The 72,089-nt window shown below is 41.6% G+C and overlaps 2 long non-coding RNA genes across 2 annotated transcripts; both read left to right on the forward strand.

Moving 5' to 3' along the window:
- Positions 1-2,512: 2,512 nt before the first annotated feature.
- Positions 2,513-10,629, forward strand: LOC118565145. The gene is made up of 3 exons (XR_004932208.1): positions 2,513-2,614; positions 2,745-2,853; positions 10,527-10,629. It is a non-coding gene; the product is annotated as an uncharacterized LOC118565145 (long non-coding RNA).
- Positions 10,630-23,137: 12,508 nt separating this feature from the next.
- Positions 23,138-23,463, forward strand: LOC118565337. Its single transcript, XR_004932317.1, has 2 exons — positions 23,138-23,196; positions 23,370-23,463. It is a non-coding gene; the product is annotated as an uncharacterized LOC118565337 (long non-coding RNA).
- The last annotated feature ends 48,626 nt before the right edge of the window (positions 23,464-72,089 follow it).

The raw sequence follows: 72,089 nt of genomic DNA on the forward strand, positions 1-72,089 counted from the left end.
TAAGCTTTCCCTGCTGCCTGGATAGTCGTGACTCTCTCTCACTCCGGGCCGTCAGCTCCTGCCATCACATTCATCCCTGACCTTCTGCAGTCCTGAACCTCCGGTCTTCATCACTCACCAACAACCAATTATGGAATCATCTGCATAAAAATGATATGAGGCATTGGATAAGTTTGCACTCCAGCAGAGCCCACGGGATCATGGCCGCAACTGCTTGGGGCTTCAGCACTGTGGCTGTTGGGGTTTTCCTGGGGCTCCTCTCTGCTCTTCCCTGACATGGGGAGGCAGCTATCCCTCTGTTTATCCCTCTTGGGCACCTTTGCTCAGGGAGTCTGTCAAGCATCCGGGGTTCTGGTTTCTTTGGTGTCTCCTTCGGCTGTCTTGGGGGTGGATCTTTTGCCCCTCACAACCACTTTTGAGCATTTTTCTTATATTGATAAACCTTACAAATACAAGTGAGTTGAGTCAGTTGCTTGGATTCAGGTGCTTACAGACTCACTTTTATACTTAAAATCCCTACTATTAGCTTAGCTGTCACTTTATAGTTCTCATATTGAATAATACAGTGTTTTTTAGTGATTGTATCAAGGCATTGGTTGTTTGTACCTGTAATACTTTATAGGTTTGTTTTGCTTTTCTTTTTATATCCCTCTTTTCAGGTGTAGATGCAGACTCTGAGGATATTATCTTGTTCTCTCCTTTTCCGCTCCTCTATTTTTTCACATTATCTCCCTTTTAGCATTTTGTCTCTTCTTTTTTTCTCTTCTACTTCTCTGTTTTTGTGTCCATTGAACATGCAATAGTCCCAGAATAAAATCTAATAAAGAAAAAATAAATAAAAATATATTTTTCTGCACAGATATATAATGTAAATTATAAACAGGGATCAGGACCCAAGACTGAGCCTTGAGGTACACCTTTTGTGACTTCAAGGAAGCTGGAACTAACTCTACTCATCTGGACACACTGTATCCTGCATGCCAAATAATCTGTGAAGTAAGAAATGGCTTTTTTGGAAATGCCATTTCTAAGAAGAATGTCTAACAACAGACTATGATCCACAGTGTCAAATGCCTGGGCGGCACTGCATTATTTGTCACAGACTTTGATGCACAGGACCCTAAAACCCTGTTTTGCCATGTACACATGTCACCACAAAAAAATTGTTTTTCTCAAATCTCCACTTGGTCTTTGTTTTTCAGAAATAATAAGTTTTAGTGATGTAAATGGTGATTTTGTGTGGATGAAAGGCTAACATGTATAAAAATGATTTTGTTTAAGCAGATATCCAGCTACATGTGGACAATGCCTCATACTGCAGCTACACTGATGGGTCTTGGAGTATCTTAAAGTACAATGGGATGCCAACTTTAAAGTAATCAGGGTTGACATCCTGTGAAACTAGCACCCAGTATTTACCCATGAGGCAGACACCATGTGTACTTTTAAGACCAAGTTAAACTTTCCATTTTAATAAAACATGTCGTTACTTTGCCGCTTAGGTTATCCGGAACAATCCCAGTATTTGCTGCTGTACACATAGTCTGCTGGAGGACATACTAACCACTTTTCCTCACTCTGCGGCTTTTCTCTACAACTGTTGATGATTTTCAGTTATTGCTACTATTACCTTTATACTCTCATTGTTTTTTTTTCTCTTCATACAAGTTACATGATCTGGGCCTGCATTCCGGTTTAGCTGTGACACCTTCCTATCAGCTGGGCTATTTCAGCTAATAATGTCTTCTTTCTATAGATGATACACTTAGAATTTAAAACCCTCTCTCTCTCCTAGACAAAGCAATTGAAGGTCAAGTACTTTGCGACTAAGGGCTGAGTTATTTTGAAAAGATTCTTTCTCTTGATAAATAAAATCATCATTTGGAAATTGCATTTTGGTATTGATTCAGGGTAGCTTTGTCTTATAAAAACTTTTTTGTACAAAAAGCAAAACAAATTCTGCATGATATTGCACCTTCAGAGGCGTCGTATAAGCTTATAAAAACAAAGGTATATAATTAACTTGGAGACTGTCTGTATGATAGGACTGAATATGAAGGGCCTTGAGACAACATTTGTTGTGAATTGGTACAACATAAATAAGATTTACTGAATTCAAAATTTTTAGGAGCACAGGAAAAATATTTTAAGAAATGTACTTTATTAGTCAGTGTGTATTATTTTATTTGAAATCTGTAGCTTTAGTGCACACAAGAGTAAATGTGTTTTAACTCAAGGACTTTAATTATAAGATTGTCTGTCCCACTTTTCATTTGCAATTTCTCTTAAAACCATACTGAATTAGTGGTGCCATTTTGTAAGAACAAAATGTAAGAAGTAAGAAGTCACCATGTAACACATTTCTGAACCCAAGGAAAGGAGGGTCAAATTTGTAATTATCGTTAATACAGCTGTGATAATATGCTAATATCTTTAGGTATCCTAATTCTTTTTTACTATTTGTCTTCATATTGCATATCTTAGGATGCAGGATATTTTCAAAAGACCTTTTCGTAAGATTGTTTTGAGCGATGTAACTCTGCACCGTTATCTCAAGCCTGCAATATGCTACAGATGAAAGCACGTATCCGTAAACACTGGAGAGAGATGTAAGGTGAGTAATGCCTGCACGTAGTGTTGTGCTTTTATGCAGAAGCCATTGATCATTTGCGCATGAGTTTCAATGCAAATCTCTCCCAGGGGATGATTAAATACAACTGCTTTGCTTTCCTCCAAATCCAAAGTACGTGTAGCTAAACTTGCCAACAGGCAATGGAAGCTGGCAGGATGAATGATGGTCATTGCTCTCTGTGCCGAAGCAACAAATTCCTCATTCCAGGAAGGAGCCGTATGGTAAGCATCCTTAATGAGCATTCAGGAGCACAAATTCATATATTTACTCTCTGTGTGATTAAACTGCAGTACTGGCACAACATCAGGGAGAGTGGTTGTTTACCGAACAATTCATTATCTTATATATAGACAATCAGTCTCCTTCTTTTGTAACATATTTTTGTTGGTGTTGTTGGTTTTGGATTGGATTTAAAAAAGCACCTCTGTGAGATCAGCTGCATATGCTGAAACACTCTAGAGGAGGCCAAGAGATTAAACATGAATATAATTTAGCATTTTCCAATTGAAGTGATTTTTCAGCTCCCTATATATTTCTTTTGTGTGTGTGAGAAAATAAGTGGATGTTGGAAAGGCTACATAGCAGAGTTTTGTTTCATGTCGAGGCAGTATCTCACTGAGTGGAACTGACAGATGTGGGAGACTGTAGGGCTGCTTACTGCAAAGCCTTAGCTTAATTTCCTCACTGCAATTGTACATTTTGTTAAATATTAAGTATATACTTCCAATAAGACACCATGCTCATGAACACCACTAAACCAATGAAGGTTTACTGTGGCATCTGGAACCAAAATGTATATGAAAGATTCTTCATTTTCTATATGTTCTTTGTCATGAACATCCTGTGGATGACTTAATTGCATTAAGTAAACACAAAGAGCTCATATGGCTCTTATAATAATCATTGTTTCTAGAATTTAAACTGTTATGAATCTAAATGTCAGATTTCTGTGGAGAAAACTCCTTTTGAACCTAGCTGCCTTATGGGTACAATCAGTGCCGGTGCCCTGTCCATGTGCGCCATGATCTGCAGATAGGGCACCAATTTCTCAGGGGGGAACCAAACAAAGTCACGAGTTGACAAATGGAAAACGGACGTTCATTGTTTTCATGATCAATCAAGACAACATCCATAGTTTTTGGACCTTGTCTGCGCTCTAGTTTGTATGAAAGCTCATTTCCGCCACTCTGATGAAAAAAAAAGTAATATGTCATAATTATGACTTAGCTATCTCATGATTATGAGATACTGTATCATAATTGGTTGGGGCACAAGGCATTTGAGTTTAGGTCACCCAAATGGCTAGCATTGCCCACTGGGTACAACAAAAGCAAAAAATAACAACTACAACCCCACAGCCAACAGAAGATGTAGTAAGCATCAAGATGTCGTTGGATTTCCTGACCACAGAAGTTGTGGCAATGTTGCACCAACAGAAGGACCTCATTGAAGAAATAAAAGCATGTTGGCTTCAAAAGTAAAAGAATACGGAATAATTTATCCAGAAAATTGGGGGAATGAGTTGGAAAGATGTGCCAGAATTAATAGACTGGGGGTTAAACCGAGATCTTATGCCCAGGCTGTGAATGACGAGGATGGAGGAAACACTAGATTTGGACACAATTTCAATGGTGCAACAAGTTGCCTTCTTGAAGAAAAGGAATTACACTGCAAAGTAACCAAGTTGAGGCTCGCCATACTCTGAACAAGAGGAATCCTGGAGATAAACCAGCCATCATTCTAAGGTTTGCGAAGCACAAACGTAGCTAAGGGTCTTGCTCAGGGATTTAGAGTAGCAGTCTGTGGGGTTCAAACACAGAACCTTGTGGCTTTTCCAGGATGCAATCACCTTGCAAATCACTATGCCACACACTGCTAAAGCAAGTTTAATGAATAAAAGTTTTAAAAAGTTTTATGGTTAGCTAGCAGCTGCTCTTTCAGGTAGCTAGCTAGATCCAGTAGGTTAGACTATTGTTTTTAAACTTGCGCCATCTACTGTCGGGACTCGGGAGTGGGTGTTAGTTTACTTTAACCGCTTTGAGCAGAAAACGTAATAATACTCTTTAAAAACAGACAACAAAATGTATTTACAAATGTGAAGGACACGAGACATGTATTAATATAAGTCTATAATATTCAGGGGTTAAAGCAAAAATAATCAATTTGACTGAAAACATTTTCTAGTCAGCCCATATATTCCCGGGGCTGTGGACGTCATGCCACCTTAGTAACCTCATTTGCTTGTTGTGCAAAGTCCAGTTTAACCGAATCTGGTAGTTCCATTGACAATTCCTGTATCTCTCCCAGCTTCAGAGCCTTGGCGCCATCCTGGACAGCCCTCTCCATAATCTCCTTCACTTTCCACATCCATAACATCAACTGGTTAACTTTTATATTTGCAGCATCAAGCAAGTTCTTCCTTCGCACTTTTGCCAAACTGGTCCACAGTCCACTCACCTTTCCACTTTACAATTTCAAAACCCTCCATAAACTGCAGCTAATTCAAAAGACAGCAGCTTGCATCATTACATCATCTTCTTCACACCTGTAAATTAACTCTACTGTAACATTCAATATAAATCAATCCTATATACTGTGTCCCCACCTCTCGCTCATTGACTGCTGGAGATGGTCAACAGCCCCTCCACAGCCTTCTTTGTTACAGAAAAGTGCAGGTGGAATAATATTTATGATTTTTTTTACTTTTTCTGAATCAGACCCAGTCAAACCGGGACATCGTTTCACATTCCGACCCTCCTTCTTCTTCTTAAAAAAAAAGCGCGTCATGCTAAATTAGCCGAGCTAGAGCGTTACTCTTTCAGTTTTAAATAAAACATAACAGCAACAGACACATTTACCGAGGGAAATTGTTGTCAGCTATTCTATCCGCTGAACTTTCTGACTTGCTGGTTTACATAAATCCAAAGAAAACATTTGACCACCGCTACTTTCATTCATGCATCTGCGGTCAGTTTGAGATGTTCTTCCCAAAGTTAAAATGATTGAACACCGATAAACCTCAAACTGGTAGATTCCCGCTTTGCAAAGACCCGCCCTACTCTCCTTCTGATTGAGCGCAGCTTCTGTTTAAAATCTTGAATAAAAGGTCTACACGGAACATTTTGCGCTCATTTTCCAAATGACGAAAGTCCCTCATAGTGACGGAGAACATTAAACCCCTGATAATATTACTTATTCAGATCAGAAGGGGGAGGAATGTATTCCCCCCAGGGATAAAACATGAATGTACAGAAGGGGGGACATCACAACCAGAGGGGGGGAAAATCCCCCCCAACAAATCGCACCCAGTGTATAGCACATTGGAAACGTTTTCTGTTGTTAAATGCGATATATGAATAAAGTGGATTGGATTGATTGATTTGAAAGGGCCAAATTTAGTTCTAGATAGGAGATCTAGTGGAAGCTGATCCTACAGGCGAGGTGCAACCACAGAAAAAGATTGGTCACCTCAATGTTTATATTTAGTCTGTGGATCCGTGAGTAAATGTTGACTGTCTGACTTCAAGGACCTGGTGTGAATAGAAAAGCCCAATAACTCCGATAAATAATGAGGGGAAGGCTGTTAAGAGCTTTTCTTTTGCTGAGTCATTCACTCCTGTCCTTGTCGTTGTAGTCTGACTCTACATCATGCATTTGTATGTTTGAGTGACATGTGCACCTGCACATCTAAGCTTGGAGGGCTGTGACATTGACTGACACATGTCATGGATTACAGGGTTTCCCTCACTGATTGCAGGCCAAGTGGGCCGCCAGGCTTTACTTGACCCCTGCCAAGCTAAGCATTGTTTGTTTATTTTAAATATATTTTATTTGATACACTGCCTGTCTCTACCGGTCCATATTAACCCTTTTGAATAAAGCAACATGTACAGAGAAAGGGTCGAAAAACCTTGGACACTTTTTCCAAAGTCGGTGGAGCAATTTGAGGGAACATTGAGACCGCTCAGTTAACTGCCACCAAAGAAATTGCACCGCCACTAAGCCGACTTCATTAACAGTAGCCACACCGTGGCTAGATGAGGCAAAACATGGTGGGTTACCCCAGCGACACCTACCATCAGGCTGGAGGAAGAATGACACAAAAAGAACTAATTAGGCAAGGATGACCCGAGGAGAATCATTAAGCAACCAATCAGAGGCCAGCATGAAATCACATGCAAGAAAACAGGTTGCAAAAATGCATACACACTGATTTGAAGGCATTTCACACATAAGAAAAATATGACTTACACAAGAGAATAACCTGAAATAAACCCAAAATGGAATGGGAGCGCGGAAAAAACAGAAAAAACTCAGACACGTTTTATTAGAGTAGAGATGTGAATTAATATTTATTCAGTAGTGTAGGTTTACTGACTATACATCTTTACTGCAATTTTGATGACAAGTTGTCACTGGATCCTGACAAATTTTTTCTCCAACATGGATACCAGTTTTTATTACCATACTGATTAACCATTTAATCACAAATACACAGCAAAGGTTTCAATCATCCACTTCAACTGCAGAAACCTCTCTGCTTATTTCAATGATTTTATATACACATTTACACAGCCATTCAATGTTATTGCAGTATCGGAAACCTGGCTGAAATACAGAAAGGAATGGATTTTTATCTCAATGGTTATGAACTCAGCTATATGAACATACACAATAAAAATGGAGGAAGGATAGGACTATATGTAAAAAAAAAAAAAAAACACCAACTTTGAAATTCTGACTGCTGGATATTTTATCAACCACAGTTGATAATAATTTTGAATGAATAACCATACTATGCACGTATATAACATCAAAACAAGGTGAGGTCTTTCCATATTTCCATGCAGAAATTATCAAAGATTCATAATAAAAAAAAATGATTTATGCCTTAAGGCTATACCGACAAAATATGCTCAGCAAGATTCATTCTGTTTCCTTGCAGAAGCACATCTGTACAACATGGTTATTACCAATGATCCAAATGAAAAAAAGTGTTTATTTGTTGTAGTGATTTAAATGAAAAAGCAGTCATGAAGGATTTGGTTGATGAAGGATAAATCTGGTGTACCTATTAAACTCTATACATGTGAAGTGATATAATCAGCAAATCATCAATAGTTCAGTATAATACAAAATTAGTTTTGTGATACAAAAGATAATAAAATAACTTGATTGAAAGAAGTGAATTTAATCTTCTTTTTAAAAATTACTGTGGTTGCTGATGTAAACATGCAGGCTTTAATACTTGTGTGCTCATCTATTTGGGGTAGTTGTACATTGTATTCAGTAGCATGTTTGTGGGTTTTTATTCTTGGCAGTATTGAAGTTAATTTAATGCTGTCAAACACCTTACAACAGTGACAGTATTTTCTTGATTTGTGTGTGTGTGTGTGTGTGTGTGTGTGTGTGTGTGTGTGTGTGTGTGTGGTGGTTGGGGGTGGGGCATCCTTAACCTTGGAAAGAGGAAACCATAGAGGAAACCATAGAGGACTCTGGCTGGTACAGTGATACACGAAGTGATGATTGGGTGATACCTACCAGAGCTCCCCTAATTAATTGAATTGAATTGCTTTATTGTCCCCCTTGACGGGAATTACAGTACAGTACACCCCATCAAGAGAAAGACAAACATGACAGGCAGGTTCACTGAGGCCATGCTGCCTTTTCCAAGTTATAGATAAGGAATACATAGGGGGTTGAGGCAAAAAAAGAAAGTCTCTTAGGGGGGACAGCAGGAGAATGCAGAGAAAAATCCCTCGGCACAAAACAAGCAACATAAACACAACATCATAAAAGCAGTAAGTTCCATGACTGCCCAGTAGCCCCCTTCAGCCATAGTTCTAAATGGTGTGTTATCAGCAGTTCAGTAGAGCACTGTTGCAGGTAACAGGTGTCATGAACGGGTAAAGGCGGAGGGTAGAGTGTCTTGTTTGCAAAACACCCAGGACAGTTTGAGATAAAACCAGCCTCCAACGCCAGCATTGGGCAACCAAATTCAATAACAACGAGAGTGTTTTATCTCAGGCTGAATGTGAAATTTCTTTCAGCCTTCAAGTTCTTGCTGGTGCTCTTAGTGGCACTCCCAAACACGCAAATTTGTTGGTCTTTCGCCGTAAAACAAGCTAGCACTTCCCAAGGTCTTTTTACACTATTGAGTTCAGACCACAGCTGGCATGCGATGCTGTGCCGGGATCGCATCCAGCTTGCGGTTTTGCTCACATAGCATTTTAGTCTGGGTGATCACAGCTCAATTTAAACACTCACACACTTCCAGCAGCCTTACTAAGGCCAGAACTGTCGCCGACATCTTCTGAATTGGCCAATATACCAGGTGTCCGCCAGCTTCAATAACTAGAAATCCTGTTATCATAAATCCAATCATGTACGCATCTTCTACATCTTGGATGAACAAAATAGACAGACAGACCATCTTCCAACTTCCCCAGGAATCCAGGGTGTATCGGGCTGCATGTGTCCCCCCAGGACTGCTTGCTTCCCATGCGCCTGGTCTTCTTGTTGAGAAAATTTGATCAATTGCGCTAAGCAACCAGATGACCAGATCCATGTTTTTTGATTTGTATAATTTGCAGGAAAAGGCTCTGAGAGAGTTAAGTGGCATACAGACAAGAGAGCACATGCACGAAAGGTTCGGGGTGAAGAGATGAAGAGAAGCATCCGCCTTCCGAAAGCTGGAAGAGAGAATCATTGAATTCCTTTTTGCATAAAGTCTTGCATACATTATTTTTTTGTGACTTGCTTATTTGGTTAACTTTAAGTTCCCACAATGGGGAAATTCGGGCGGGACTTTAGCAAAATCACAGACAAACCACACCAGGCTTACACAACAGATTAATTAATATAAAAAAAGCTAAATTTAAAGTAAAAAGGGGCTCTGAGAGAGTAACAAAGCGATATAAGACAGGGAGCACAAGCAGAGAGGATACGGGGAGGGTAGCGAAGAAGACAAAGCAAGAGCCAGTTAAGGCTCTTCTGTCACCCTCAGCAATGCTTTGAGGTGCCTTGGACATTCCTCAACAATGCTGACCTAAGTGGGACCCAGTTCTGTAGCAGGTGGGTGATTGAAGGGTTGAGTGACAGCCATCTTGTCACCACATGGCGCAGGATTTCATGGAGTTAAATGTCACAAAATTCACAGAACTCTTTTACGGATTCTATCCTTTTGGCAGAGGTGAAAGAGAAACTGTATATGTTGAAGAAAACATTTTTCACATCAATTTAGAGGTTGTCCAGAGCTTTGTTCATGGTGTTATGGAAAAGATGTGCATGACAGTGTTTGCGAAGGACCGAGTTGTGGATGCCATAATTGACGTTTGTGTTGTCAGCACAGAATGCAGTAACATGATCTGGGGATAGACCCATATTTTCAAGACAGCTCCGTATGATTTTCCTATTCCCTCAGCAGACTTATTTTCCACAAAATCTATGATCTTGTTCACAACACCATTCTCTGATGTATAAAACTGCCTCTTATTTGAGGCATCAGTGTGAAGAGAGAACGGGAGTAGGTTTCCAACATTTTTTAATTTTTTGATCACCTCCTTTATTGCATTTAGGGACAGGACATCTGTGACAGCTTTCCCTGCCTTTGTCCGCCCACAGGACATCTTTTTGGCAATGCTGATGGAGTCATTCATTGTTCAAAGAGTCACCTTAAGTGCAAAGTCAGCTGAGTTGGGCTACCTCTGCAGCAGCCCCTTGTGAATAATAAATAAATCTTATTGTATATATTGATCTTTGTGTCTTGATCTTTATATTATTGTTTATTACAATAAATATGTTCTCTTTAGCCATAAATGCCCATATTCATAATATTTCCCTATAATAACATTAAAACTATTCTTCTTTTTTTTTTTACATATATCTGCCTCAGGTGTTGCCTGCACAAGTCTGCTTGTTTCTCTGTGAGTTCCAGCCACTTGCTCTGCCTGTTCCTTGGTCCACATTGCCTGTTCTGGTTTGTCCCTGCCTTCATCATCGGTTTAGCCTGTCACTGCCTGCAACCCCTGGTCAGTTTGGTTCTGCCATTCACCCCACCGGCATCCTCTGGTCCCCTGCTCATCCCTGCCTGCCTGCCTGCACCATCAGCCATTACTCATCTGTCTTGTCTGGTTCTGCTTGCCTGCCTCAGCAGCCACTATTCATCCTCACAATAAACCTTTTTAAAAAGTAACTCTGTGTCCGGCTGAATATCAGGTTCTAGCAGCCACTGACATGGGATGGAGATGAATATAGGTCAACCAGAACACATTAAATTATGTGATTAAGAGCTCAATAAATGACTGATGTTCTGAGTGTACACTGGCATTTCTGATTAAATGAAAACCTGAAAATATCAGCTAAGGCGGAGCTAAATAAATAAGAAATATATGAAAATCCATATTGGCTGACTTAGGCAAACACATTTACCATAAAGTCTGTATTGTCTTTAGGACCGCCACAATTTGGGCTATCTATGCAAGTAATAAACTATACACAGTAATGTGTGGAAAATTAATAGGATACTGACTGCAAGAACTGTGATGTAGAGAGAGAAAGAAAGGAAGAGGCACTGTTTTTAAACAGCACACTGCAGAAAGCAAAAGTGACACAGTTACTTTAAGTAGTTAATAATGGCTTGAAGCACCATGCCTTTCATTTGCAGTCATGCAAGTATGAATCAGTAAAAAGTGGTATATGACAGATTTCTAAATGTGGAACGCAGTTTTATCAGTGTCAAGGGGCACTAATATTTCTGTAGTGTATTCAGTTTTTTGACATTTATCTTCATGCCTATGATCAGGAGTTAAAAAGAATGAAGCAGTCATATTTTCTGTTATCAACAGAAACACTTCTAATACCCGGACCTTGTTTATTACTGTTGACGGCCTGACCGGCTCCTTACCACTCTTCCCTCTCAAGATTTATACAAGGCATAACTTATTTGCTTTCTTGACAACAAGACAAGAAGTATGTTGCTTCACGTCTAGTAATGGCTATGTCTTCTTGGGCCGCCAGAATCATTTCAGGATCTAAGTGGATTTAAACATTTGAATTATGTATCTTTAAAAAGAAACTGTTCCTAAAATCAAATCCATAGCTGGCTTCCTTGATATGGTGGCAAGGCAAGTTTATTTGTATAAGCACATTTCAGTAGCAAGACAATTCAAAGTGCTGTACAAAAACACAACATGAAAACAAAAATATTACAGAGGAAAGTACATTGCACAGTACATTGCTGGTTCTGCATTTGGGTATGCAGAGTAGATTTGAGCGAGAAAACCTAAGTTGTCTGAAGTCTGTGATGTAATTTGGAGCTAAGCATTCAGTGGTTTATAGACTAACAGAAGTAGTCTAAAGTCTATTCTCTGAGATACAGGGAGCAAGTGAAGGGACTTTAGAACTCGGGTGATATGCTCTATTTTCTTTGTCTTAGTGAGGACATGGGCAGCAGCATTCTGGATCAATTACAGTTGACTTTTTTGGCAGACCTGTGAAGACCATTGCAGTAATCAATTTGACTGAAGATAAACACATTGAATAGTTTTTCTAGATTATGCTGATACTGTCATGATATTTTTCTAGGATGAACCCGGACACAGCACGCACACACAGAGCTAGTTCTTAGAAGAGAGTTTATTGAACAGGGTGGATGATGGATGACGAAAAGAACCTGAGTCTCTTAACTGACGGAGATGTAGGGTGCAGAAGCTGGCCGGCAGGAGGCGTGTGGAGAGACTGACCGGGAGGAACTCTGTAGCCGAAGACTTGAGACCAGAACGGAGCATCTGAGCTGAGGACTTGGAGACCAGAACATCTGAGCCGTAGACTTGAGACCAGAACATCTGAGTCGTAGACTTGAGACCAGAACATCTGAACCGTGGACTTGAGACCAGAACATCTGAACCGTGGACTTGAGACCAGAACATCTGAACCGTGGACTTGAGACCAGAACATCTGAGCCGTAGACTTGAGACCAGAACATCTGAGCCATGAACTGGAGACCAGAACATCTGAGCCGTAGACTTGAGACCAGAACATCTGAGCCGTAGACTTGAGACCAGAACATCTGAGCCGTAGACTTGAGACCAGAACATCTGAACCGTGGACTTGAGACCGGAACAGCTCACCAGGAGATGAGAACAGGAGTGGGAACAGAGCTGAGCTGGATCTAGGCTGCGACTGGAACAAAACAAAGCTGACGGAAAGTCTATTGGCTGACTGTAACAAAAAACAAAGTTGAAGGAAGTCTTCAGGCTGACTGTAACAAAAAACTGAGCTGACAAGGATTCTGGCAGAGACGGAGCGGGAGTGAACACTATGGACCGGCGACGAGAACAGAATGAGGTGAGTCTTATAAAGAGGTGAACACAGGTGGCAACAGATCAGGGGTAATTGCTGCCTGACGGGTGACGGGAATGAAAACTAATTAGTGTCCAAAGGTGTGATTAAAGCTGAGCGAGGGAGAGCTAAGTGAACTACAAAATAACAAAGAAGCCAGACAAAACTTAAACCATGACAGATACATTAGTCCTTTAATACTGGAAAAGTTTTTTAGGTGACAAAAGGCCGACTTTGTAATTGTCTTTAGATGCCTTTGAAGATTTAGCTATGAGTCCATCACTACACCCAGATCTTGTGCCTGATCAGTGGTTACTAGCTGAAACAGCTTAAGATGTGCATTAACTCTTGATTGCTCTTCCATCGGTCCAAAAATGATTAATTCAGTTTTGTTTTTAGTCTGTTGAAAATCTTGGCACATCAATGCATTGATTTCTTCTAATTTAATCGGTGTTTAAACGGATTCATAATCACCAGTGACATGGTGATGTTGAGCTGAGTCATCTACTTAGTTATGGTTGTCATGATTTTGGTTTTTATTTGTTTTTGGACTGATTGACTGATCTCTCCACATTCTTTACTCCACTCTCCATTATCAGCTTCACCTGCTGCCACTAATTTTCACCTGGGACTATTTTTACATATACCTCCCTCACTCAACCACTACCTGTCAGAACATCTCTGTTCACTGCCTTCTTGTCTGATTCTCAGTGTTTGTGTGCTTTGACGACCTATCCTGCTGTTCCTGTGCTCACTTAACCCAGACTAGTTCCACGTTTTAGTGTCTCTGTGCACCGTCAGCTTTTGGGTTATTCCCTGTGTAGATAAGTGTCCACTTTCCCCTCTCTGAGGACTCATCAACTGTGTGGTCTGGACTTGTTGAGCCGGTCTCTGCCATCATCATCTGGTTATCTGCCTGTCCAATGCTGCACTGAGGTCCAATAATACCAGCACTATGGTTCTTCCACAGTCTGTATTTATATGGTTGTTTGCATTAATCTGGCTATTTTCTGTGCTAAAACCTGCATGGATCATGACATTATCTCTAGTGATATCATGAGAGGTGGAAGCCTCTGAGGTCAGTTTCATCATTGCTTTACTGGCTTTAATCTGGCTGAAAAAAAAAAACTATGACTTTGAATCTAGGGTCGAGGTGGGTAGCCAGGGATAGGATCCTCATGGACTGCAAAGTCTGAAGCTTTTCCCGTAGTTGCCTGATGAGATGGTCTCCAACTTCTGACGCAGCTGCTGGCTTTGTCATACCCTCCTGAAGGCTTTGCTCCAATATTTTATGAGGGAAGCATTTTGGAAGCAGAAACATTTTTCTTTGTAAACAGGTCAACAGTGGCATCATAAAATGGAGACAACGAAGCAACAAAAAGCACCCTCCAAAAATGTTTAACTCCTCTGATGTTAATAAATAAATGCCTGTTTGTAGCCCAGCTTAGGCTGCTCCAACAAGCTCCGTTAATTCTAACAAACAGTGCAACATTAGTAAGTATGTGCTGAACCATCTGGTCCCATCCTCTTCAGCTTCAGTTGTTCTGGGTGCAGTTTGAAGCTGTACTACTAAAGCTTCTCCTTTTAAAGACACAAACAAGTAGAGCATTGAATCACTGCAGTAGAACATAGGAAACTATTGGCTTTATTATAAATTGGAATAATGGGAAACAGCATACCTTGGCAGTGGTGCTGCCAAACAGTAGCCAAACAGCTTCCTTGCTTTGGCCCGGATGCCAGAGATCACAGGGTGCTGGTCAAGAAACTTCTTCACCATCAGATTCATTGCATGTGCAATGCAAATATGATGTTAAAGCTTCAGCTTTCTCACACAGTCAACCGTATTAGGAGCGCTGCCAGTGACCACACATCACCCTATTAGTGATTCTCTACACAAGCTATAATTTTCAGCAGTGTGTGATTGTGGAAATGACTGCACCCCCAGCAGCACTGCACCGAGCCTAGTTCTCTTATTCACAAAATGGCATGTTATAGCCAGTTAGGCATGCATGTTGATGGGTGTCAACATATCAGACATAAGGCTAGCAGCAGCCACCTTTTCCACTTTAGCCTTAGTCTTCTCCTTAGCAAACATCTCCACCATCATTGCCTTCAGAGCCTAAAGAAAAACAAATATGTAGAGCTTAATCATGAGATAAACAAAGTACTCTTACATTTTATGCATGCATCCATGCATAGCTGAGGTGTAGGGAGAACATAATTAGGATCCATTTGGGAGACAAATGCCCTAAATTTGAACCATCCACAATAATGAAGGGTTGTAGGTATATCCTTCTGTAATGTCACTGCCTGTGGCTGTGTCGTGGTTTCTCTGCTGCTGTGTGCATGACGTCACTCCCTGCTCCTTGTGTTGCACTGGCAATTCAGGCTGAGTGGTTAGACCTGCGGAAGCTCTAATTACTGGAGCTGCTACACATGGGAGTAGCACTAAAAAACGCCAGATTCTCAAAAGCCATCCGTATGAGTAGACCTTCCAGCGTTCCTTGAGTGCCTTCCTGTGTATGACTCAGATTACTCTGTCTGTTTGTCTTGCCGCCGTCAGACTCTCTCATTGGCCTTCTGATTCTGGACATTGAACACTTGCAAGTATTCTGACAAAGCCTCTCTGCCTAATCTATTTGCTACCTCTCCCACTGTTTGTTTTTTGTGGATCAAGACCTTGGACCGTTCCTGGACAAAGACCCCCTGATTCTCCCTCTGGTACATCCGCCTGCCTCTGCTCTTCTCTGTATGACCCTGGACTATTTTCTGCATAACCCACTTGCTGCTAAAGTGCTCAGTAACTGTCCCTGGCTCGTAGTTTATCCTTCCAAGATAAATCCAGCAAGTTGCTTGGATCTGTAAAGCGGTGCATAAATGTTCCAAAAGGGGGTGCTGTTTTCTGCAATTCCTGGCACTACCGCAATTCTGACATGTTTGTCCTGCTGGGGACACCGTAGTGCAGGGGATTTTTTGTGCGCGAACGCTGTATTCCTTACAGTGTGTTTACTGCCTGTAAGGTAAGCAGCAGCTCTGCTAGCCCGGTGTAAAATATATTTTACATTAATATGGAGCTATTTCTATTTGGTCAGTTTGCCAGTTAAATACAAATTGCATTTTGTATTTGTGATGTTTGAATATTTTGTAAAAAAGAAAATGTTTGAATGCTGACAGTGTGTTTACTGCCTGTAAGGTGGACGAAATAAACGCGCCAAGGTCTCCCCACAACTAAGAGCCCTGTGTCCAGTTCCTCTTCTGCACGGAACACATCCCACCTTCACCCAAAAGAAAACACAACGCAGAGTCCATAGGGTGTCTTCTACCAGCTGCAGGTTTAAAGAGGGAAAGCCTGGGTTACATCTTGGTGCCGTGACCCGGATTGTGGTTCTTGGAGACCAACAGGTTGTAAGGGATTTATTTTTTTTTTGTTTGAAAAAAAAAAAAAAAAAAAAAAAGAGAATTTATTTTGGTTGACTGTGCCAGAATCACATTTCCAGTGTATTCTTTAAAGCTTTGAGTAAAATGTGGTGTTAATCTGTTCTATGATAGTGATGTGAGAAAAAAAAAAAAAAAAAAAAAACCCTTTCCAGCCAGCCATTGAAAGGGGTCGTGGTGACTCAGTATTGAATATTAATACCTGTTGTTGGAACACTTTCATTTTCTTACACTCTTTTAAATGTATAAGATGTGCTGAGCAGTGTGTTGAATTCTTTTGCTGTTATTTGGTACAAAGAACACTACAGTGAACTTTTACAAACATAGACACAAGATCTGTTGTGCCCATAATTATACCTAGGAGTAAAAGAAAGAAAAGACAAATATGTGGCATAATTACTCAGTTGAGCCTCTGAGCCCAGGATCTCTCGCAGGACCCCAGCAAAATAACATCAGTGCCATTCCAGGTCACACACAACCGCAGCCATGGGCATGTGAAGGGCAGATTACTCCTTCTCCTCCTCCTTTGTCTTTCTATAGTGACCAGTACCCTGGCCCTCCACAACCGTCTCCTCTTCCTCCTCCTACTGCCCCAGCCGCACCATCCCACCCTGGTCATCAAAGCTATTCCATGGCATTCCAAAATGCATCTCAGTTAGCACAGCAGCCCAGCACACAACTTCCAGGGGCTGATAATCAGACAGGGCAGCTTTTGGGACACAGCATCCACACCTACCCAGACCACCTACATTCCACCCCGCACTCCCAGACTATCCAGGTAGGCCTTCAAATACCACCAATGGCAAGCTATTCAGCTGCTCCGCTTCCCCCAGTAACGGGCAGCCGTTACCCAATTACTCAGACCCATGCACCAAATTTCAGGGCCTCATCAGCTGTGAATGTCAGTAATCCTGGTGCTGCTGCACAGTCCATTGCGGGCTCCCAGCCTAGACCCACATTCCAGCTCTCTCAATCTGTTGCACCTATTTATCAGGGTCGCACTCAGGGGGAAGCACAAACACAAAATATACCCGCTGCAAACACCGGGGCCCCCAATCCGGCTTTAATTAGTTCCGAGTTTGCCTCATATGGAGCCCCCAACCACGTTGGGCCTGAACAGGCCGTTGCACCACAGCACATGCAGCCGCACGCATTGGAGTTGAACACATATGACCGCTCAGGAGCTGCCTCATACATTCCTCGACCCCCACCTGCTGCCATGGCCTCGTATGCATACCAACCTGACCCTCAGTTAGATGACTCTGGGAGGACTACCATCGGTCCACGCCTCCCCCAAGCAATATATGGTGGTTTCCTGCAGACTCACCAAGTAAAGAATGTGCAAGTCTTTACTGGTAATGCAGACAGTAAGATGCTGGTGGAAGACTGGATCCGTGATATGCAATACCTGTTGGATGCCATTGACCTCCCCGCACATCTTCGCTTCTCCACAGTGGTTCGACACCTCAGTGGAGAGGCCAGGAAACTGGTTCTCAACCTCCCCCCCAGTGACCAGACCCCCGAGAAGGCATTTAACGAACTGAGGGCAGAATACAGTGATACTCAGGGCTTGTTAGATCCTTTAGCTGACTTTTATGAGCGGAGCCAGAGGTCATGTGAGTCAGCCTGCTCGTATGCCATAGCGCTGGAGGCAACCTTGCGAGCTGTGGAAGAAAACCAGAGGGGTGGTAGGCCCTTTCCAGATCGAGATAGTAAACTGACTCGCCAGTTTCTGAGAGGGCTGATAGATGAACAGGTATATGCACGAATAGCTCCAATGAAGCCCATGTTACTGAGTTTTAGAGAACTGCAGACTGAGTTGCGAAATATGGCAAGAGAAACAAACAAGTTTCAGCCACAAAATAAAATAAAGAAGACATTTACTCAGGTGCAGATGACCTCAGAAAGCTCAGCTGGGAATGTGGAAGGAAAACGATGCACTTCCGAGCTCTCTGAACTGACGGAGATTGTCAGAAAATTAGCTCTTAACCAAGAAGAGCAAATGGCCAAGCTGTCCAAACTGGAAGTGAGTATAAAATCCTCTAAATTACTCCCTAACACGTCTCCTTCATCAGCACGTTCCACAAGCCACAGTTCAAGTGTTACCTGTCATCGCTGTGGAAATCGAGGACACATAGCTAGATTCTGTCGAGCAGTACTTCCTGACTCCACCTCCACTGGGACTCTCCTCGCTCAGTGGGAAACCTCGGCAGAGGAAACCAGCATGCACCCAGCTCAGGGTTTAAACGCTTAAAGCCCATGGTAGCAGGGGCAACCATGGGCGAGCAGGAAGCCCCACACCCAGATGATAAAGGCAATGCTAAGAGAGCAGAGGGAACCCCTCTGGTGGGCCCAAGAAATGAGGGAGAAGTGGAGATAAATAGCATTAAATGCAGGGCTCTGATTGACTCTGGATCTCAAATCACAAGCATCACCCGTAGCTTCTGGCACAACCACCCAGACCTTCAAAAACAGAATCTGCAGCCATCAAAAATAACTATAGAAGGTGCTGCTGCTCAAAATGTGCCTTATTATGGTGTCTTGCAGATCAAACTTAAGGTCTTTGGAGAGGACTTTATGACTGTCCCCACATTTGTTGTCCCCGATTCTGAATATCGCTCCTCAGTGCCTCTGCTCATCGGAACCAATGTCATCCGTGCATCTAAAAGTCGCCTACAAGAAGTTTACGGTGTTGAGTTCCTCCACAGGATAAAAGAAAGCCATCCAGAATGGCATTCTGCTGTGATGGAGGTTGAAAACACAGAAGAAGATCAGATGCACGGCATGGTTGGCCCCGCTGTCTTCACTGGTCGGGCTATCTGTATCCCTAGCGGTAAAGAGGTGGATGTGAAATGTAAGATTAAGGCGGGCCCTCAGAAAAAAATCTATACAGCACTGATTGAAAGCCCTTCTTCCCCCCACCTCCCCCAAGACCTACTTGTGGCTAAAGTTCTCACAGATGTAAAGAGGGGATATGCTCCAGTCAGAGTCATGAATATGTCCCAGAAGAACATCACTATTAAGCCCAACACTCAGCTTGCCACAGCTTTCTTGGTGGACAAAGTGGTTGACTCCTCTGACACAAAAGGAGGCAAACATCAAAGTGAAATGAGAGAAGAGCCGTGTCTGAGCCTGGGTCAAGTGGTGGCTGGTTTTGAGGTGGACCTGGTTGGAGCAGCAGTGGAAAATGAAGACCAGCGTGCTCTCCTCAGGAAATTGGTGGAGAAAAATGGGGATGTCTTCTCCCAGAATTCTATGGATTATGGCCATACAAAGACTGTGCAGCATGAGATCCCTCTTGTAGACTCAAAGCCATTTCGACTTCCATATCGTAAGATTCCCCCTTCTCAGTGGCAAGAGGTGAGGAACCTACTGACAGAGATGGAAGCTGCAGGAGTTATCCGGCAGAGTAAAAGCCCATATGCATCACCAGTTGTGATTGTTACAAAAAAAGATGGGTCGATAAGGCTTTGTATTGATTACAGAAAACTGAATTCCTGCAGCACACGCGATGCATTTCCTCTGCCACGAATTGAAGAAGCATTGGAGGCACTGGGGCAAGCTAAATACTTCTCCACACTGGATCTTACATCAGGGTACTGGCAAGTGGAAGTGGCAGAGCATGATAAACACAAAACTGCATTCAGCACGCCCATGGGGCTTTTTGAGGCCAACAGAATGCCATTCGGGCTCCAGAATGCCCCGTCAACGTTTCAGAGGCTCATGACGTGCTGTTTTGGGGATCTGAATTTCACTCACCTGCTCATTTATCTTGATGACCTCATAATATTTTCCAAAACATTTGAGGAGCATCTGGAACGCCTCCAGCTGGTTTTTGATCGACTGAAAGAACATGGTTTGAAGTTAAAACCCTCAAAGTGTCAGTTGGTGAAGAAAGAGGTACAGTATCTGGGCCACATTGTGTCTGTGGAGGGAATCAAGACAGATCCAGAGAAGATCAGCAAGGTTAAGAACTGGAAAACACCCACTAATCGTAAAGAGGTCCTGCAATTTTTGGGATTTGCAGGGTACTACAGACGCTATGTGAAAGGTTACTCCACGCTGGCTGCTCCCTTGTACCGTCTCACCTCTGGCGATCCCAGAAAGAAAAAGAGAAAGACCCATAAACACACTGATTCTGAGCAACCATATCTGTGGACTGATGAGTGTGAAGAGGCATTTCAGCATTTAAAGGATAGACTGGTGACAGCGCCAATACTAGGCTATCCAGACTACAACCTACCTTTCGTGCTGCAGACTGATGCTTCTGGGGAGGGACTGGGTGCTGTGTTGGCTCAAGTTCAGAATGGGGTTGAGAGGGTCATAGCTTATGCCAGCAGAGGCTTAAGCCCACCTGAAACCAGATATCCAGCTCACAAGCTGGAATTTCTGGCCCTAAAGTGGGCTGTCACAGACAAGTTCTACGACCATCTATATGGACGTTGTTTCTCTGTCTTGACTGATAATAACCCCCTCAAATATGTTATGACGACAGCCAAACTTGACGCCACGGGGCAGAGATGGGTGTCCCAGCTATCGTCTTTTGAGTTTGACATCCAATACAGAAGGGGACAGAACAATGCAAATGCTGATGCTCTTTCACGCATGTCCAACCAAGAAGTCACACAGACCTTACAGTCATGCCCTCATCATGTCAGGGTCACTGAATCAAAGCCTCCAGGGCCCCAGCATACATTCGACAACACTGCAGTTTCAAAGGTGCCAGATAGCTGTGTTATTCCAACAGTGAATCAGCTGTATTTGGATGTGGGAACGGATGCACTTCCAGCAATGACAATTCAAGAAATCCGTGCAGAACAGAAAGACGATTCCATTATTGGCCAAGTTCTGTATTTCAAAAATAATAACAAAAAACCGCCTCGAAGCGTGAGGATCGGCATGGGAAGACATGGGAGCCTTCTCATAAAAGAGTGGAGGAGGTTGGTGGTCAGAAATGGCATCCTATACAGATGCATCACAGATGGGCAAAGAGGACACATTGAGCAGCTCATTTTGCCAGAGAAGCTGCGGGTGGTGGCTAAAACTGCTCTGCATGATGATTCAGGTCATTTAGGCTTTGAGAGAACTCTACAGCTGATAAGAGAGCGATTCTACTGGCCAAATATGTCCCATGAAGTCAAATCATGGTGTGAGCAGTGTGAAAGATGTTGTCTTAGAAAGACCCCCACAAGCAGTATTGGAGCCCCTCTGGTCAGCATCCACAGCAATGCCCCCATGGAGCTTGTGTGTGTAGACTTTCTCTGCCTGGAAAAGTCAAAGGGGGGAATTGAAAACGTACTCGTTGTAACCGACCACTTTTCTCGTTATGCTCAAGCCTATCCCACCAAAGACCAAAAAGCACGCACTGTAGCCAAGGTTCTGTGGAAGAATTTCTTCTGCCGGTTCGGTTTTCCAGCAAAGCTCCATGCAGATCAAGGACGCAATTTTGAGAGTGCAATTGTAAAAGAACTATGCAAGATCACTGGCATCACTAAGACTCACACCACTCCATATCACCCACAGGGCAATGGGACCACTGAAAGGTTCAACCGGACCCTAATGAATATGCTGGGAACTCTGCCACCTCACCTAAAGCCCAGGTGGCATGAATATGTGGATGCCATGACCCATGCTTACAACTGCACAAAACATGACTCAACTGGATACACTCCATACTATTTAATGTTTGGGAGACATCCCAGACTTCCAGTGGATCTGGTGTTTGGGACCTCAACCTCAAGTAACCAAGCGGGCTACAGTGACTATGTGCAGACACTCCATGACTGCCTGCTGGAGGCTTATGCACAGGCTAATCACAGTTCTAGGATTGCCAAGGAACAACAAAAGAAGTACTATGATCAAAAAGCAAATGATCAAGTGTTCAGCCCAGGGGACCGGGTGCTGGTCAAAATATGTCATGTGGAAGGACGACAGAAGCTCGGAGACAAGTGGGAGCCATGTCCATATATTGTGGTGAAGAAACAGCCTGAAATACCAGTGTATGTGGTACAACCGGAGGATGGTGGCCCAGAAAGAGTGGTTCACAGAAACCTTCTTACCCAGTGCATGTTTATCCCGGTAGAGGAGGAGGACAAACCTACAGCTGAGGAGGAGGAATCAGATTTAGGTCTGAATGAGACGAGGTTAGAAACAGACCTGCAACAGAATGCAGAGGCAGTCAGCATGGAGGAAACTGGACCATCTCTGCAGCTTGGAGAAATGAACCAAAACGACAAACAAGCCAGCCAAGAGGAAGGGGATAAGGCAGGAGAAAATGCATCCCATGGCATTTCAGATTCACTGCAGAGCAGTGGGATTCCAAGAAAAAACCCACCCAGGGCCAGACGTCCTCCCAAAAAGTTGTCGTATGAAGAAAGGGTCACAAAAACAGAAGAGGAGCAGCAGAAGATAGAAAGAGGATGGAAGCTGTGGCAGAGGGAAAAGGCAAAGAGAGCTCAAAGACACACATAAACACTCAAAGACACACAACCATACATATCATACAAGATAAATCTGAGCGGTACATTTTATTGTTGATGAAAAGCCTGTTTAGGGCTCTTTCAGTTAATTCTTTTCATGTTCTGTTTTGTTTGATGGCAGAGACGCCATCAAATAAAGAAGGGGTAGATGTAAAGCGGTGCATAAATGTTCCAAAAGGGGGTGCTGTTTTCTGCAATTCCTGGCACTACCGCAATTCTGACATGTTTGTCCTGCTGGGGACACCGTAGTGCAGGGGATTTTTTGTGCGCGAACGCTGTATTCCTTACAGTGTGTTTACTGCCTGTAAGGTAAGCAGCAGCTCTGCTAGCCCGGTGTAAAATATATTTTACATTAATATGGAGCTATTTCTATTTGGTCAGTTTGCCAGTTAAATACAAATTGCATTTTGTATTTGTGATGTTTGAATATTTTGTAAAAAAGAAAATGTTTGAATGCTGACAGTGTGTTTACTGCCTGTAAGGTGGACGAAATAAACGCGCCAAGGTCTCCCCACAACTAAGAGCCCTGTGTCCAGTTCCTCTTCTGCACGGAACACATCCCACCTTCACCCAAAAGAAAACACAACGCAGAGTCCATAGGGTGTCTTCTACCAGCTGCAGGTTTAAAGAGGGAAAGCCTGGGTTACAGATCTACTACTTGGTTTAAGTGAAAAATTAGTGGCTTTAATTCAGTGTGCACAACTATACACTGTATGTTCTGCAGCCATTAACCTGTTATTTTCCCTTCCAGTGGTTCTTGAGTATGTACCAGCCAGTTTCCAGCCTATGTACACCTATAGCTTTATTAAAACTCTTAAACTGCTGCATGTGTCTTGGCTGAATTATCGGGTCCAAATCTTGGTTCATTAAACCTTCACTATAATGTGAACGAGAAGTTCATCCAGCTCTTGTTTTCTGGTGGCTGGTAAAAAGTGAATAAATATGGTGTATGTTACCTGTTTGCTTGCTATTTATTTGTATAGTATACAAAAGTCAATTTAGAAAAATGGCAGTTTTGTGTCTATAATGTAGTGTAGCTCCAGTTACCGTATTCTCATGCAAGGCAGAGTGTGAATGAGGTGTTGTTATTCTACCCCAATTCCTTGCAACACAATAAAAACCTCACCTATACATAGTTAAGAAACATTGAAAAAAAAGTTATTCATAAGCAAATCTAGCGAATCTTAAATATGTTAGATTTATCTTACCTTATTGGGAGAGATCAAGTCAAAATGTTCCCACATAGGTGAAATCCTCCTCTTCCTAGCTGGCTCTACTCTTCTCACTTTCTTCTCAATCTCCATCTTGCTATCTTTCCTTCTCTCAACTAAACTCTCTAAACTATCAAAACTCTATCCAAAACCTGGCAGCAACTCTCCAGCAAACACCCACATTTTGACTGAATATTGAGGTATTCAAATGCCTGTCAAAACTCTGGAAAGTTTAACCACATTCACGAAGCAGTCACATGGTTTCGCTGGGTAGCGAGGCTTTGGAAGTCATAATTTTCGGCTCCTCCCCTAAATGAAGGAAGCCTCGGTATGCGCTTTACAGAAATTTCGCCTTACTCGACACATGTTTCAAAGCCTCAGCTCATCTCATAACATCACCATTAATTTGATTCTATTATCGTCATGATCCTGAGGTGTTTGAGTTTTTTGGGTTTCTTTCATGTGTCTGTTGTCACTCCTACTATTCAGTAGCCTGACCAGCCAAACTGACTTATGCTTTAAACACAATATATCCGTCTATCCAGCTGGCAGGATGTATATATACTTGTTTAAAAAAAATCATGCAGTATCATGTCACTGCTATCCTGTTTATTTGTGTTTTTCTCATATTTAACCGACTACAGCCTTCTATAGCCATAAAATTGAAAATAAATCCAGGGGACAGATGTAAAATTCTGGTCATAAGAAGAGAAATTGACAATCTTGGGATGACATTTCAATGCTTTATTAGTTCCCCTAAAGTGGTCAAATAACTATCAAATTAATTATTCAGAAAGTATGGTCTTCTGTCAGGTCAAGAGGGCATCATCCCGGAGTTAGTGAATCTGCATGGTACAGGTGCAGGAGATAAAACCATATTATTACTGGAGCAGTGCTACGACTATTGTGTAGCACTTGGATACATTTTGTAGCTGTAGAACATATGTTATGGTGCATATATTTATTTGACAATTGCAACAGTGATGCCCAGGAATATTACAACATGTCAGAAAATTATGTCACAGCCTGGCTTAGCTGGAGCTCAAATTTTGTCTGCTACCACGTAGAGAAGGGTGAAGGCGGATTTTTGTATTTATAAAAAAAGCCAGAAATTTCTCTGTGGTATTGAAATGTCATACAGTGTAATGAGGTATAGAAGAAAGGAGATGAATAAAGCAGACAATCTTTTCTAGCTGTTTCAATTAATTGACACATGATGAAAAGTGTTTTTTTGTTCTCTCAAAGAAGGGTTTATGCTGGCTCTAACATTTACTATGTGTGTGCCTTCCTTCATGTTTATTTTGGTCATTTGGATTTGAGTGCCTAGTTGGATTTATGATGCTCTATGGAGCAAATCTGGTCCATCCGTGACTGATTTCCACCGTCATTGCTGGTTGGACCCAGTTTTCTCCCGCAGTCCATCTGCCCCTCTTAGCCTCTCCAGAAGCTATCATAATTCCACCAATCCCACAGCCTCCCCCTACATTTTCTGTGGCTACTCCGCTCTCAAGTTTAGAGCTGGACACTAGGCCAGAGTGTTATTTCCCCAAATGACCATTTTTGAGAAAGCTGATTCCTGTCATTGTACCCTTTTCCCCAACTACTGCTCTTGCAGGTAATTAAAGCACTAGACTTCTAGGGTTAAGGGGCTCTGTAGCTTCTTGTATACTTAAATAAAGCCTGCAGGTTTTTTTTTTTTGGTTTTGTTAGTGTAATCGGTCTCTTTATTGATATTTGTACAATTACACAAAATTTGGCTATTTAATACAATTGGTTATTCATGCCTGACTGTTCTTGTGTTCCCAATTGTCCTTTGTATGGGGGATTTGATTCTCCAGCTATGTCCCGCTTTCTTCTTTTTTCCAATTAAATTCTATGTTTGCCATTTCCTCTTCCTTTTTTCATTTGTCCCTCAGAAAGGAAGTGAATTTTACAATCTACTGCAATCCTTTTGTTACTATTGTCTAAATGTTAATTTTTCTTCTCTCTATTAATTATAAGCCCTGGAAGATTGGCTCTTGAGTCGTTATTGCATCATTATTGCACTTGATGGTGCCTATTGCTTAACTTTGGTTATTACCACTATGTGCGATACTTGGTAACTTGGAATACTGTTTCATATAGATTGGGCTGGAGATCTGTTGGCACATGCTATGTGCTAATGTTAACATATTTTGAACTATACGGGGTAACCAGAGCTCTGATATATGATGGAGCTTAATTATTAAGGCCTTTATAAGTGAGAAAGAGAATTTTAAATTCTGCTCCACAGGTGGCTCTAGTTGTCTGGAGGGAGTGGCCCACACCTGCGGCTCGTTGGGAGCGGCTTCCACTGGATACTTAAGGAGAGCTCAGACAGATGGAAGACGCCAGAGCCTTAACCCAGTCCAGGTACGCCGTGGCCTCTGACCTGATGTTGAAACCTGTGCCTTTGAGTCTTTTTTCGTATCCCGATTTTTGACTAATATTGAGTCTCCTGTTTTTTCGTAGTTTTGTACTTGGATTTACTCACCCGCCTTGACGTCTTGCTCGAAGAACCAGCACCCTAAGAATCCCCGACGCTCAGATGTTGCTCTGGCATTCCCCTTTGACTCCCTTGGTTTTACCAAGCCGGGCCTGAGTGATCCCATCTCCTCTGTGGCAGATAAAGACATATACAGAAAAAGATGCATTGATCAGTGAAAATGAGTCTCAAAGGCCCCCTATTTTCACTGTGGTCCTGGGATCAGTTTACCTTTCAACATTCCTCCATTCTCCTCCCAGAACTGTGGAGACAGAGGCACTGCTCCTCTGTCTGGTTCAGTTTTCACCACCTTTTTTCTCCATTTTATGAGATACAACCGCTTTACAAGCAGGCAATCACAGTAAAATGCTGAAAGGTGAGTGCACATTAATATCAAGAAGATTAAGCAGTAAAATGACCAGTATGGCGAGCAAACATAGCAATAAACCAAATCAAAAATAATGATGATGTAAATAAGGTACATTCAAACATTTTGATATTGCGTGACAAATAATGCACGTCGTAAGGCTCCCCTCTTTCTTACCATTAGAAAAAAAACTACAATTGCAGCAATACTGTTTCGTGGTGCTGTTGTGTAAATAGCTTTGTTTTAGCTATAGTATACTATCCTGTCTTTGTAGTTACTCTGTCTGTACATTTCCTCACTGTTATTTTGGAACTACAGGAGATGACTACTCTGGTGGGCTGATCAACAGCATCATCTATGTAGGTGTAGAACATCACAAATATCCTTGTCTGTCTGCCCTGTGGGGAAATCACAGATTCTAAGCGCTTTCTAGCTAAAGCATTGAGACCGCCATAGCTGGAAACATGACAGTTGAAAGAAGTTGTTAAAGAGGCACTAACCTGTCTGTCTAAGCAGTGAAGCTGAAGAGTATCTGAAATAACCAAATGATAATGAGAGCAGATTTTTGATATTCTCCTGGTGGTCTGACTATTCTCCATCACTTATTCATCAAACATACCTGACCACTGATCCTTAAGACTTTCATTTCCGTTTTCTCGTCTGACTTTCATGGTGAGATTTTCTAATGGAAATCAGTGTGATAATTTTCTAGCCTGGAATTATCACTCAGATATTGCCTCTCCAACACCCGCTGTGCACATTAATGATCAGCGCCAAATAAAGCTTCACATTCAAATAGCTGCTTCTGCAAAGGGTAGAGATCTATTTTAGTGCACCAGTAGCCACATTTTTTACATAATGAGTTAAATATAGAGTGACACTGCAAACTTATGCGAGCCACAATTGTCAATTATAACAAAACCTATTCCTTCTTCTATTGACTATTAACCTAATCTGGAGGGTAACACAGAGCCTTTGATATAATTTGAAAGCAGTTAAGCATGGAAGGAAATCATGATTCTTGTTTAAATAAGTCAGGCTTTTGGCAACCTTAGCTTGGCAAACAAATGTTAAAAAAACTACTCAAAGCTTTAAAGTTTGCTATAGCACAGACACTTTGACCTGCAATTTTAGCAAAGTTTTAAGATTTGTCACCAAAGCCAGACAAGGTGAATAAGGCACCTTGCTTTAAAATACCTTTTATTCAGAAATATTGATTTTGCGTTTAAATTTAAGCAGTGGATTATCATAAAATCAATTCCTTTAAAATCTCTTTCCAAACCAAATGTTCTTTTGCTGAATGCATTTAAAGGGGATATATCAAGATTTTAAATCCTTTCTTTTCACATTTAAATCATTAAGTTGCGGCCTATATAAAATGGAACTGCAATGCATTGGTCTGAATTCCTGATTATTGTTGCCCCACAGCCCTTCTTTTACCCCTCTCCTGGAGTGTTTCCTGAGAGCAACTCGTTTTGGTGATTTCTCTCTAAATGCAAAATGCTCTCCTCCAGGTTCAGCCATTTAGTACGCTGGGGGACAGTGTAATGAATTGTGTGGGTTAATAACCAACAACCAAATATTTCTTTCACTTAAAGTTGGACTACAAAATGGTGGGACGAAAGAAAGATGGCGGGTTTGCATTGTTGTTAATCCAGAAGTCCATGTCTTAGTTCAGCACCTCTGCAGCAAAACTGTGACGTTACTGTTCATAAAACGTAATAGAGAAAACTGGATGGACAAACTGAATATAAAGATATCTACATAGTACCTGGAGAGACTAAATTTAACTTTTCTGTACTCCCAGAGACTCAAAGTACACAAAGTAGAGCTAAAACAAAGAAGTGGATTTTGCATATGTCCCCTTAAGACTTGACAAGATGGGAAACAAAAATTATGCATGGTGGTAATAAGATTTAATGCATTACAACCAATACATGTTCAACTACAGATCTCTTGCAAAACTCTTTAAAACCTCTGAAAGTTTTCACAGTATGTCACAATTACAAATGTATTTTGTCTAATAAGCGTGAAGTGGAAGGAAGATAAACCATGGCTCACAATTCATGGTTTATTGTTGTACATTTTTTCAGCCCGATATTATGTTAAATATATTTGCTGTCATAAAAAAATCTCAAAAGTGTGATATGTATTTGTATTCAGTCTCTCTGAGTTCTGGACTTGTAAAACCACCTTTCACTGTGATTTCATCTGCAAGTCTTTGTGAGATATGTCTCGTAGGATAATGACACAGCAAAATACCTGGTTATATTCAGCCTATTATAGTGTTTTTTTTTTATCAGAGTGAGTCAGATCTTAAAAAATATTCTACTGGATTTATTCACAAATAAAATACATATAAAAATATCTATTCTTACTTCAGCTCTTTTCCCCTTCTCTTAGTTGGAGGAATAGTCAGCCTTGGCTTTAACAGTTGTTCTGTATAACCAGGGTTGTAAGGCTAAGGTTAGAATGCTGTTAGTCTGAACATGCCTCTCTTTGATTCTCTTTGGAATCAGATGGTAACTATGCAACTACTCTTGCTGAACTAACTAGATTGGGTCCTTAGCACATGTGCAAGAATATAGAACAAAACGTGGTGGATGTTTGAAAATTAGAAGGTGTCATACCTCTTGGACTGTAGTGTTTTTGTTGGTTGATAAGATCTTTTTGGGATATTTTTTTTCTGCCAATCAATGGCTATTATAAAACAATGCAGTTTTTTGTTCTGAGACACTTAGTTCTTCATAGCATTCAGTTCCTTGTGTATTAGTTTACAGTCTTATTGTGGTGTTAGTCTTTAGCTTTTGGTTTAGTTGGATCCTTTTGTGTTTTCTGTTAAATCTGTTCTGCTTTTATTAGTAGCTTTTACTCTGCTTCAGAGTGCATTCCCCCCACAGGATCACTTCATTGGGTTATTTCAATCCATCGTCATCACAGGCCCTTGACACCAGGTGTGTTAAAATGCCTTTACATTTGGAACTAGTCCTTTTCCTTTACTCCTCGATGTACCCTTTTTTGTCTTTTCATAGTTCCTGGTTCGCCCAATTATTTTTCTCTCCATGTCTATACTTTGGATTTTGGTTATTTATTATGTACCTTATTGGCAATACCCAGCCTGACTGATTTTTCCGCCTGCTCCACTTGCCCTACCATCACCTATAGCGCCTTTGCCAGCATCTCATAGCCATCAGTTTACTCCTGATCTTTGCCTCAGGCCCCAGCCCCAGCCACAGCCTTCAGTATTTCCTTCCACTGCAGACCCACATCCTTTAGCTTCCCCTTCACTTTTAGCAGTCCCAGAGTTACCTGCTGAGTTGTCAAAGTTTCAGCAGAACCACCTAAGCCCAAGGTCCCACCTCATTGCCATGGTCTCTTGCCACAAAATTTCCTTTGTGTGCTCCCTGCCCCTAAGCACCATACAGGAAAAGCACCAGTGCGGCCAAAGCAGCATTTAACAGCGACCCTTTTAGTGCTGCCTCCAGAGACAACTTTTGTGCTGCTTCAAAAGATAGCCACATCACAATTTGTTGCTGTACCTATTACTCTTTACTCCACTGCACCGTCAGCATAACCATTATCCACATCTGTCACGTTTAGGGTTAAAGGACGACCCGAGTGCAGAGTCTGATGATGGTGAGAAGCCTTAATGACAAATAAGAAGCTTACAGATTGCCTTAGCACAGGGACTGAATACAACAGGTACTGGAGGAACAGGGTGGCAGGAGGCATAAATCCAAAGAGGAAAACAGAGGAACCAGCAGAGAGAACCAAGGATGATACAGTACAGAAGCAGGGTGGAGAAATGTGGCAGGTGAAAATAATCAAGGGGAAGTGAAGAGCAGCTAAGACTAACGGGTGCTGAGAGCTGAGGGAGAGGGAGAGCACTTAGCAGGGGCAGACAGGGAGGAACACGGGGATACAAATCTAACTGAAAGTAATACAAAATGAACATAGTATGACTAAGAACAGAATCCACAAAAGTAAGAACTAATATAAAGAAACACTAAAGAAATCACAATCTAGTAAACTTACCAAACCAGTCAGAATACATAGATGAAAGAAAATCAAAACACAAACACATGGAGATCAACCTCCTTTTGTGTCCACCATTATCTCTGTCTTACACATCCTCTTCTGCGCAGTTTCCAGCATCATCTGTTGCATTTCCTCAGTTGTTGCTCAGAGATTTTTCCCCTCCATTGCCTCAGTTTTTGCAAGTTTTAGATTTATGTTGTTTATTAAATACCTTTTGACACTACTCTGCCTCACTGCTTTTGGGTCTCACAACAAATTATGACAAATTATGAATGAAAGTTATGGTGAGTAAAACTTATTTCCGAATCAAATTTTAACCTAGGGGAAGAATTTAGGTCAGGGTTTCCCAAAGTGGGAGGCACGAGACACCAAGAGTGTGTGTGTGTGTGTGTGTGTGTGTGTGTGTGTGTGTGTGTGTGTGTGTGTGTGTGTGTGTGTGTGTGTGTGTGTGTGTGTGTGTGTGTGTGTGTAAGATATTGCAATTATGCAAATAGTTAAGGTTTATACAGCTACATCCCCCCCTACATTGTAATAGTTCATTTTGTGTAATTTTGTGTGAAAGTGTGATATATCAAACTTTAATCACAATTTAAATACATTTCTGAGCCTTTTTTCTTGCAGATTTCAGACTTTGCATTGTCAGAATACCCTAGTTTACCTAGCATATTTATGTCTTTAAACATGGAAAAATCTAATGTTCTTTCCCTGGATATTTATAACTTTTCGACATCAGAGAGCATCCAAGTATTTTTTTTTTCAAAGATTCATAGATTCTTTACTGTCAACATGTGTTACCGTGGTGACATTTCTTTTTGGCCACTCCGGCTAAGAGTACACACAAGAGACAAACAAACAAACATGCGATGAACAAGGGTTACAGTGTTTTTTCCCCCCCATTATAGCATTCAAAAGAAAAAAAGAAAATTAAAAAGATGAAAATTTAAACATTTATTTAGTTGTCCTTCATGAGTCACAGATAACAAATAATGAGGTAACGAGGTGCTTTTGTGCAATGATTTGAGGCTCCATTTACAGAGATGTGGATTTAAATATTCTGAGATAACAGATATTCTGAGATATTTTCTCATAAATATGTGAAATTACTCTCAAATTTCGGAGTTTCTTTGTGGAAATGTACTCCTCTGTCGTAAATAATTTATTATTTTATTTATTTTATCCACAATGGCCCTGATCCAGCAGGACAAAAGACGGGGTAATCCCCTCCATCCCAGTTTCCAGTCTTGTGCAACCTCTAACATGTTTTCTTCCAGCATTGCCCCATTGTCATGTATTCAGCTTCAGCCATCTGGCCAAGAATTCTGGCTTACTTCCCTGTTCCGGGTGAGGAAAAAAATTCCAGCAGCTTAATGGTGCCACACCATTGATGATGGTGTTTTGGTGTGATGTGTAGTGTTAGTCTTATCACACATGAGATTTAGCATTTAATGGGCTTCACACATAGGGAGCAACGACAGCGACTAACAGCTTTCGTCGCCACTACGGTGAAGACCCAACACACGGGACGTGATGGCAGCATTTCTAATCGTGCTATTGGATTATTTGTTTTCCAGAAATTTTATTTGTAGAGGGCAGTTTATATTTTTAAATTACTATGTGACCAACAAGAATGAAGAGTCAGACGATTTTGCCAGAATTTACTCAAATCTTGCTTTTATGTCTACTCTACAAAAGAAAAATACAACTGGGTTCATCCTAAATAACAGACAAGGAAATAGCAAGGGGGATATCAACATTTTAAGTGTGCACATCACAGCTGATCCAGATAAATGACTGTTGTGCCAAGCGACGGCGACAATAGTTGAACATTGTTCAACTTTCTTGTGTTGCGTCAAAATCCAACATGTGCATCTTCATGTGTACGAGCTTGAAATGTCACACGCACAAATTTTGCCGGTCGCTTGGATGGAGGTGGACAAATAATTGTTGCCTCATTGCATAAGTTTCTTAGGAAGTGAATGGAGAGGAGCGACATCGCTCCCCCTTTGTCGAGTCCATAATACAAAAATGTTAGCTTTGGTCTCTTCAGTCTATATGTTTTCTGTCTTCTGCATAAACTTTAACTATGACTTTGATTACCATTTCTAAACAATAGCACTCCTCTTGTCATTGTTCCATTAAGCTGACATGTGTTGAGTGCATGAATAATATTGATTCTGTCAACATTCCTCTGCCAGAGCAGTGAATCTCAGCAGCTCCTCCAGGGTAGGGTAACTATGGGCCCCTTGTCTGCTTGTCTGATCATTGCAGGTATCAGTTTGGGTGAATGTCTCTGTATTTCTCATTAGTTTTGATGTTGTGCAATTTTTTTTACAGTTTTGGATTGTGGCTTGAGCAATGGATTGTTTTACAACCTAATACTGCTGTTAACTTCAGATTGATTTATTTTGTCTCACAGAAACCTGGCTACAAGAGGACTTGTATAAATGAGTCAGCTCCCTCCAATTATTCGAATTTACACATTCCCAGATCTACGGGAAGGGGATGAGAATTAGCAACCATCTTTCAGTCTGATTTATTAATTAGTCCCAGGCCAACTAATAACTACAGTTCTTTTGAACATTTAACCCTCAGTTTCCCTCATCTAAATTGCAAAGCAATAAAACCTCTTCTGTTTGTTGTTTTGTACCGTCCACCAGGCCCTTACTCTCAGTTTTTGGATCAGTAGTCAGACTTCTTATCTGATTTGGTGTTAAACACTGAAAAGGCTATTATAGTGGGGGATTTTAACATTCATGTCGACACACAATGTGATAAACGTATTATATCCTATTCATTTGGTTTTGCTCAAAATGTGCATAAACCGACACATCTTGACTTCATACTTTAGATCTTGTGCTGACATATGGCATTATTTGTGAAGAATTAACAGTATTTCCTCACAACTCTGTCATATCTGTTATTTTTTAATAACATTTAAGTTTAATCTTAGTGAGTTCTCCACCCCAAAAGACGGTACAATTATAGTATATTGTTATTGGATAGTGCTGTATCAAACTTTAAAGAGTCTGTCCTCCTTTTAATGTCTTCAGTATTGCAGAAATGCCCTGCAGTAAGCAGCAATCTTGTTTCTTCCCATTAACAAATAGATGTCTTTGTTAACGGTGTGACTCTCATTGCATTCTGCATTAGACAATGTAGCTCCCTTGAAAAAGAAGGTGATTATTTACAGGAAGCTGGCTCCCTGGTTTAATTAAGAGCTGCGTATCTTGAAGCACAATGTTAGGAAACTGGAGAGAAAATGGCGCTCTACACACCAAGAGGAATCCTACCTAATCTGGAAAGACAGTCTACTGTTGTATAAAAAGACCTTTTGCAGAGTTAGAGCAGCATATTTTTCATTATTAATTGAGGAGAACAAAAATAATCCTAGATTTCTCTTCAGTAAACTTGCCAAACTTACTCAGTCACAGCTCCGTTGATCCATCCATCCCCTTAACTCTTAGCAGTAATGACTTTATGGGATTCTTCATAAATAAAATTGATTCCATTAAAAATAAAACAATTGACATCCTTCCAAACATGACAACTCGTCCTCAGTAAGTGAGGCAGCGTTGGAGGAATCTTTAGAACCTGCACAGTGTTTAAACTGTTTAGAAGCAGTAGAGCTTTCTGAGCTATCAAAAATTTTAGCTTCATCTAAACCTTCTACCTGTATGTTAGACCCAATCCCAACCAAGTTGTTTAAGGAGGTATTCCCTTTGATCAGTGGCCCTATTTTAGACATGATTAACCTATCCTTAGTAAATGGATATGTACCACAGGCTTTTAAAGTAGCTGTTATTAAACCTTTACTTAAGAAACCATCTATTGATCAAGATGAGTTAGTAAATTACAGACCTATATCTAATCTTCTCTTCTTATCTAAAATTCTTGAGAAAGTAGTTGCTAATCAACTTTGTGAACATTTCCAAAGTACTGACCTACTTGAGGAGTTTCAGTCAGGCTTCCGAGCTCATCATAGCACCGAAACAGCTCTGGTGAAGGTCACTAATGATATTCTCATGGCCTCAAATAATGGAATTGTGTCTATACTTGTCCTGTTAGATCTCAGTGCTGCATTTGATACAATTGATCACAATGTTATCCTACTAAGGAGAGAGCCTGGCTGCAGGCGACTAAGGAGAGAGCCTGGCTGCAGGCGACTAAGGAGAGAGCCTGGCTGCAGGCGACTAAGGAGAGAGCCTGGCTGCAGGCGACTAAGGAGAGAGCCTGGCTGCAGGCGACTAAGGAGAGAGTCTGACTACAGGCTGCTAATGACAGAGTCTGACTACAGGCTGCTAATGACAGAGTCTGACTACAGGCTGCTAATGACAGAGTCTGACTACAGGCTGCTAATGACAGAGTCTGACTACAGGCTGCTAATGACAGAGTCTGACTACAGGCTGCTAATGACAGAGTCTGACTACAGGCGACTAAAGGGGGAGCCTGACTACAGGCGAGTGGAAAGGGAGCCTGGCTAATAGCTACGGGTGGCGGCGCCTGCCTAATAGCTACGGGTGGCGGCGCCTGGCTAATAGCTACGGGTGGCGGCGCCTGGCTAATAGCTACGGGTGGCAGGGCCTGGCTAATAGCTACGGGTGGCAGGGCCTGGCTAATAGCTACGGGTGGCGGCGCCTGGCTAATAGCTACGGGTGGCAGGGCCTGGCTAATAGCTACGGGTGGCAGGGCCTGGCTAATAGCTACGGGTGGCAGGGCCTGGCTACAGGCTTTGGGCAGGGCCTGACTACAGGCTTCGGGCAGGGCCTGACTACAGGCTTCGGGCTGGGCCTGACTACAGGCTTCGGGCTGGGCCTGACTACAGGCTTCGGGCTGGGCCTGACTACAGGCTTCGGGCTGCAGTGCTTTGAAGCTACGGGGAGCTGGCACTGGAGACAGTGCGCTAAAGCTACGGGGAGCTGGCACTGGAGACAGTGCGCTAAAGCTACGGGGAGCTGGCACTGGAGACTGAGTCTTAAAGCTGCGGGGAGCCGGCACTGGATGCTCTTCTTTACAGTTGCGGGGAGCCGGCACTGGAGCTGAAATTGAGGGCGGGTCCTCCAAGACCACTTCTTGGGGCTTGGGCAGAAGCAGTTCCTCCTGGACCCCCTCGTCGCCTGCTGGCGGCAAACCCTCCTGGGACTCCACGTCCCCCGCTGGCGGGGGACCCTCCTGGGTCTCCACGTGAGACTTGGGCAGAGGCGGACCCTCCAGGGCCCCCTCTGGAGACTTGGGCAGAGGCGGACCCTCCAGGGCCCCCTCTGGGAGCTTAAGAGGCGGGTCGTCCTGGACCCCCTCTCGGAACTCGGGTGGAGCCGGACCCTGCAGAGCCACCTCCTCATCGCCCGCTGGCGGAGGACCCTCCTGGGTCTCCTCGTCGCCCACTTGCGGTGTACCCTCGGGAACGGGGGCTGGTGCCGAGGCGTCGGCCGGACCCTCGGGGACAGGTGCTTGTGCCGAGGCGTCGGCCGGACCCTCGGGGACAGGTGCTTGTGCCGAGGCGTCGGCCGGACCCTCGGGGACAGGTGCTTGTGCCGAGGCGTCGGCCGGACCCTCGGGGACAGGTGCTTGTGGTGGGCTATAGAAAGCCTGGAGGGCCGACTTGTAGTGCCCCTCCACCTCCTTTAATTTTGCCTCCAACTCGGCTGAATAACGGCAGTGAAGAACCTCCCTGAGGCGTTTAATTATGGGGGCAAAAGTTCTAATTTTGTCCTCCAATGACTTGTAGTTGGCGTCTGGGGCACCACTAGGAGGAGCTGTCGACAACTCAGGAGTGGGAAGTGGAGGACTCTGGTCTGCTGGGCAGGAAGTGGCTGGAAGAAGAATGGAGGCTGCCGGCTCATCTGAGCGACGCTCGGAACAGCTGGAGGTGTAGCTGACCAGCTGTCGCCTTCTCCTCCTGCGACGAGAGGGCAGATCTTGCAGGGGGGCTGATCTCTCCTGAGGAAAAGGATCTGCCAAGTCCCGTGGCGATCCTTGTGCCTCTGTGTCAGAAGAGAGAAACCGTGGCGGCTCAGGAAAGAGATCTGGGCGGAGCTCATGCACCACCTCCGCGTCAACCTCCAGGAAAAGGTCCGGATCTGGAAGGAACTGCGGTGAGTGATTGACGTGACAGGGATGGGGGGGTGGAGCGCCGGTTCTTGCAAGCAAAGCTCCTCCAGAACGGAGATAACGTGTCGGTGACGGGTTCATGATTATGGCCAGAACGTACTGTAATGATTGTTTTAACAGAACCCGATATTCAACCAGACACGGAGCATGTGCTTGAAGGGTTTATTTACAGAAGATCCAGAGGAACAGAAAAACCCTGTGGTTTAAATGACTGAAAAAATAGGCAGACAGAGCTCCAGCAGCTGACCAGTCCAGAACTGGGAGAATGCAGTCCAACCATAAGGAAGTTCCCCAGAGGCAGTCCAGAGTAACAGGGAGCTCCCGGCAGACTCAAAAAACAAAAAGGCAAAGAACAGGTTGGGCACAAAACAAGCAGACAGGCAGGGACTCAAAAAATAAGCAGAGGCTGGAAAGCTCTTACCAATAGCATGTATGAAGAGATGAGTTGAGAAACGAAGAGAGACGTTCTGGCAGAGTGCAGGGAACTGAGACAGGTATAAATAGGCTTGCTGACAGGTGAAGAGGGAGGGACTAATTAACCAAAACCAGGTGGGAGTAATCAAGAAGGGAAAAGACTAGAAGGCTGAAAGGACAGAAACTAAGATGAACAACTACAGAGCAAAAATAACCATAAAGAGAAAACCCAAGATAGAAAACAAGGCTAAGACTGAACAGAACACAAGCTTTAATCAAATCTAATAAAGAAGACCAGATAACTGAAACAGTTAAAGCTAAACATGAATCCAATACAATACTGGAAACATAAATAAACCCTAAGGCAGGAAAGTTAACTTAACCAAAACAACATGAACCAGAACAGAAACATTACAATCTTTGGACCAGAGTCCTCAAAAAATAAACTTCTTAATCAATCACTTAATCTGGATGGCATTGAATTGGCCTCTGGTAATAAAGTAAAAAAAATCTTGGTGTTATTTTTTACCAAGACATGTCATTTAAATCCCATATTAAACAGGTTTCCAGGGTTTCCTTTTTTTCACCTCTGGAATATTTCCAAAATTAGAAATATTCTATTCAGGGGTGATGCTGAAAAACTAGCCCATGAATGTGTTACTTAAAGGCTGGACTATTGTAATTTACCCCGTATGTTCCTAACAGAGCACTTCGCTCTCAGACTTCAGGTCTGCTGGTGGTTTTTAGAGTCTCTAAAAGTCGTCAGATCCTTTAGTTATCAGGCTCCTCTCCCGTGGAACCAACTCCCAGTTTTGGTGCGTGAGGCAGACACAATGTCTACTTTTAAGACAAATCTTAAAACTTTCCTTTTTGACAAAGCTTATAGTTAGAGTGGCTCATGTTACCCTGAGCTACCTCTATAGTTATGCTGCTATAGACTTAGGCAACTGGAGGACATCAGGGCCTATTTTTCTCACTCTACTGAGTTCTACTGTTCTCCCGTTTTGCATTACTTGTCGTCGTTTCAGCTTTTAACTTTTTGTTCTGTCTTTCTTTTTTTTCTTCATAGTAGGTACATCTGGTCTGGTGTTCTGTTAGCTGTGACATCCTCCAGGGAAGACAGATCACCCGCTATCACCATCTAATGTAGAACAGATTACTGGATCAATGTGTGCTTCTGTGCTGGTTTGTCTCTGTTATTGTGTCTCTGCTCTGTCTTCTCTAACCCCCGGTCGTTTGAGGCAAATGACCGTTCATACTGAGCCTGGTTCTGCTGGAGGTTTTCCTTCCTGTTAATGGGAGTTTTTCTTTCCGCTGTCGCTTCATGCTTGCTCAGTATGAGGGATTGCTGCAAAGCCATGGACAATGCAGGCGATTCTGCCTGTGGCTCTACGCATCTCCAGGAGCGAATGCTGCTTGTCAGGACTTTGATACAATCAGCTGGGTTCCCTTATATAGGAAATCTTTGACTAATCGATATAATCTGACCCAATCTGTATAATCTGATTGAATTTGACTTTATAAAGTGCCTTGAGATGACATGCTTCATGAATTGCCGCTATATAAATAAAACTGAATTGAATTGAATTTAACTTTTTTTAAATTTCATTCCTGTCATAGAACAACTGTGTGTATACGGAGATAAAAATTATACACAGACTGTTAATGTTGAGATTACGTCTAAATATAATTATTTGCAATGGATAAGTTGCTGACAAATTTTGCATCAATGCATAACAAATTATTTATGATACTAATGTTTTTTAAGCAACAAGCTTATTTTTATATCTAATATAAAGTCAAAAAATATTGGTACCCCTCTGTTAATCAAAGAAAATCCCTTAATGGTCACTGCAATAACTTGAAACTTACAAAGTAATAATAGATAAGAATTTACAAATGAAAACCGGACATTACTTTATAATTGCGGTTCATCAGAATAATAAAAAATAAACTAATGAAACAGGTCTAGACAAAAATGATGGTACCTGTGACCTAATATTTTGTTGTGCAAGCTTCTGAGGCAATCACTGCAGTCAAACAATTTATGTAACAGTCAATGAGACCTCTGCACCTGTCAACAGGTATTTTAGCCCAATCCTTGTGAGCAATCTGCTCCAGTTGTCTCATGTTTGAACGGGGCCTTCTCCAGATGACGTGTTTCAGCTCCTATAGGTGTTCAATAGGATTTAGATCAGAGCTCATAGGAAGTCCCCTCAGAATAGTCATGGTCTATAACTGAGATCGAGTGTTCTGACAGCAGGTTGGACATTTCTCTCCATTTCTCGTCTTAATAGTCTTGCAATTTCATTGAACCTTGCACAGATTTGAGACATCCAGGTCCAGATGCATTAAAGCAGCCACACAACATAACCGAGCATCCTCAATGTTTCATAATAGGTACAGTGTTTTTTTTTCTAGGTGTCAGGATTCTGCAGGCTGTGCTGTCTGTACGGCCTGTTCTCTACTCTTTTTCCCTCACAGGTGACTGTAGTTGACAGGTGGGCGTGGTGCACACCTGCAGCTCGTCTCGGCAGCTCCAGCTGGAGCTTAGAAGCAGGTTGCAGTCAGCTGAAGGACGCCGGAGTGTTAAACCGTTGTGGTACACTTAGTGGCCACTGTCCTTCAACAGTTCCTCGTTCCTGTGTCTCAGATATTCCAGATTCCCTGTGCTAACCTTTGTCTCCTGTTTCTCGTAGTTCATTTTGTGCTTTGGATTACTCACGGTTGCTTCTCCTAGCGCTGAAGACTGGCTCCTGAATCCCCGCTGCTCAGATCCTGCTCTGGCATTCCCCTCGAGCCCTCTTGGTGTTACCAAGCCGGACAAGAGTTTCCGTCCATGGATTCTCCCCGGTTCCTTCAGCTGCTCTCCGCTCCTGCTCTCTGCTGTGGTGCTGCTCGGGCTCCCCGCCTTTGTTCCACCTGCCAGCTCACCTTTCACTTAGTCACCTAGTTCCACCAAGAGTAAGAGAACTGTCGAGTCCGTTCTTCCACTCCACCTCCCCAGGATGGGTTCTCCATACCTGGCGGTAAGCAGAGCTCCATGCAGCGTAGATTCCCCCACTTGCTCTTATTAATCTGTCCCTTTCTCTCCCGCAGTGCTTTTGATCCCAACGTCCCGATCATTGTCTGCGGCTCACTCTGTGAGCATTTATTCGTGTTTATCAGCCTAAATAAACATCTTAACTACTTGTTGTCTCCCGACTGTGTTTTGCATGTGGGCCAAACACCTAAAAACCGTGACACTATGAATGCTTTATTTTTGTGTTAGTGAACATGGAGATGATATGCCTTACTAAAAAGCTCCAGTTTTATCCCATCTGTCCAAGGGAAATTTTCCCAGAAGCTTTGTGGCTTGTCAGTATGGATTTTCCCATATTGCTTTTTTTAATTTGTTTTCAACAGTGGTGTCTCCTATGAAGTCCACTTTGGTTCAAACTGTGATGGATGGTGCGACCTGACACTGATGTACCTTGACATTGGAGTTCATCTTTCATTTATTTGGAGTTTGTTCTGGGCTCTTTGGGCACCATTTGTATTATTTTTCTCTTCAATTTGTCATACATTTTCCTCCTGTGAGCACGTCCAGGGAGATTGGCCACGGTCCTGTGGACCTTAAACTTCTGAATAATATGTGTAACTATAGTCACAGGAACATGAAGTTGCTTGGAGATGGTCTTGTAGCCTTTGCTTTTAACATGCTTGTCTATAATTTTCTTTTTCATCTGCTGAAACAACTCTTTTCTTAATTTACCGTAATCCATGTTCAGTATGGTCCACACCATGTCACCAACCAGCACAGTGACTAGCTGTCACTCTTTAAATAGACTGGTCACAAGCTTGAAGACGTCTTTAATGCTAATTAGAGGACAAAACTCAGTTTAACTTGTCCCTTTGGTAGTTATTTTCAATCTTTTCTAGGGGTAGGGTTATTTTTGTCGAAACCTGTTTCATTAGTTCATTTTTTAAAGATGATTCTGTTGAACCACAATTTAAAAGCAATGTCTGATTTTCATTGGTCCATTTTCAGTAAATTTGTATTCATTATTACTTTAGCAGTTTCAAGTTATTTCAGTGACCATTGTGGGATTTTCTTTAACAGAAGGGTAACAACAAATTTGTCCATGACTGTAGAATATATTGGTTCCCTTTCCATTTGTTTTGCAGCTCCATTTGTATTTTGAAATAAAACATATTTTTAGCCTTTACCTTTTCCATCTGGAACAAAGTTATAAAAACAATATCTGACTCGGTCCTTCCAGACTCTCATTTATCTTTGAAGATGCGGAATATGAAGTCATGTCATTCATCCTCAAGTTTCACCTTAGCAAACAAAGCCCTCAGGCCTGTTTTTTTTTCCAATGCAATACTGAGTTGGTTCATATAGGAAGTTTGAGGAGGTGGTAAAATAAATTCTTCTCCCACTGTGAAATATGCTTTTCATGAAAATCCCTGTCTTTGTTGGGTTTGGAGTGTCTTCAAAATGACAGATATTTGTCTATGCTTCCCGTTGCACTCTTAGAAAATAACACAGCACCTACCTTATCCCGGTCTCTCTAATGCACTGCCATGCCATTGCAGCTGCATGGAAATAAATGGGAGATAAATCTTGCAATTTAATAAATGTCTCATGGGCCTGTAGTCATGTTCCCCTTACCTTATAGTTACTGAAGAGTACAGTGAGACCACACAATTGTCTAACAGGTCTCTTGTCTCTTTCTTCACACAATTATGAGAACGATATACATATGACATATATGAAAAAAATATTGCGACCAGCACAGGGCTAGTGATAAATTTCCAGATTATCCAATTAGGATGGCTAAACTTTCAACAGTGATATGTGTGTATATGTTTTATCTATCTATCTATCTATCTATCTATCTATCTATATATATATATATATATATATATATATATATATATATACTATATCTATCTATCTATCTATATATATATACATATATATATATATATATATACATTATCTATATATATATATATATATATATATATATATATATATATATATATATATATATATATATATATATATACAGTATCTATCTATCTATCTATCTATATCTATATATATATATATATATATATATATATATATATATATATATATATGTCTGCTCATATTATTGTTGTGGCATGTAAGGTAATACAACATTTTTAAAATAAAATGTTCAGTGTTACAATGACACTCATGCCTGTGTTGCTTCGTTCACGGTGCGAAAAAATTAATCAGGCCCTGATTCATGCATTACACAAATCATACTGAAAGTGGCCAGCAAATGGATTCCCACCCTACTTGTTGGCTACAGACTCCTGTCATTTGTAATACAATTTAATTCAAAGAGAAAATTGACAGAATTCACCAAAGTTTCTCCTAACATGTCACCTCTACTACCTTGTAAAATTTTGTCTTTTCCTCCGCCATTTTCAAGTTTTCATCTTCCAAGCATTTCTGCAATATCTGAAATCCTCTTTTAATCTAAATCTTCCACCTATACGCTTGATCCAGTCCCAACAGCCCTGGTCAAATCCTCTCTTCAAGCTCTTTTTCCATTCATAAATGCCATCATTCACTCCTTTCAAACACTGGAATTGTTGCTACTTTCTTTAAAACTGCCAATTACACTCATATACTGAAGAAATATGTCTCAGATTCCACACTATAAAACATAGCAGCTTCATTCAGTTATATCCACGTACTAGATTTCCTTAACACTGTAACCTGAAATCAGATTTTTTTTAGGTGGCCGTTCATATTACTATTTAATTAGACCATCAGACAGAAGTGACACAAATCAGATATATTTTGGGATGAAAAGACCAGAATTGGGCTATTCATAAAGCCATGAAAAAGACTGATATGGGTTGCATATGGGCAAAAATATCGAATTTGGGTCGCATTTCCCTGCATTGTGAACATCAGAAGCTCAAAAAAGGGGATAAAATGTGAGAAAATAAAACAGTTATTCATTGTGTTGACTATTTTGGGAATGTTTAAGACTTGGATTTGTAAGTCACCAATTTGAAAAAAGGAGAGGGAAAACAGGCAGGAGTATGAAAAAAAATTATTTGCTGTGACTTTAGAGTTGAACTGTCTTTTTCAAACCAACGCAACATGGAAGAATGGGAATAATAATTTACGTACTGCATTTAAGTCTTATATCAAATTCAGTCCAAAATATACACATTTGACGGCAAATTATAAAGGACTACTTCCACCGCGGAAGAAGGCTATTCCACCCTTGTTTGTACCTGCAAAGAAGACCAGTGTTGTGCAGATTCTTCAGCATCAGTGTTGGGTGAGTTTAATAATCTTAAAGCGATTGTTTACCACTAGGTGGGGCTTGAGCACTGTCTCTAGACCAAAACAAGATGTGAATCAAGCCGCACTTCTCTCTACCTCTACTTCAGCTGCAACTCAGCACCCATTTACCCTCCCCTGCTCACCTGTCGCCTCATATGCACGTTTGTAGAAGATAAATACCCAGCAAATCAGCATCCCCTTCCAGAAGAACATGTCTAGTGAACAAGTAAGTAATTCATAACTTTATAATGCTGTTAGCATTTGATCTGCTAGGCGTGCTCTCTACCATCTTGTGCCTAGGCAACACTGCGCTGGCGGTGGCTTTTTACGAACATGGAGGGGCTAAGACCTGAGTGGCAGCTGATCAGATACACAACATACAAGTGCGGCTGGCCCAGCTATGTAAACAAGAGACAGGAGAACAAAACAGAGACGGGGTGTGACGTCATAGCAAAGTCCATCTCAAAAGATACCTTTAGTTTTTCATAAAACATGTTTTTACCTCTATCCAAAAGATCTGTTGAGTAGGACAAGATGTTGACTTGGACTTATCAATCAATCAATCAATCAATCAATTTTATTAGTCAACTGCAATTTGCATTACAATCGAAATTTCAGTTCCAGTACAACCGTCCATCACATACACTTAACAAACATTTTGGGGGAACGATTGACTGAGGCCTTGCGTTGCCAGGAACACACACAGTCGGCCGCTGCTACATGAGCGCTAGCCGTGAGGTGCGTTCCCCAAACTGCCCCAGACCCCGCTTTACACGGGGTCCCTAGGCGCTGCCTTGAGATCTGTTGAAAAAAGATTTACACTGGGCTAGTGGAGGAGAGAAAAAAGACAGGTGCTGCACAATTTGTGTTTCCACACAAAATGTGAAGCATCCGACAAAAAAACCTCATTTGCACAAAAAGCACAATCAATGACGAGACACATATATGCAGAAGGTAAACATTTGAGTTCTGGTCGGGTATTCATCTGTATTTGTGAGCATATGTGTGTCTGGGTGCATGTTGTGTGGAAATCTGTATGTCCATGAAGGCCGTCCTCCGGCAGGCAAGTGTCCTTGGTGGAAAGTCTTATCACTCTGCCGCTCCGGCTTGACTCCTCCACAGATGTCCGCAGGAATGTGGGGTAGCAGGGAATTTGTGCGATGTCGCCATAACAACCAGGGAGAATTTGATAGCGGGGAGTCCGATTTGAAGAAAACAGAATTTGTTATGAGAACAAGCTGACACCAACTTTTCTGTCAGCCTTAGAGTCTTTTCGCCGCTGGCTCCAGGATCCAATATTCCAATAATCCAATCGATGGGCTAGTAACGTTCACACTTCCAGGTTTTATCCCATCTCACCTCTGTACCACAACCGCGGTCAGCTTATCAAGCCGTCCGTTTTGTTCATTCAACGACCTCGTGATCGCGTCAACTGCCACTGGCAGTCTCATCAGGGCCATATTTACCGCCAGCAGCTTTTGAAGGTGTTGATACATTAAATATCCTCCAAAGCCAAAAATGAGGAATCCAAGTATCATAAATCCGAATAAGTAGACATCTTCGACGTCCTCAACAGAAAGAATTGAGAGGCACACCGTTGACCATTTCTGCCACGGGTCCAAGATGTATCCCGCAAAAAAAGTTCCGTCGGGACAGGCACGCTCCCCGGTCCTTTGCTTTCCAGTTGAAAAAATTTGATCAATAGCGTTGAGAGACCAGCTGACGAGATCCATAATTGCCTTAGAGCTTTCGGTTGCTATGAAGAAATGGCACAAAAGACACAAGACGAAGCAAATAGCAGGAGAATGGGGGCAGGGTAAAAGCAGATAAGGAGCTCTGGAGAGCTGAAGAAAAACCGACCGACCTCGAGGAGAGACAGAACAGATATTGTAATCCCAATAGATACCTAAGGCACCAACGAGACACTGTGGCCATCAAGTGGGTGATGGCATCCCTTGGGTTCTCAAGGGGGCGCCCTCCTTCTTGAGGGTTTCGCTGATAGGCCCACGACACCTCCAGAGAGTTCAGCAGTGAATCCCAGCATCCCAGGTTCACTCCCATTAACCATCACACTCTTGAGCCCCAGACCAGGTCCTTCCTCTTGGTCCACAGCCACTGGCTCCCCTTTTCAGTGGCCTTGGAGAGGTCCTTGATTGGCTGCCTGTGGGCCTTCCCTCGCACCCCCATCTCCCTGAGTAGCCTAGATGTTGAGGTGGCTATGAATCCCCTGCAGCCTACTTCCACCGGGCATACCTTCACGTTCCATCCTTGTTGTTGGGCTTCTGCTGCAAGATTGGTGTATCTCAGCTTCTTCCGCTCAAAGGCTTCCTCTATGGCACCCTCCCAGGGTACCATAAGCTCAATGATGTACACCAGCTTGAGTGAGGAAGACCACAGAACGAGGTCTGGACTCAGGTTGGTGGATGCAATTTCCGGTGGAAAGCACAGCTTTTTGTCCAGGCACATATTTAAAACTCACACAGAACAACAACTTAGAACAAGACCTCCTAAAATACAATGACCTACAATCTTTGTCTCATAATCTGGAGTGAAAGCAAGGTTTGTAACAAACTTGAATTCAATTCAATTCAATTGAAAAGTAACTTGTTTTTTCACTCACTGTTTATGGAGTTGCATTGTGACAAACACATTTGAAGTTGTTCAAAATAAAAACATTTCCTGATCTGTACACTGTAAAGTTCAACATTCGTTCTCATGTATTCATGATACTGTGCCTCGCTCAGGATGTTTTAATGTAGTTCCCGGATGTAACATGGAACATTTTAAATGTAGATGTTTCAGAGCATTAAATATCCTCCACCTCAGAGTATGGAGAAGACAACTTTCCAAACCGTAAATACAGCATTATGAAGTGAGGGAGTAAACAACATTGACTCATGAATTACTAGGGTGGAATATGTCATGAAGACAAAAAAATATTTTGGTTATTATAAAAAAAAAATATTCACAAATTCTACATTAACATGTATTAGTCTATTTGTATATTTTTCTTTTAACATCTTTTAAAATCCATTTTCATATTTATGTTCTGGCAGATAGACTTCTTCAATTCAAAAACACATTTAAATGAGAAATAAGTAATAATGACATAGTATTTCAAATCGGAACAATACATACACAACTGTCAACAGCCTATGCTGTCTTGTCAGTGATTTGTTGACGGTGTGAAACGCCACAGAATTTTTACTGACACAGGATATGATGTTCTGTTCTGGTCTATTTCTGGTCCGCTTCTCTTATTGGCTTCCATGTCAGCAGACTGCTGCTCTTCTGCCAAGATAAAATACCAAATGCTGTGCTCTGTTTTGGGAACCCCAGTGAACTCTCATATGACTGGCTCAGGTACGTGGAAGTAAACATGGCTGCACACTGCACCAAAGTAGTTCCGCACCATACCCCTAATTTGGAAAGGAGAAAAACTTGACTAAGACATTGTTGATGGAGAGGACCGATTGTTTAAAGGGAATGTGGCTTCCATCCCAGGTGACAAATGAGAATGATTTTGGTCAATTTTACAGTGAATTGCTTATCTATTGATCCTTTGAAGCACCTAAATGTCCTTATGTTGAATTAAATAGTACAATATTCAAAGGTAAGTGCTGAGCAATGTAAAAAAGATTGAAAGATAAATGTTACAATTTCTAAATTAACACTTATTTGCTAAATTAGACCTTTGGAAAGAGACTTGACTTGGAAATTGGAGAAATTACTTGATAACAACTGATATGATAGTTTATTACTGACGCTGTCACTATGTTTAAACAGAGCAGCAATATTTGATTTTAAGGTTGGGTCACTTGCTGTCTATCACTATGAATGTGGAAATATCAAAGAAAGAAATCCCCCTGCGAGAGGAAAGTAAAAGGTTGTTTCCCGAGTCACTTTGCATCACACTGCAGATGTAATAAACATATGATTATGCATGATGGCTCAACAAAACTTTGCATGTGAAAGATGCTTCCCTGGAAGTCAAATATTACTTGAAAAATTCCCCTTCTTTCCATTTTGTCAACCCCAAGCCAGCATGCATACAGCCAAGGCTTTCCCCACAGTGATAAAAAAAATCTGTTTCAAAACTCTTTACTAATTTATTTGCAATTGAAGCAGAACACCCACCAGTAGTGCTGAATAAATTTCACTTCTTCATTCATCATCTGGCATGCTGTCATATTACCCCATACACTAAGACTCTTTGGAAGCACTAACTTGTGGGAACAAATGTTGTTGATGATGAGGATCAAACGATTTTTCACACACATCCAGTTGCAAAAGACAAAACCCCAAGGAGTCTGATGACAAATTTATTTCCATTAAAGGCTCGTATGTTATATAGCTCAATTTTTTCAGTCTAAAATAAATAAGTAGATAAACAAATTGCTTAAAATTCCAGAAATACAATTCAAGCAATATTTAATAATACTAAAAAGTATTAGACCTGAAGATGGGTCAATGATTGACATAAAAGCTGATTTAAATGTATTATTATTATTGTTATTATTATTATTAACCAACTATTTATTTCATTATTTTTCCACTGTGAGATGCAAAAGAAAAACTATTTACTCAGGGTTCAAATGACTAAATATGCCAGCTTTGTAAATTATCCAGTGAAAATATGATATGTCAATATTTGTTTCTGCTTTATGTAATGATGTAAAGGTATAGGCCTTCCCCCAAACACATTTTGAAAGATGACACCAAAGTGGGCAGTTTCAAGAGACATGGATGAGAGATGGGAGTTTTAAGCAGTGCTCGTTGCTGCGGCGGTTAGGACGAGGGAAAGTGACCTTTTGAACTTGGAGTGACCAGGATGACATCTTGTGGTTTTGCCATGGAACTGTCTTTTGAGGTGGAGGATTTTGAGGTGACGAAAGCATGTACCGTTTGAATCAATAGGATTCCTTCCCCACTGACATCTGTGGATGTTTTCCGAACAGTTGGCTGGTGGATAACATCAAGGACAATGGCCTCTGGAGAGCGTTCACGGAAATATAAACACTTTTACCCCAACAGACAAACATAACTGATGCTCACAAATACAATTGAACTTACAAACGACAAATCTCCAGTGTTATCCTTCTGTTATATGTGTATATGTGTCTCGTGTTGTTTGTGCTTTTTGTGCAAGAGGTTTTTTGATATCTCAAACTGTATCCTGTAATAGGATAAAGTATGAGTTATGTTTTTTCCCTTCCACCTTCCTTTTGTTTGTGGCCCCTATTTTTTCACAGAGTAATGGCTGTGCCATGTGGGCACCGTGTAAGTTCCCTTGGCAGCAAGGCCTCAGTAAATCGTCTCCCCCTGAAATGTTTGTGATGTTTGTGATGGCGGTTGTACTGAAACAGCAATTTCCCTCTGGGATTATTAGAGTATGTCTGATTCTGATTCTGAAAATTCAACTACATTAGCCACCACTCTATCCCAAGACGGCAGCACTGAGTTAGTTTTAACACAAATATTTGAGAGCTATACAAGTTCACATAATTTTTTACAAATTGCCAAATAACCATGTCAGTGGAGCTGTCAGACAGTCACAGAGATACCTTGAGAGAGCAAACCAACAGCTTCTTGAGTGAAATCAGTGACTCATTAAAGAAACTGGCTAAAATTAAAAAGTTTGTCTGCTTTTGCCCGTCAGGATGCAGCTTGTAGGCTGCATGCTGAGCCTCCCTTCCTCTCTCTCTTCCCTGCGCAGCCTGATTGGTTTCACCTGTCAGTCTGCAATTATCACTGATCTGTTTCCACCTGTTGTCACCTCTATATATACCCACCTCATTCTGTTCTCATTGCCGGTCCGTAGTGTTCCTGCTCATTTTTAGCCAGTAATCCCGTGTCAGATCAGTTTTTTGTTCAGTCAGCCAGAAGACTTTTTCTTCAGCTTTATTTTTGTTCAGTCACCGCCAGAGTCTCTGCTTCAGCTCTGTTCCAACTCAGCCTGCAGTCTAGGGTTCGCCGGTTGTGGTGTTCCGCTGTGGTCCCTGTCTTCGGCTCCTGTGCTCTATCCTGGCTTCAAGTTCTCGGCTGCTGGGCTCCGTCCTGGCCTCAAGTTCTCAACTCCTGTTCAAGACTCCTGGGTTCTGCCCTGGTCTCAAGTCTTCGGCTTTGGTGTTCCTTCCTGGTCAGTCTCTCTGCACTCCTCCTGTCGGCCAGCTTCTGCACCCTACATCTCCGTCGGTTAAAAGACTCTGGTTCTTCTCGTCATCCATCATCCACACTTTTCAATAAACTCACTTTAAAGAACTAGCTGTGTGTGTGCACGTGCTGTGTCCGGGTTCATCATGACAGTACCCATTTTGTTTAACAATATTTATCAAATTCAGTGCTGTCTAGCTGCTGCATTGAGCTCTATTATATCTTAATGCTTCTCATTGTAATATACACCATATATCAAAAACTGAATGAAGTTATATGTCAGTGGATTTGGGGGAGTTTTGTTTTTTTTTATTGAAAATTTGTGTGGATTACTGCACACTTTCATGCAGTGTTAATTTTTATACATGCCATTTTAGGTGTTAAACATTGCGCCACTATTTTTTTTTTTTTTGTGCTTACACATGCTTCATACATGAGGCCCCAGGTCTCTTTAAGTTGACCTTAGTGCATGCATGGTTGTTTGTCCTGTGTGTTGCTTTGCTGCTCTGTGATAGGCAGACAACCTGCCAAGAGTGTACCCTGCTATTTGCCCAATGACCACTGTTGACACAATACTTTCTGCACAGATAAGCAGGCATAGACAGTGGACGGATGGATGGAGCTTTTAGCTATAAGCACCTACTGAAGATAGCCGTCATATACTCCCACTGACAGTAAAATAAGCACAGGAAAAATCCAGTTATGATATTTAGTAAACTAATTTAATTCAGAAAGCCTGTACATTTATGCAAACTATGGGCTGTTGATCAAACTTTAAACAGAGCTTTCTGACATAAGCACCAAATGGAATGGTACACAAATCTCTTAGTGAACAGCTGCACATCTAAACATTCTTAATGTGAAAATAGAATTAATTTCAAGTCATACTGATAGCCTCATAGCATTTCCAATGGTCAACATCCACTTTGTTGTTTCCCACTATTTATTCTTAAAATAAGATTTATGCAATTGCCTTCGTGAATTTGTTTGTTCACCCATAAGATATTTTGTCTTTAACAAAAAAAATTTTTCTTAGCTATTTTTTCCAGTCATTACTAATGAGATGGGTGAGACTGCAGCATTTACATCGGGTTATTTAGCTGTGAAACCACAACAATAAGTAGAAAACTGCTGAGAGGCAAACTGGTGCTCTTAAAACTTCATAGGAATTTTTTTTCAGCTTGTTTGATCAACTAGCATTATCAAAGTACTTTTAAGTAAAGATTGTATGTTTTACTTTTATGCTGAACATCAAAGAAGTCATGAGAAAGTTTTTCACTTTATGATAAAGTAGTTTAAGTTCAACTGAATATATTTGCTTCAGGGGCACTTTGCCTTTCTTGTTCCCAGCTCATCAAAAACTGACTTTGTATTGTGAACCATTCTCAGAAAATTTTAACCCATTGTTTACTCCATAATGATATGTTTTGAAGCATGAGAAACAAGTGTGACATCCGTTAGATGCAGCAAAAAATGGCACAGTTGTATCAATAATAAAAAAAAGTGAATGCACAAATACAACTCCATGCAAAACTAATTAATTACAACTTTTGGAGTGTACTCAGATTCTAACAAGTTACTTGGCAGCCTTGTGTCCTGTAACAGTCACCAGAGGATGCCAGATCTCAGAGCCTAGATACGTGGTAAGCAGAAGACACACACCCGAGTTATGCTGGGGGCAGTGTACCCTTGGGCATAGGGTCTCTGGGCCAATGGTTGGATCTGCTCTGGCATAGCTGGCTGCAGGCGGATCTTGTGGGGTCTTCGATTCAGCCCCCGAGGTCTGAAGTGCACTGTGACTGCTGGGGCGTTTCCTGAGGGTCTTTTCTGTTGTTCTCTGAAATGGCGATGCACCTATCCCTGGGTTGGTCCTTCTTGTTGTCCTCGTGCTCTGGGAGACCTTTTGGGCATTTGGAGATCTTGTCTCCCCTGTGTCTGCCTTGGTGCCCTGGAGGGAAGGTATTTGGTTCCTCACAACCACTATTGAGCATTTTTCCTATGGATAATCCTCATATAGACAGGCACACTCTCAGAAACACCCAAAGGTGTTTGGATGCAATTGGTACCATTTAAACTTCTATACAGATAAGCATTATAGCTAGCTGTGGCTGCCACTAAATACATAATATATAAAATACTATATATTTTTCAGTGATGCTATCATAGGTATTGGTTATTTGTACCTGTGATGCTTTTTTTTTTGTTTTGCTGTTCTATCTATCCCTCTTTCTGAAGGCATAGAAGCAGACTCCAAGGATATTATCTTGCACTCTCCTTTCCTCTGTTGCTGTCACCTTCTCTACCTTTTAATGTTTTTCCTCACCTTTCAATCTTCCTTTCTTTCTTATTTACCTTTCTGTTTTTGTGTCCATTGAATTTGAAATAATCCCAAAATAATATCCAATATTTTTTTTGCATACGTCTCAAACAAAGGAATAAAGCTCCTACACTCTTGTTTACTAATGCCGTCAGTCATTAACACAGGCCTCAATTTATCCGGTGTGGAGATTATGTTCTTCACTTGCATGGTAAAAATGTTACACCAGATGCCCTTCATCATACAACCCTCTGCATTTATCTGTTCTTGGGATTGGCATTAATAGGACACATGAAACTGTGCTACCTTTGAGGCTGCATTCAAAAGATTCCAGTTATCAAAAGGCACATTTTTCCAAACAGTTACAGCAGAGCACTAGATCATCAAGCTGTTCAAACAAAAGTAAAACCAAAGCAGTTACAGCTGAAATTTTGAAAGATTGATATTTGTTGGCAAAATGCTAAAAATATGTCACTTACAAACCCAACAAGCAACATGTATACTACAGCAACAGCTGATTATAGTCTAATACTGTATGAAGAAGAGTACCAATTAGCTCACCTCTAACACAAAGCTGTACTTTACAGAAGTTAGCACTCTGCTGAAACGTTTGGCAACTGTACAAAGGCCATATTTTGGCATACAGTGCTCTACAGTGCTGTATAACCAAGTTTTGTGTATTCTTATGCTCTGCTGCAGCAATGAAGGGTCATATTTTTCCTTATTATTCAACCAAATAAAAAGAGCACAGCTCTTTCTTTTCTATTTTGTTGGCATTAAAACACCAGTAAAATGGCAAGATGAGAAGTGCAGGGAGACTTTTTTGACAGAGGCCCAGAGCAGAGCTAATGGCCCATTAAGTGGAAAAGGCTGCTTTTGATGTGACTGAAAAGAGGAGGAGAGAAAAATGCAAAACAGGATAAGAAGGAAAGCTAAAAACAATCACACAGAGGAATCATTTTTTTCAACATCCTCTCCTTAAGAATCTGGGTCCCAGAACAAAGAATACCTGGGTATCTGTGGTGACATATTATGGATTTAAATTGTTATCAACTCCAATGGTTTCATATGGTTTCACTTGGCTCATGGATAATTTCAGTAGTTACACTCCTGCAAAAGGTGCTTTTAAAGCACTACCTCTAATCAAGCATCAATAAAAAGTATGTAGTATACATGCCAACTATGATCCCATCGTAAGTCACAGCTGTTTTTGTGGAAAAAAAATTAAAACAAAAGATGGAAGTCACAGCTGTTATGTGTTTTTGTAGCAACATGTTTCACATTCAGGTTAATATTTTCTGCTTTAATTTTATAACCACAACTCCAAAGAAGTTGGGATGATGTGTAAAACATAAATAAAAACAGAATACAATGATCTGCAAATCCTTTTCAACTTATATTCAATTGAATACACTACAAAGAAAAGATATTTAATGTTCAAACTGATAAACTTTATTATTTGTTAGACAAATATTCACTCATTTGAATTTGATGCCTCCAACAAATTCCAAGAAAGCTGGGACAGGGGCATGTTTACCACTGTTGTCCAGTCCAACCGCACACTGGTGCTTTGCTCTAAAATCACTCCGGGTGGAAAGTGTGCCTGGCAGAAAGTGCGGCGCTCCCGCACAGCAGCCCTCCCGCACAGCAGCCCTCCCGCACAGCAGCGCTCCCGCACAGCAGCGCTCCCGCACAGCAGCTCTCCCGCAACGCTTTTGCGTTCAGTGGAACCCTGGGGTAACTGGTCACAGTCCTCCTGGCACTTAAAGAGCATACACAACATTGTTCTGTTTGTGCCGAGGGACCGGACCTTTGGGTTGAACCAGTGTCTGCCCTAATTTGTTTGAAAGCCACTGGGACGTCATGTTTAGAAAATAAATATCTCAGTTTCTCTGAAACTCCTACAACATACGTTATGACTACTGATCTGGGGACCTCTTTTTCACCCGATGGCTGGCTGGAGCCCTGTTTAGATTTCTTGTCTGCTTTGAGGAAAGTCCAGTTGGGATACCCACATTCCTTTTGAGCCTGTCTAGTGCGATCTCTCCTCCTCTCTGGCTCCTGAGTTTGTGGGGACGTTGTCTGCTCTATGATACATTTTTTAGCACATGGATGCCCGTCCTACTAGGCGTGTTCAAAGTCATATGCAAATCAAGACCCACCCATCACTGACCCACCCATCATTAGAGGCTATTGCCTGGTGTGAGTTAAGTACTTGGTTACCTGAATCATGATGAGACTGAAGTTGTAATCTCTTTGGAATGTGTTGAAGGACCGAGCTGTACAGACTAGGGAGTTGAAAGTGCACTCCTCCCCCTTTTTCCAGTGTTTGCTTTTCTCTTTGGCTTCTTTTAATTCTTAAATCTTTTTGTTTTCTATTTACTTTTCATGTGATGAAAATAAATTATTTTATCTCTCACTATTGCTTTTCCTGCCTCTCAAAGGATAGATGCATATGTCCTCGTGTGAGGGACTGAGCCAGACAAGCATTAGGACACAGAGGTTATTTGCCCAACATAACAAAAGTCCAAACAATAATTATTGGGCCCTTAAAAGAGGTCAAATGAAGAAACTAACTAAAGGCAAAAAATATCACGGTTAAACAAAACAAAACTTCAGACTAACTGCTCAAACAAACAAACTGACCGGACACACAATAAACAAAGGGGGCTTAAATATTGGCTGATCAGACCAGACTGACACACTGAGGAAGAGGGAAAGGTAACAGCTACACAACCACAAAAATAACTAAACACAGTTATCTTAAAAATTAAACCTAAATGACTAATAACTAAACAAAATTAACAAAATAAACAAATCACAAAAGCAAAAGAAAGATTATGCCATAAAGTTAGAATGAAGACTCCATGGTCTCCCCCCTTTAGTGGAACTCCAAATGGTACCACCCGCTCAGTCAGTCAATCTGGGATTGGAGTGTGCCAGCAAGACTCCTCTGCTTCTGCCCAGTTGAAGGTACTCCCACAACACCAGAAAAGGAAGCACAAAAAAATATGTGAACCAAAAAAAAAAAAAATGTGCACAGTGCAATTTTAACTATTTTCTTTCAATATTGTCACAATAAAAATAATAAAACCAATGTATTTATGCTGCAGTATATGTATGTGAAAACTTAAAGTGAAAAAGTGCTTGTTTGTGGGGTTACCGACTGTGTGGCCATCACACCTGGGGCCCGTTCTTCGTACGTTGCTTAAAACATCCAAGATCAAATGACACATCCAAGATGATTTCATCCCGCTAATCCTGATCCGTTGAATTGGGTTCTTCGAACACACCTGTTGTTTATGATTAGTATGGCTGGATTGAGTTATCTGAGACAACTGCGCGTTCATGCGTTTGTTTAAAAGGGTAAATGTATCGATAGTAGAAACAATAATCAGCAGCACTGCTATTGGCTGGTCAGCATGGCCAAAGAATGCGCACAGTTTTTCTCCCAAGCAGAACACGTGCTTTTAATGGAATGTTATGCCGAATTTGAGTCATTAATTAAAACACCTCAAAATCTGTTAAAGCCAGGAGAGAGGGCTGGCAAAAAGTAGCAGACAAATTAATGTGTAAAATACTGTCCATGGTAGATGTTTCTATCACTTTCTAGAGTATGAATTTTTGATTTTTAATAATTTCATATTTACTCACTAGAACATGGGGACAAGTAAAAGTGAAATACAAGAATATTCTACAAAATAGTAGCCAAGGACTCTGTTCCTGCTCAGTCCACGGCCAAAATCTCATCGACACGGGGACCCAGGTGGGTCTGCCGTCCGCCGTTGACACGGGGACCCAGGAGGGTCCACCGTCCACCGTTGACGCGGGGACCCAGGAGGGTCCACCGCCTGCCAGAGATGTGGGGACCCAGGATGGTCCACTGCCTGTCAGAGACGCAAGGACCCAGGAGGGTCCACCGTTGACGCGGGGACCCAGGAGGGTCCGCCGCTTGCCAGAGACGCAAGGACCCAGGAGGGTCCACCGTCCACCACCATGAATTATTTAATAAAGTTAATTTGTAGTTCCGAAGATATTTACAATGGTAAATACAGCCTAAATCACAGCCTAAATCACAAGTAGGGCTGGGTATCAATTAAAATTTCAAGAATCAATACGATTCCAATTCTCAAAATTTAGAATCAATTCTTTTCAGTCTGACCTCAAATTTTACTCCTAGCATTACAATCTTTTTTTGCTGTTACCTGAATTACATGACATTTTATCATATTAACATTAACAGCAAATTAATGAAGTAATGGCAGTTAATGGCAGCTGTAAGGACCAAATACTCTCCCTAAATGTTACTTTGACAAACATGCTGTGGGGCAGAATACCCAAACTGATCCAGGGTACAAAACAATGGACACCAGAGACACCATCTACAGCTGCTATCTCTATTCAATTCAAAAATACTTTATTATACCAAAAGAACACTGATTTGGGCTCTAACCTGGTGCTCATTAAAATTTCATGGAGTGTGAAAGCTCCCATATACTCAAGCGTATTTAGTGTATCAAGTTTGGTGTACATATACATGAACAATTACATCAACAAATATGCAAGTTACATGATGACATCATCTTGTGACTTCTAGAGACTTTTAGGACAGCCAATAGCGACTTTCCTTGCTGAGGAGTTGGCAACAGTGACCTGGTTCACTATGAGCCCAGCGTATCCCAGTGCGGATGAGTCCATTTTTAGTTTTTGTTTATTTAGGAGAGGGAGGGGGACAAGGAAGAGGTGAGACAGAGACAGAGAGATGTGTGTATGCAGACGGATAGTGGCCAGAGACACCGGCTCACTGTCTGTAGTGCAACGGGGGCTGGTCTATTTATAGCTCTTGAACTAGTTGCTTAGTTTGTTGCCCAAATAAGAGACTGCACAGTCAAAAACATGCCCAATAAACCCCAACCTGCGACTGATGAAATTTACAACCCAGACATTGCTTATAGTAAGTAGATTTGTAACACTGCTATTGATGGCAATGGCCTTTTATTGGGCTGCCATAAAGCTGGTCGTCTTACTGTGAGAACGTTCTCCGGGTTGGTGCACAGAAAGTTGCAAGAGTAGTTTCTTGGCCAGAGACACTAGGGGGAGATGACAGACCCCTCAACTATCTCATAAACACTTAGATTACCATAACAGGGATTTAGAAAAGGATATAATAAGGCAAAAATGTTACTTAGTATGGCTTTAACATGCCTAATTCTTAATGAGCTTTGTGTTATATTGAGGTTTACTGGTGTTCTAGCAGTCGTGATAGGTGATGACAACACACAAGAGAGTGGATATAGATTATAATAAGTGGGACAATAAGAACAAATTATATTTGTCAGCAGCAAATTTCATAATTTGCCAAATTGATAGAGGAGTATGATGAAAGGGTCTATCTTACTATTTTATTTCTACTTGTAAAAATATGTAAAATGCTTTTTGAAATTCTTAAGCAAGTCAGATAATCTCTGTTTTCATCATGAGTCTTGTAATGTAACTGGTGTTTTTCCCTGGTCTTTGGGGTGTTTGTCAGTTCTCGTGCTGGGAAATCTGCTCTTCTTGCTCTGTTTTATTGTGTTGCCTTAATCCTAGTCTGTCTCTTCCACTATTTCTCTAATAACACAGGACTATACAACCTCATTACCCCCCAGCATCAGTCACAGTGACATAAACAAAGATGTGATTTATTGGTTAATGTTTAATCATCTCATTAGAATCTGTTCTTCAGTGTATATCAGACTGACTGACAGGAGCAAAAAAAGGATCTGGAAAGAAATGACAAGAAAAATGCTACAATATATGCAAATATGAAAACACTGATTAGACCATAACCAATCAAAATAAAATGTTCCTCATTAGTTTTGTGTATTGGGTAGACTATGTTAGCACTGTTTCTACCTCATCCATCCTTTTTAACATAATGGACACTTTCACAACCTTGTTCACAGTTTTGGGAAGTTTTATTTACTTTCATTGTGTATATGTACATAAACAGATCATTTGTTGAGGAACCATATATCATTTTGGTTTTTGTTGTAGTTTAGCATTTTATTAAATTATGGAGGTAAGCTGTTATGATAATGCTCATATCTAATAATGTAATTGTACAAAGTATTATCTGGAGAAACCATCTTACACTCTTTTTCTATCCAATTTGCTTTGTTTATGTATATGGACCAGTTGATTTTTATGAAAAACGAATGATTATCATTAATTTATCAATGCACATTTACATGTGGGAGAGACAACTCATTGAATTACAATGCAAGAATCAAAACAGCTAAGAAAGGGGATTTAGCTGACTTTTAACATAGCCTGGTTGTTTGTCCCAGGTTAAAGGAGCAATAAACAAAATATCATTATTTTAGATAGAAAGAACTAAAAATAGTTTTGTGAGGAACTAAAGGTATCTTTTTAGATGGACTATGGTTAAACGTCACACACTATCTCTCTGTGTGGTTCTCCAATCTCTTGTTTACATAGCCGAGCCGGCTACGCATCCACGTATGTGAACAGTTGTGTGATCCCTTTATATTGTACTTCTTTTTCCCATCTAAGGCATATACCACTGAACACCCCTCTGCACACGTGGGTTGGTTGAGTTCAATTTCATTTGCAAAATAGGAAGAGTAAGAGGATGCTGCAAAGTTTGCAAAGCTCACACAGATGTTTTCCATGTGACAGACAGAAGTGACAAATGGTAAATGACTAGTGCTGGTGGTGCAGCTTGTTTGGGGCTAATAAGCTAATATCAGACTCCGCTCTGAATTGGCAAAGCGATATTTACGTAATTCACCGCTGGGTTTTAAGAAATAACTGTATAATATGATAAGAAATTAAATCAATTTAGCTGAGAGAGCATGATCTAGATTAAAAAGTAACCTACTAATAAATTATTTGCAGTATTGGGCAACCAGTACTGTTTTGGGAATCAAAACTTGTTTATTGAATGAAAGTAACCAACCAACTAACCTTCGCCTAATCAATTGGATGATTTTTGTAGCACCTGAGCAGTATGAAACTCCAAATGAAATAAAACCTGATATTGCCAACACCCCAGATTAAAACAGATGTGGCGGAGGGTTCAAGTACTTCTGAAAGTGGTAGGTGAAATTGTGTTCACAAGGTAACTGCATACAGTTTAATTATTCATGCATCAGTAATTATTCATGTTGTGATTCATTGTATAGATGCCTACTAACATCTAATTCATTAATTATTGCATGATATTTGTAGCATCTGAGCAGCAGCATCAAAGTCCTATTGAAATCAGACCTACAGTGGAAGTAGAAGTTAGGAACAAGTACTTCTGAGACTAGTAGGTCAGCCTGTGTTCACGATTGAAGGCTGTGTGTTCGCCTCTACACTTCTTAGGCACACATTGATGCCGTAGTTAGTACTGAGATCTGTGTATGTTTTCTCTCTGGTGAAAAAAATTACCTTGGAGGTATTTAGGAAAGAAAAAACATGACTGTTTCTGAACTTCTTTTAAAGCCTCATAAAATAGGTGTGGCTCTGCTTTGACCGAGATCGGGCAGACCGGTTTAAAAAGTTGACATTGGTCATTCTTATCCAGCAGCATAACTCACCATTTCACATAACTGGAATTATCTTGAACTCTTTTCTTCAACATAACATTGATTTCACCTTTCTATTATTGCCTCCCCAGTCACCAGATCCTAATATTAAATCAAATTAAACACCTTTGTGATGTGGTACAACAGCAGATTTGGATAATGGATAAGTAGGCCATAAAACTGTAGCAGCTGGATTATGGCAATACAGACACAATCTCAGGAATATCTGACAACTTTTTTAACTGCAACATAGTATAGAGACTGTTCTGACGGAAGAAGGGGTCCCGTCCAGTACTACAAGCTGCAAATAATTAACTCGATAGTGGATGTAGTTGCAGCAGGAAGATCTTTTCTTCACATTTTTGCAAATCATCCCATGTTTGTCAGGCACAATTACAGAGACCGAAATGGAATGAAATTACGTGTGGGACAAAATGAAGAAAAAGTCAGAAAAACAGAATAGAGAGAGATGAATTGAACATAAGAAGATAATGAAGTATGAAATACTGTTAAAAAATGTCATCTCTATGACAGAGGTCTGGGGAGGTTTGCTGCCATTTCACTCAGACTTTTAGCACAGATTAATTCCACCTACAAAGACATCAGTTCTACAGTTGCAGCATTTCCTGGATTTTGTTGAGATACTGGCAGGTTCTGAAAAGCCAGCTTTGAAAATGAGTGTCAGCCCCAATGATTCTGCACTTGCATCAAGATGAAGGCTCAATGGGAAAGAGCATGCCTATATATCCTCAGATCAACACTGATGACTATGAACATTTTTCACGAGTAAGGGTATCTGGATTTTAAAGAGAAAAATGCCATAGTGGTTTTGCTATCTAGTGCTGCAGCTGCTTTTGCAGAGACTTCAACACATCTAGTTAGGTTTAGCCAGCATGTTTGAACTAGCATAGCTTATCTTTGATGAAAGTTAACAGTAAATGTCAGCTACCTTTAACTGTGGGATAAACGGTATCCCTGGGTGTATATGTCAGCAAGTAACAAATTTATACACTACATGTAAGATATTATCATAAGTATGTATGTCATCTAAAAGTTCTTCAAGCCAACAAATAAATTAGTAAAAAGAAGTCAAATCTAATTTATCATCGCATCAGACAAGACCCCAAGACACACAGTAGGTCGTTCATCCCATAGACAGCATGGGATGCTGTACATTCAGTTAAGTTTGAACAGAAAGATCCAAGCAATGCCAAAGGAGTAGAGTGCAATGCAAGTTTTAAATTACTTTTAAATGACTCTGAACCCAAAGAAAATAGTCTGTCTTCTGACAACAGATAGAACCATAAAAACAATGTGCATTCGAAACATTTTTTTCGCATAAACTGCTACAAAAAGAACCGGACACAAGGCCATAGAGATTAATAGTATGCGACTCAACAGTGAATGAGATTAAGCACTTCCACAACAAGAAAAACACAATCATTACAAAAAGTAATTATCTATGCCTTTAACCCAGTGTTTGAAATTTTAGAGTACTCTGGCAATCCCAGAAGAATGTCCGTCCTTGAGAAACCTCATAATACACAGGAGCAATGGATGATGTTGTAAAGAAAAAAAATCTGAAATATTGATGGACGGTTTCATTCATCTTCAAACAGAGTTGAAGGTCTTAATGTTAAGGTGTTTGTCAGTGGACCTTTTGCACCTATTTGGTATGGAGATGAGATATTTAGTAGTGTTGAAAGCAATAAAATCTGTGAACTTTATCGACAACTTCAATATGTTCTTGGAGAAAAGACACATTTTGCTTCAATACGGACTCAGCAAAATCCCTCACTTTAAACATTTTTTATGTGAATCGGACACCAGCAGCTTTCTCTTTGAACAAAAAATAGCAAGTGAGTAAACAACTGCTAAGATCAGGCATTCAGAAAAAATGGTCCAGAAATACTTCCACATCAATACAAGAGAACTCCTCACATACTTTAATTGTTCAAAAAGTGGACCCCAACATAACCCTAACATAGAACTGAAAACGTCCTCCTGCCCAGACTCCACCAACTCCAGTAATTTCCCTCTGGGATTATTAAAGTATTTTTGATTCTGAACTTCATCTCCTGGCTTTCAACAACAACATTGGACACATCTCTAATATTGGGAATTAACTAACTGCTCATATAAATATGACATCCTCTCTTTTAAGGGCCCAAGTTAAAGTCTGAAAATGATCATTATACTTGAAACTTCTTGTTTCAGCTTTTGCACATAATCTTACCATCTATCATGGCTCATGGACCATCAGAGTTATATTCTGCCTCCAACATAAATAGCTGCACTTGCACCAGGAACATTTACTCTATCAGAGCTATATTCAACAGGTAAAAAGTTAATCAGACTGGTTGAAATTGCTTCAGAATCAAAATCAGAATGGTTCCTGTCCCACATAACTTTGAACACATCACCCTGAAACTCATACCATGTGACATTCCTTCTTGCAGTTGTTTTTGGATCCAGATTCTCTACAAAACACTTTTTTTCTTTGTTATTTTATACTTCTTAAAGGCTAACAGACCCAATATCAACCTTGTTAACATGGTTGTCTTTGTACTGTCTACATATCCTGGTCATTATTCTCACAAATGTGTGCATATTTCTATAAATCCTACGTTTGTGTCTAAAATTGTCAGTGTGGCACCCTCCTATGTTTAAACGGTGGTCTTGCATTGAATTTTAAATCCGTATTGCTATTGATTTGAAAGTTTTTGTGACATAATTTGGAGAAACTGACGTCAGTAGCTCTGCTGCTGTGGGGTATAAAAGAAGCAATAAAAATTGTAGTAATGATTAAAGTAATCATTCTTCAGAAAAAAATAATTATTGCTGCTGTTTTTACAACTTTACAGTTGTTGAAAAGGAAATACAACTCTGGCCATTTACTATAAGACTGACATACTTTGTTTACATTTAAGACTGTTATACAGAACAGACATCATTTTCAAATTGCTCTTCTCAACTATAGTTTATAAATGTGTGTTTTTGATTCAAATTTGTAGATGTTGATGTTTACCATAAATTGTAAAAATTCTGTAAAAAATCAAGTAATATACCCAAACAAAGAATGGAGGAATAATAATTGTTTGGGGATTCCTTGCTGCAGCAGGACCTGGCTATCTAACCATTACAGGATCCACCATGAATTCTATCATGTAGGGGAGATGCTTGAAGAAAATGTAAGATCACCTACAAAGTACTGCCACATGACCCAATACATATGAATAAATTCACCAAGGAGTGGAGGAATTCTCTCTCACTCTGTATGTGTGTGTGTGTGTTACATTAAGAACCCATTTCTCTAGAAAAAATGTTGCCGCTTTATTGGTCTGATGCAATATCGGACAGATTTGTTGGTACCACTCTGTCAATAACTTGAAACTGACAATAATAAATAAATAAATGGCTTTTTCGATCACCAACAGTGTTGTCCATATGTGCAAATGCAACGTTTTATTAGCTGAAGGTGGGAAAAAATACAATTAACAGAAATAAAGGCTTTAAATCAGACCTCAGTCTGTGTTGATCTATATAATGTTTTTCCCTTAGTGAATTGAGCTATTGAAATAAATTAACTTTTTAATAATATTCTAATTTAATGAATATGACAGCATGTGTGGACTAGAGAGCTTTAATTAGTGGGTCACATTGTTAAAAAAAACTTCTTAACCAGCTCAAAAGTGGAAAGACAAAAGTATTTCCACTTATTGTCCAATTTCTCACTGTAGACTTTCAATCAGTTCTGTCTTTTACAAATCTGTTATTCTTTAGAGATATCTATAAGAAACAGTGAACAATCTGTTCCTCACACCCACTCTTGAACCTAACAGAAAATGTAAATGAACAGACATAAAATTCATTATGTTAAATCCTTTCTTTATTTTGAGAGAAGTCGTGTTTACTGAACAATAAAATGCTTATTAACACAATTGATGAAGCATGCTGTGATTGACAGGATTATATTTAAACAAGTCAGTGGTTAATCACTTTTCTCCACATGAAGGCAAACATTCTATGTTTTCCCCATTTTTAATTTAACAGAATAAAACAATTTAAGACTCCAGACCTTAAAATAGATAACAGTGGAACAATAGCAGTTAACGTTCACACACACACACACGCACACACTCACACACACACACACACACACACACACACACACACACACACACACACACACACACACACACACACACACACACACAGTGTGTAAGAAAAGGTTGGAGATGGAATGTTTGCAAATATTTACCACTGCTGTGTTTTAAGTTTCAAACCTGGATTAAGGCATATATTAAAAAGTTTGAAAGGCAAAAAAGATTATAACTTACGTATAAACAGAGCAGAAGTCTTATTCTTTGTAATAGTTTTTACTTCATGCCCCTCATAGTTTATTTACAGGTGCAGGTCAATAAATCTCAATATCGTTTAAAAGTTATGTTATTTCTGTAGATGAATTTAAAAAGTGAAACTCATGTAATGAAATTAGAATTATCCGGATCAGCTCTATTTGCCAGGTATGTGTACACATAGGCTGACTCTGCTCATAATGTACGTACAATGCTCATGATGTGCTAACTTATACAATAATACAATAACACAAGAATGTAGTGATAAAAATCAAACAGTTTATAGTGTCCGTCCGTCCGTCCGTCCGTCTTCTTCCGCTTATCTGGAGTCGGGTCGCGGGGGTAGCAGCTTCAGTAGGGAGGCCCAGACGTCCCTCTCCCCGGCCACTTGGGCCAGCTCCTCAGGAGGAATCCCAAGGCGTTCCCAGGCAAGCCGGGAGACATAGTCCCTCCAGCGTGTCCTGGGTCTCCCCCTGGGTCTCCTCCCGGTAGGACGTGCCCGGAACACCTCACCAGGGACGCGTCCAGGAGGCATCCTGACCAGATGCCCGAGCCACCTCAACTGGCTCCTCTCGACGTGGAGGAGCAGCGGCTCTACTCTGAGTCCTCCCCGGATGACTGAGCTCCTCACCCTATCTCTAAGGGAGAGCCCAGACACACTACGGAGAAAACTCATTTCAGTCGCTTGTATCCGGGATCTCGTTCTTTCGGTCACGACCCAAAGCTCGTGACCATAGATGAGGGTAGGAACGTAGCTTCGCCTTTTGGCTCAGCTCTCTCTTCACCACAATGGATCGGTACAGCGCCCGCTTCACAGCAGACGCTGCACCAATCCGCCTGTCGATCTCCCGCTCCATCCTCCCCTCATTCGTGAACAAGACCCCAAGATACTTGAACTCCTCCACTAGGGGCAGCACATCCTCCCCTACCCGGAGAAGGCACTCTACCCTTTTCCGGTTCAAGACCATGGTCTCGGATTTGGAGGCACTGATTCTCATCCCGGCCGCTTCGCACTCGGCTGCGAACCGCACTAGTGAGAGCTGTAGATCACGCCCTGATGAAGCCAATAGGACCACGTCATCCGTGAATAGTAGAGACACAATCCTAAGGCCACCAAAACGGATCCCCTCAACACCTTGGCTGCGCCTAGAAATTCTGTCCATAAAAGTTATGAACAGAATCAGTGACAAAGGGCAACCTTGGCGGAGTCCAACTCTCACCGGAAACGAGTCCGACTTACTGCTGGCAATGAGGACCAGACTCTGACACCGGTCGTACAGAGACCTGACAGCCCTTATTAAAGGGCCCGGTACTCCATACTCCAGGAGTACCCCCCACAGGATTCCTCGGGGGACACGGTTGAATGCTTTCTCTAGATCCACAAAGCACATGTAGACTGGTTGGGCAAACTCCCATGCCCCCTCCAGAATCCTGCTGAGGGTATAGAGCTGGTCCAGTGTTCCACGGCCAGGACGAAAACCACACTGCTCTTCCTGAATCTGAGATTCGACTATCCGACGGACCCTCCTTTCCAGAACCCCTGAATAGACCTTACCAGGGAGGCTTAAGAGTGTGATTCCCCTGTAGTTGGAACACACTCTCCGGTCCCCCTTTTTAAATAGGGGGGCCACCACCCCAGTCTGCCAATCCAGGGGAACTGCCCCCGATGTCCACGCAATGCTGCAGAGCCGCGTTAACCAACACAGCCCCACAACATCCAGAGCCTTAAGGTACTCCGGGCGAATCTCATCCACCCCTGGGGCCTTGCCACCGAGGAGCTTTTTAACAACCTCGGCAACCTCAGCACCAGAGATGGGAGAACCCGACCCAGAGTCCTCAGGCTTTGCAACAGAAGACGTGTTGGTGGGATTAAGGAGGTCTTCGAAGTATTCCGCCCAGCACACCACCCCCACTGTAAACAGTGTTGGTACTACACTGCTTCCCTCTCCTGAGATGCCGGATAGTGGACCAGAATCGCTTCGAACCCGTACGGAAGTCTTTCTCCATGGCCTCTCCGAACTCTTCCCACGCCCGAGTTTTTGCCTCGGCGACCAGCCGAGCCGCCTGCCGCTTTGACTGCCGGTACACATCAGCTGCTTCCGGAGTCCCACAGGCCAAAAAAGCCCGATAGGACTCCTTCTTCAGCTTGACGGCTTCCCTCACCGCTGGTGTCCACCAGCGGGTTCGAGGGTTGCTGTCGCGACATGCACCCTTGCGGCCACAGCTCCGACTAGCCGCCTCAACAATAGAGGCGCTGAACATGGTCCATTCAGACTCAATGTCCCCCGCCTCCCTCGGGACGTGTTTAAAATTCTCCCGGAGGTGGGAGTTAAAGCTCCGCCTCACAGGGGACTCCGCCAGACGTTCCCAGCAAACCCTCACAGTACGTTTGGGCCTGCCCGGTCGGACCGGCTTCCTCCCCCGCCATCGGAGCCAACTCACCACCAGGTAGTGGTCGGTGGAGAGCTCCGCCCCTCTCTTCACCCGAGTGTCCAAGACATACGGCCGCAGATCAGATGAAACGACAACAGAGTCGATCATTGAACTGCGACCTAGGGTGTCCTGGTGCCAAGAGCACATATGGACACCCTTATGCTTGAACATGGTGTTTGTGATGGACAATCCATGATGAGCACAGAAGTCCAACAACAAAACACCACTCGAGTTCAGGTCAGGTGGGCAATTCCTCCCAACCATGCCCCTCCAGGTCCCACTGTCATTGCCCACGTGAGCGTTGAAGTCCCCCAGCAAAACGAGGGAGTCCCCAGGAGGGGCACTCTCCAGTACCCCTTCCAAGGACTCCAAAAAGGGTGGGTAATCTGAACTGCTGCTTGGCGCATAAGTGCAAACAACAGTCAGAACCCATCCCCCCACACGAATGCGGAGGGAGGCCACCCTCTCATTCACCGGGGAAAACCCCAACATGCAGGCACCGAGATGGGGGGCAACAAGTATGCCAACCCCAGCTCGGCACCTCTCACCATGGGCAACTCCAGAGTGGAAGAATGTCCAGCCCCTCTCAAGGAGACTGGTTCCGGAGCCAGAGCGGTGCGTCGAGGTGAGTCTGACTATCTCTAGTCGGAACCTCTCAACCTCGCGCACAAGCTCAGGCTCCTTCCCCACCAGAGAGGTGACATTCCACGTCCCAAGAGCCAGCTTCTGCAGCCGAGGATCGGAACGCCAAGGTCCCCGCCCTCTACTGCTACCCGTTACACAATGCACCCGACCCCTTTGGCCCCTCCGACAGGTGGTGAGCCCGTCGGAAGGGGGACCCATGTCGCCTCTTCAGGCTGAGCCCGGCCGGGCTCAATGGGCAAAAGCATGGCCACCAGACGCTCGCCAACGTGCCCCACCTCCGGGCCTGGCTCCAGAGTGGGGCCCCGGTGACCCGCGTCCGGGCGAGGGAACACGAGGTCCAATAATCGTACTCATCATAAGGGCATTTTGGGTTGTGCTTTGTCTGGTCCCTCACCTAGGACCTGTCTGCCTTGGGTGACCCTACTAGGGGCTTAAAGCCCCTGACAGCATAGCTCCTAGGATCATTGGGACACTCAAACCCCTCCACCACGGTAAGGTGGCAGCCCAGGGAGGGACAGTTTATAGTGAACACACTATAAACAAGCGAACAAACTGAGACAATAATGCAATGGTGCAATGAGCAGAGTCTAAAGAATGCTGAAGTTTCCATTGTCATTTTTATGTACATGTTGAAGGTGGAAGTGAGATAAAGGTGCACATACATGCACAAACACACATGTCCACAGTGTAAAGAGTGGAGAGAATGGTGTAGGGTTAGGGTTTGGGTTAGGAAGGTCCAGGTTGTTCTGACTGCACCAGAGAGCCAACCTCCTGTCTGTAGTTCAACTCATCACCACTGAGGGGAACCAGCGCTAATAGTGTGGGTGCAGTATGTGAAATTCACTGGCCTAACCCTTAGGACTCATGTTAGTCAGAAAGTTTGTGATCCACTGACAGGTTAAGGGTGACACAGTGAGCTGGGTGAGGTAATTGATGAGGATGTCTGGGATGATAGTGTTAAACACCAAACAGAAGTCCATAAACAGGATCCTTGCATATGACCCTGAAGCATCGAGGTGTTGGTCGATGTAGTGCAGTCCCAAGTTGACAGCATCACTAAATGATCTGTTAGCCCTGTAGGTAAACTGCAGGGGGTCCATCAAGGGTCCTGTGATGTCCTTCAGATGGGCCAACACTAGTCTTTCAAAGCACTTCATTAATACAGATGTACCAGTCCCCATTTTGAATGACCTGTCCCGGGAAAAGCTGTCCCGGAAATGTCCTCGATTTCAGTGTATCATGATGGAGTAAAAAAGTTTAGCGCAACAAGAGGTATGTACCCGGTCTTACTGCTGTCCTGATGTAGATGAGCTTTGCTGAACGCACCTTCCCTGCCACGTCGGTGTTGGAGTTCAGACAAAACAGACCAACCCCCAGGAAGAGATTCTGCGCTTGACAAAATCAGAGACAGTCCCAGTTTTAATTAGAGAAATCAAATCTGGTCACCTTACACCGCTCTCTCCTGAGATGGAGAGCTATCCGTCTCTGCCAGGAGGACAGAACAGTTGAACGACACTGCCCTGTTTCTAACATAAGGCCAAAATAAACAGAACTTTGAATTAACTTACTTGGTTTATTGTTGCTAGCACATACTCTGGGCGCAGGCTGCCTTAAATTAATGCATTTCTATTTTAGACATTACAATCAGGCAGTCTTGTAGACTGCTCAAATGATCCTGTTATGGAGCAAACAGGTAGTGACACATTGTACCGTGATGCTCCGAATATCCATTGAGTGGAGTGTCTTCGTTGCTAACCAAAGTCGTACTTACACATTTTAACAGATTTCTGAGTGCATTGTACCACATAAAATCAGTCAGCAAGCAAAACGGCAATGATGTATAAGGCACACCGGATTTTAAGGCGCACCATAATTTTTTGAGAAGATTTAAGGATTTTAAGTGCGCCTTATAGTCCAAAAAATGTGGTAAGCTTGAAGCTCTTTAATTTGATCTAACTAGACTTATATTTATATATATATATAAAAACACATCTTCTAGCCTTCTACCTTTTTTACTTTAGTGTTTTCCTTCATTGATCAGCAGGGAGGTTATCTCGGATCATTTAGTTTTTGCCTCAGAAACCTCACTGAGGATTCTTAACATGCTTAGTGGCTCACAGGGGACACTTAAAAATCATATAGTTATAATCATTATTCAATTTTAATAAGTTCTTTCACTCACTAGCTGCATGCTAAACAACTAACTCTGCATGTGTTTTACACAGAAGATCCCTACAGGGTATCTGCTTTATAAATACATCTGGATACCATGCTGGCCCTTAGTGTGTTGTTATCAAAGGAAATATGGCGTGTAGAAAGAGTTGAACAGTCTCCAGTCTCAAAATTAATTAAGGCAGTTCTTTGGCAATTTTTTTTTTTATTTGAGCATAAACCCTTAGGAGAACAACACATAGTAACAAGTTATAAAATATGATTTAATAGATGGAAGAATTGGGTTAAGTGGGGAATTAACTGGAGGCTTAATTTGTGTGACCATACTAGACAACCACTCACTAAGGTTAAGGAGCACAGCATCCTAAAAACCCAGTCAGGTAATCAGCAGATGACTAACCTTTGGGGAGGTGCTTCACAACAGAAGAAAATTAATACGAGGCAGGAACAAGCACCCATGATCATGACAGTCCCAGAGACCTGAAGTCAGGGTCGACCCTACCATGTATGACTGTCCAACATTTCTTTAAGGGAGAAGGTTCCAGTTATTTGGAAGACATACTGTATTGTTCCAGTACCTTAGACATCTCATTCTTCTGTCCTTAACAACTAAAGTCCTGTTGCACTAACATCACACATTGTGAAAGTACTGGAGAATCTTGTGTTGATCTACCTAAGAAAGCAAAGAAGCATCATTAACTCTTCAAGGTCTAAGGCCTTCTTGCGGCAAATTTGCACCTGGACCTTTTTTATTTAACTGTGATGTTATAACACCATATTAAAAGTTTCAGTCAAGTGGTATCCATCCGTTTTTCCTTGGATAAGCTGATTTTTTTATAATATAACAATTGTGGAGTGCTCAGAAGAATGCAATAACAATATAGAACCAGAAATACAAAGAAAGCTTTAGGCGGAATTTATCCTTACAAACTTTTATTGATAAACACACATCAAACACCAATGAACAAGCTGAAAAACAGCTGTAATATGATCTACATGGTCTACTTCAACAATGTGTTGCATATCTACAAATATCTTTATTCTCCAAAAGAAAAGAAAAAAGGCACTTGTTTTTATGCAAGTCTCTACCTAAAGCTGATGATAGTAAAAAAAAATAAAAAATCCTATCAGCTATCAGACACAGTGGGACATCACAAAAATGCTTTTCCAGGGTGTGAACTGCTTCTTCTTTCGCTTGGTCAAACAGAACACACATTTCCTCCTCCAATTGGATCCACGCTTGCTGGGATCATCCTGTGCAGTATAGGGCACTGGCAAATGTTCACCTGATGCTTTGGGCATATCTCTGGCACATCAATATTACAAATGAGTTATCTTGTGCAACTTGCAGTACATCACATATAATAACTTCACATATAAAATTCACACAATATTTTACACAGGCCAGCCAAACTAACTGAAGTATAATCAATTTAATTGTTTTATAGGCACCATTTCTTTTTAGGCCAAATGTTTGAAAAAGAAAGCAACAAAGAAACTCCCAGTAAAACCTAAAAAAAAAATATCCAAAGAAAAACTACTAGAAATTTGAGTTTTACCTGGTCTATCCACATAACATTGTATTTATGTGCCCATTGCTTGGATAAACTGTCAGAGGGAAACCAAACTTTCTCTAATAGAAAACAAAACAAAACACAAGGGTATAATGCATCACTGTTTAATTCAGATTTAGTGTGAATTGATATATTTTACTTTGTTATTTATTGTATATAACAATTAGGTTACTTACTCTTCAACTGGATCCAGATGCACAAGTTAATCCAGCTCCTCATCTCTCTAGGATCGGTGTGCCTTCTTCTTATGGATGCTTCTGTATTTGTTGACCCCAGGAGCTGTGATGTCATTTCTTGTTCAGCGAATACTTTTGTGAAGTCAAATAAATCTATCCAGCAAATGTATCACAATCGGCACAATTACGCACAATAAACCTTAATAAAGGACAGTTGTTTTGCTGATTTGATCTCATTTATAGCTTTTTGTAGCATCTTACAGATTCATGCTAGTGTGTCCAGTCGAAGCAAGCTAATATCTTGTCATGTAATACTCTTTGGCATGTGAATTTTGTGCTCTGATTGGAAAATTATGTGTTGCATCACCAAGACACATGCTACCACAGGACACTGATTTTCACCCATTCACAACACAGGTTAGGGAGAGCAAATAACTGTGTCAATGGTATCAGCGAACAGGCTACGATCTCATGTTTTGGATGCAAAAAAAAGTTGATAGCTCTTATGGATCAAAAGATACACGCAAAAATGTGCAACATACTCTGTGAGGTCATAGACCTTGAAGGGTTAAGAACACACTGAATTTTGCTTGTTGCTGTGATGATGAAGACGCCATCATCCAAACCCACTGTCATCTGAATAAAGCAGGCAGTACTGTGAAGATAAACTTTTTCTACATTTAATACAATTCAGTGGGATTTACTATGTTGGAAACTCCAGCCCCAATATCAAGGCCTACTGAGCTTGTCAGTTTTCTGGCAGACAGATATATAGACACAAATGTTTACATCATAATTATATTGGTAAGGGAATCTGTCTTTTTAACAATATTA

This window comes from Fundulus heteroclitus, chromosome 13 (assembly GCF_011125445.2).
Source record: "Fundulus heteroclitus isolate FHET01 chromosome 13, MU-UCD_Fhet_4.1, whole genome shotgun sequence".
Lineage (NCBI taxonomy): Eukaryota > Metazoa > Chordata > Actinopteri > Cyprinodontiformes > Fundulidae > Fundulus > Fundulus heteroclitus.